Source organism: Anolis carolinensis, chromosome 3 (genome assembly GCF_035594765.1).
Source record: "Anolis carolinensis isolate JA03-04 chromosome 3, rAnoCar3.1.pri, whole genome shotgun sequence".
NCBI classification, from domain to species: domain Eukaryota; kingdom Metazoa; phylum Chordata; class Lepidosauria; order Squamata; family Dactyloidae; genus Anolis; species Anolis carolinensis.
Genome location: NC_085843.1, coordinates 284453071 through 284525159, shown reverse-complemented (window position 1 = coordinate 284525159; position 72089 = coordinate 284453071). Strand labels below are relative to the sequence as shown.

Sequence of the window (72089 nt, the reverse complement as noted above, 5' to 3'; positions counted from 1 at the left end):
CAACCAATCCAGAAGGGATTTGCTTCTAGCCTTGGCCTTTCCAGGGCTGCTGGGTGCACCTATGGATGCTATGCAAGCTATTATCCTATTATCCCAAAACTAACAAAATGAAGTTCAACAGGGACAAATGCAAGATACTTCACTTCGGCAGAAAAAATGGAAATCAAAGATACAGAATGGGGGACGATGCCTGGCTTGACAGCAGTGTGTGCGAAAAAGACCTTGGAGTCCTCGTGGACAACAAGTTAAACATGAGCCAACAATGTGATGCGGCTGCTAAAAAAGCCAATGGGATTCTGGCCTCATCAATAGGGGAATAGCGTCTAGATCCAGGGAAGTCCTGCTCCCCCTTATTCTATTCTGCCTTGGTCAGACCACACCTGGAATACTGTGTCCAATTTTGGGCACCACAGTTGAAGGGAGATGTTGACAAGCTGGAAAGCGTCCAGAGGAGGGCGACTCAAATGATTAAGGGTCTGGAGAACAAGCCCTATGAGGAGCGGCTTAAAGAGCTGGGCATGTTTAGCCTGCAGAAGAGAAGGCTGAGAGGAGACATGATGAGAGCCATGTACAAATACGTGAAGGGAAGTCAAAGGGAGGAGGGAGGGAGCTTGTTTTCTGCTGCCCTGCAGACTAGGACGCAAGGGAACAATGGCTTCAAACTACAGGAAAGGAAGGAGATTCCACCTGAACATCAGGAAGAACTTCCTCACAGTGAGAAGGGCTGTTCGGCAGTGGAACTCTCTCCCCGGGGCCGTGGTGGAGGCTCCTTCCTTGGAGGCTTTTAAGCAGAGGCTGGATGGCCATCTGTCGGGGGTGCTTTGAATGCGATTTCCTGCTTCTTAGCAGGGGGTTGGACTAGATGGCCCATGTGGTCTCTTCCAACTCTACTATTCTATGATTCTATGATTCTATGATTCTCCTCTCCTGCGCTGAGCCACTGGTGCTGACTCACACAACCATTCTATTTTCTGCACCCGCTTTCCCTTTGCCTCGCTCTCTTTTCAGCAGGACACAGACATGTGTTTTGGCTGCTGCAGTCTGTGGGGAGGAGAAGCCATCTGCTCCCACCGTGCCGTTTGCCACAAGAGATGAGCATCTACGGCCATTTGGATTTAGCCCAGGGCTGTCCCGTAATAGCTGCACCCATGTACTCTGAATCATGGAATCAACACATTTGAGAAATGGAAGGGGACCACAAAGGCCATCTAGTCCAACCCTTGTGCTGCACTGGAACGCAGAGTTCAAACACTGCCGAAAGATGTCCTCCCAACCTCCAAAGAAGGAGACTTCAGCCATGCAATCTATTCCACTGCCAACGAGTAAATACCGTATATACTCGAGTATAAGCCGACCCGAATATAAGCTGTGGCACCTGATTTTACCACAAAAAAAAACTGGGAAAACATTTATTTATTTATTTATTTGCAGCATTTATATTCCGCCCTTCTTTCTCACCCCGAAGGGGACTCAGGGCGGATCACATTACACATATAGGCAAAGATTCAATGCCTTTAACATAGAACAAAGACAAGACAAACATAGGCTCCGAGCGGGCCTCGAACTCAGGACCTCCTGGTCAGAGTGATTCATTGCAGCTGCTCTCCAGCCTGCGCCACAGCCCAGGCCCTGTATAAGCCGAGGGTGGTAAATTTCAAAAATAAAAATAGATACCAATATTTATTTATTTATTTAGTTAGTTAGTTTATTACAATATTTATATCCCGCCCTTCTCACCCAATAGGGTGAGAAAAATTACCTTAATTAATTACATTAATTGAGGCATCCGTAGGTTAAATGTTTTTGAATATTTACATCAAGCTCAAATTTAAGATAAGACTGTCCAACTCTGATCAAATCATTATTCTCATCTTCTTCAATGTCAATGTGCTTATTATGTATCCTTTTAATAATATTAGAGTAAAATGATACATGTAATAATAATAATAATAATAATAATAATAATAATAATAATAATAATAATAATAATAATAAATACAGGTAAATAATACAAGTAATAATAAATAGAGTAAAATAATAAATGCAATAATAATAATAAGATCTGAGTGAAATAATAAATGTATTAATAATAAAAACAGAGTAAAATAAATGTAATAGTAGCAACAATAATAGAGAAAAATAATCGTAAATGTGCTTATGTATCCTTTTAATAATAATAATAATAGAGTAAAATAACACATGTAATAATAATAATAAATACAGGAAAATAATACATGTAATAATAAATACAGTAAAATAATAAATGCAACAATAATAATAAAATCAGAGTGAAATAATAAATGTATTAATAATAATAAAAATAGAGTAAAATAAATGTAATAGTAGCAACAATAATAGAGAAAAATAATAAATGTAATAATACCAATAATAATAGAGAAAAATAATAAATGTACCATATATTCTCGAGTATAAGCTGGCCCAAATATGAGCCAACCAGGACCCTCACCCGAGTATAAGACGAGGGGGGCTTTTTCAGTCTTAAAAAGAGGGCTGAAAAACTAGACTTATACTCAAGTATATACAGTAAGTTCTTCCCAATGTTTAATTGCAACCCTTTTCTTGTAATTTGAGGCCATTGGTTCTCATTCTTGCCTCTGGAGCAGCAGAAAACAAGCTTGCTCTTGTCTTCCCCATGGCATCTCTTCAGATATTCAAATATCAAATGTCCAGCCAAAGCAGAAACATCAAACTTTTTCCAAGATTATCTTTGTACTAGAAAGGCTGAGAGATTGGGTTGATTTCCTCTCATCTCTCCAAATGATAGTGATATCCAGCAACACAATATTCTTAAGAGCTGGGTGATTTGCAATGCACAGTTTCAAAGAAGTTGATCACTGACGGAAGATGCCGTCTGCATGTTGTCAAAGGCTTTCATGGCTGAGACCTCACAACCTCTGAGGATGCCTGCCATAGATGATGATGATGATAATAATAATAATAATAATAATAATAATAATAATAATAATAATTGGAACTTATGCCTCAAGTACCACCTTCCAGCAGTAAAGAACTGGTGGGATCAAAAACCTGCAAAAGTCTTAGAAAATGAGCACGCAAAGATACTGTGGGACTTCCGAATCCAGACTGACAAAGTTCTGGAACACAACACACCAGACATCACAGTTGTGGAAAAGAAAAAGGTTTGGATCATTGATGTCGCCATCCCAGGTGACAGTCGCATTGACGAAAAACAACAGGAAAAACTCGGCCGCTATCAGGACCTCAAGATTGAACTTCAAAGACTCTGGCAGAAACCAGTGCAGGTGGTCCCGGTGGTGATGGGCACACTGAGTGCCGTGCCAAAAGATCTCAGCCGGCATTTGGAAAAAATAGACATTGACAAAATTACGATCTGATAGCTGCAAAAGGCCACCCTGCTGGGATCTGCGCGCATCATCCAAAAATACATCACACAGTCCTAGACACTTGGGAAGTGCTCGAGTTGTGATTTTGTGATACGAAATCCAGCATATCTGTCTTGTTTGCTGTGTCATAATAAAATAATAATAATCATCATCATCATCATCATCATCGTCATCATCTTTTTTTATATATCGCCCTATTTCCCGGATGGGACTCAGGGCGGTTTCCAATCATAAAAACAACACAACATTACATAACAACATAATAACACATTATTAAGAAAAGTAAAATAATACAATTATAGCAATAAATAACACTTACATGACCTGATCAAGGGGACGGGAACCATAAACCCAATATATTAAAATGTATCATGTGGGCGAAATGTCAGGAGAAAATGCTTCTTGAACATGCCCATGCACACAGCAAACTCACAGCAACCCAGGTGCCTTCTGCACTTGTAGAAATAGTGCAAACTGCAATGTTTGTGTATTTTCTGCACAGTTCAGTGTGGCAAAATCCTTGTTATGAATGGCACATTGCTAGAAGTTATTGCAGCACCTGGGTCCTGAACATTAGTTGAAATAGCAACTCTTTGCCAGATAAAGATCCAAGCAGATCAAGAAAGTTCTCAACATGTCACCAGTGGCCAGTCCTTCAAGTTGGTGTCACTTGGTGCAGTAACTCTGGTGTCACTCCAATGTGCCTCTTCCTATGCCAGACCAAAACACAATATTGTAGCTAAAATATAAAAATTTTGAGAAACCCAGTGACTATTATAAACAACAGCAGCATCAAGCACAACAGGGCATGCTGGTAGCAAATACAGACAAAACATTCTGACTCGAAGCATCATTGTAATTGAGTCATAATGACAGCTCCAACCTGAGCGCATGGGCATTGCAAGCTTCGAAAAAGTAAATCAACATTACATTTTCATTGGGTAGTTGAAAACAGTGGGTGTTAGCTGCATAGATGGAAAATATTGTTATGGTTACACCTGGGAGATTGTTTGATGCCACCTTTATGATCCCCTTTCCATTGTGATTGTAGCAGCAGCCAGTGGACACAATGTGGCAGGTGTCCGTCACGCACTGCCTGCAGTGATGTCAGCTCAGATATTGCAGAAAAAAGAAGAATCTCCCCTTCTTTCTCTGATCACCCCGTCTCCCCAAAAAGCATCATTCCAGGTAATAAGTGATTGTCCATAGACATCTCCAAGGTCATGTGGCCATAGGCATGACTGCATGGAGCGGTTACCTTTCTGCTGGAGCAGTACATATTGATCTACTCACATCTGCATGTTATCGAACTGCTATGTTGGCAGAAGCTGGGGCTAACAGCGGGAGCTCACTCTGCTCCCCAGATTCGAACCACCAATCTTTCAGTCAGCAGTTCAGCAGTTTAACCCGCTGCGCCATCGGGGGCTCCCTATATGGGAAATTGCATTACATTAATTACTGTATATACTCGAGTATAAGCCTAGTTTTTCAGCCCTTTTTTTTAAGACTGAAAAATCCCCCCTCGGCCTATACTTGGGTGAGGGTCCTGGTTGGCTTATATTTGGGTCAGCTTATACTCGAGAATATATGGTACATTTATTATTTTTCTCTATTATTATTGGTATTACAGTAGAGTCTCACTTATCCAAGCTAAACGGACCGGCAGAAGCTTGGATAAGCGAATATCTTGGATAATAAGGAGGGATTAAGGAAAAGCCTATTAAACATTAAATTAGGTTATGATTTTTCAAATTAAGCACCAAAACATCATGTTATACAACAAATTTGACAGAAAAAGTAGTTCAATATGCAGTAATGTTATGTTGTAATTACTGTATTTACGAATTTAGTACCAAAATATCGCGATATATTGAAAACATTGACTACAAAAATGGCTTGGATAATCCAGAGGCTTTGATAAGCGAGGCTTGGATAAGTGAGACTCTACAGTATTACATTTATTATTTTTCTCTATTATTGTTGCTACTATTACATTTATTTTACTCTATTTTTATTATTATTAATAATACATTTATTGTTTCACTCTGATCTTATTATTATTATTGCATTTATTATTTTACTCTATTTATTATTACTTGTATTATTTTCCTGTATTTTTTATTATTATTATTACATGTATTGTTTTACTCTGTTATTATTAAAAGGATACATAAGCCCATTTACATTGAAGAAGATGAGAATAATGATTTCATCAGAGTTGGACAGTCTTATCTTAAATTGGAGCTTTATGTAATTATTCAAAAACATTTAACCTATGGATACCTCAATTAATGTAATTTTATTGGTATCTATTTTTATTTCTGAAATTTACCACCCTTGGCTTATACTGGAGTCAATGTTTTCCCAGTTTTTTTGTGATAAAATTAGGTGCCTCGGCTTATATTCGGGTCGGCTTATACTCGAGTATATACGGAATATTCTTTTCAAACATCATGTTCAGATGGAGGGTTTCCAAATGATGAAGTATGGCATTTAATGGATTCCATCCCATTTCTTTAGCTGTATCTGAAGAACCGGGCTCAAGAGCTTTTACCAAAACAAGATTTATTAGCTCATAAGATGAAATGACTTTTTGTTGTTTTGATTAAAAATTCTAAAAATACCATAAAAGCAATACAAAACAAATAGCAGGATTTTTTTTTTTAAAAAAAGAAAATCTGACAAAAACACTTCTTATTCCCTGAAAGCTTCTACAAATGGATATGTGTTTTTAACTGGCTCCAAAGAAAGAAAGCAATTTTATCTCTAATGAAAGCCAGTCCCTGAATAAGGATTGAAAAAACATTTGAACATAGATTTTTTTTTTAAAAAAAATGATTACAAAACATTTATTTATTGTTGTAAAGTTTAGATAGGAAGAATTCTGGACTCAGGAAAATATTCAGGAGTTATGCTGTGCAAAAACCACGTGTGATTGTTTTGCACAGAAAGCAGCATTTTTTCATTGTAACAAAGCATCAAATGTTTGCCTGTGTCTGTTCGTAATAATAATAATAATAATAATAATAATAATCATCATCATCATCATCATCATCATCATCATCATCATCATCCTCATCCTCATCCTCATAATATAATAATATGCCTCAAGTATCACCTCCCTGCAGTTAAGAACTGGTGGGATCACAAACCTGCAAAAGTATTGGAAAATGAGCACGCAAAGATACTGTGGGACTTCCGAATCCAGACTGACAAAGTTCTGGAACACAACGCACCAGACATCACAGTTGTGGAAAAGAAAAAGGTTTGGATCATTGATGTCGCCATCCCAGGTGACAGTTGCATTGACGAAAAACAACAGGAAAAACTCAGCCGCTGTCAGGACCTCAAGATTGAACTTCAAAGACTCTGGCAGAAACCAGTGCAGGTGGTCCCGGTGGTGATGGGCACACTGGGTGCCGTGCCAAAAGATCTCAACCGGCACTTGGAAACAACAGACATTGACAAAATTACGATCTGCCAACTGCAAAAGGCCACCCTACTGGGATCTGCACGCATCATCCGAAAATACATCACACAGTCCCAGACACTTGGGAAGTGTTCGACTTGTGATTTTGTGATACGAAATCCAGCATATCTATCTTGTTTGCTGTGTCATAATAAAATAATAATAATAATAATAATAATAATAATAATAATAATAATACATCACACAGTCCTAGACACTTGGGAAGTGTTCGACTTGTGATTTTGTGATACGAAATCCAGCATATCTATCTTGTTTGCTGTGTCATAATAAAATAATAATAAAAATAAAAATTAAAAAAAACACTTGGGAAGTGTTTGACTTGTGATTTTGTGATACGAAATCCAGCGTATCTATCTTGTTTTCTGTGTCATACAATGTCGTGGTGTCAATAATAATAATAATAATAATAATAATAATAATAATAATAATAATCACAATACTCCTGACCTCATGATCGTGTTAAAAGACAAAGTATGGATTGTCGATGTTGCAATCCCAGGTGACAGCAGGATTGAAGAGAAACAACTGGAAAAGCTGACACGATATGAGGATTTAAAGATTGAAGTGCAAAGACTCTGGCACAAGTCAGCCAAAGTGGTCCCAGTGGTGATCGGCACACTGGGTGCAGTGCCTAAATACCTTGGCCTGTACTTCAAAACAATCAGCTGTTAGGAATTGTGGGAGTTGAAGTCCAAAACACCCGGACGGCCCCAGTTTTCCCATGCCTGCTGTATTATGAATGCAACTTGTCACCACTTTATCTTCCCTGGCTCATTGCTGTGGAATCATGGTTGTTGTAGTTTTACAAAGTTTTTAGCTTTCTCTGCCAAAGGATGATAGAGCTTCACCAAACTACGACTCCTATGATTCCATATCATTATTCCAGGGGACTTCAAGTGGTGTCAAACTGCATTTATTCTACAGTGTAGATGCATCTAAAGTAGTCCTGCAAAATATGTGTCCTCTGGGCTGCATGCGGCTCACAGAAGCCATTGATGTGTCCCACCAAGCACCACCACTTGTGTCTGCCCCCAGTTTCAGACTATGGCTCTGAACCCATTGGGTGCCTTTTGGACGACAAATCTTGACAAGAAAACTCTGTGAGAAGTTCACTGGATTTTGTCCTAAATCTGAAACGACACAAAGGAACGCAACAACAACAATTTAATTGACCAATTATTAGACCTTACCTGGAAAACCTATTGGTGGTCCCAGGGGGCTTAATAGCTACGTAATTCCAGCCTCTTACAACTCACAGGTTGTACAAAACTAATCTAGAGCAATCTTATGAAATCAGAAGGATTCTATGATTTTATTCCTTGACTCACCATTCAACAATGGATTCAATGGGTTTACGAGCACTGGAGAAAATGCTCGAAACTGCTTCTAAACTGCCATATAAAATGCAGATTATTTGCTTCGAACTGGATTATATGGAAGTGTAGATTCATATAAATGCTGCAAATAAATAAATAAATAAATATAATCCAGTTCAAAGTGGTTAATGTGGATTATCCAATTTGATAACCTGGATTATATGGCAGTGTAGAATGGTTCGAGGAATCCTCCCAGTCATCCAGGTATGCTTTCTCTGGAAGTTACCATGGAGTTGTGTTGGGGTGCAGCTACACTGCAGGATGAATTTAGTTTTGCACCACTTTGATGGCTATGGAATCCTGGGAGTTGTAGTTTTATTTTATTTTATTTTATTTCCAATATTTCTATCCCGCCCTTCTCACCCGAAGGGACTCAGGGCGGCGTAGAATTGGCAACAATTCGATGCCGACACATCATTAAAAACAACAACATATAAAAATGTATTACAACCAATTAAGTACAATATAAAATAGCAAACATAAAACATATGCTTAAAATCCGTTCGTCCAATATCCTCCTACTTTATCCATATAACAGTCTGGGTCGTCTTTGTCATTTATTCATTAAAAGCCTGGGCACATAACCATGTTTTTTAAGGCTTTTCTAAAACTCAAAAGGGTTGGGGCTTGCCGTGTATCTCTGGGGAGGTTTTGCCAGGTGTTTAGACTTTTTTTTCTGCCCAGGATTGTGGATGCTTCCCCAAAGTACAACTCCCAGGATTCCACAGCCTAGCAGGCAAAGTGGTGGCAAACTGCATTAATTCGACAATGTAGATGTAGCATCACCCAGTGATGTAGCACAATTGGTTTGAATTCTAGTATAGGCTATATCAGGGGTCCCCAAACTAAGGCCCAGGGGCCGGATGCGGCCCTCCAAGGTCATTTACCTGGCCCCCACCCTCAGTTTTATAATATAATTTATTGTATATACATATAATATTGATAATAATATTATAATGTAATACAATATAACACGAATAATACCATATAATAATTTTATATTCTATATTACATATAATATTACTAATAATATTACAGTATATTGGTATAGTTCAACATAGTAATATATAATGCTAATATTGTGCTATGCTATTAATATAATATATTGTATGTACATATAATTTGTAAACCACTCTGAGTCCCCTTTGGGGTGAGAAGGGTGTGATACAAATGTAGTAAATAAATGCAGTAAATAAATAAATAATAAATAAATACATTTTAGACTTAGGCTCGTCCAAAGTCTGAAATGACTTGAAGGCACAAAACAACAACAACAACCACAACAACAACAACCCTAATTAACTTGACTATCTCATTGGCCAGAAGCAGGACCACACTTCCCATTGAAATCCTGATAAATGTATGTTGGTTAAAATTATTTTTATTTTTAAATATTGTATTGTTCTTTCGTTGTTGTTGTTGTTGTTGTTGTTGTACTACTACAAATAAGACATGTGCAGTGTGTATCGGAATTTGTTTGTATTTTTTTTTCAAATGATAATCCGGCCCCTCAACAGTCTGAAGGATTGTGGACCGGCCCTCGGCTTAAAAAGTTTGAGGACCCCTGGGCTATATAAATGATGGAAATAAATAAATAAATTAATGAATTAATAAATAAATATTCTGCCTTTCCACAAATGGCCTCTAGGTGGCACCCATGCCTGTCCTCCTCTCTATGTTGACCTCACACCAACCCTGCGAGGTAGGTTAGGCTGAGAGAGAAAGCAACTGGCCCAAGAGCTCTTAGGAAATCTCTCTCTAACATCTATCTTTCTATCTATCCATCTATCTATCTTTTATCCCTGGTGGTACAGCAGGTTAAACCACTGAGCTGCTGAGCTTGCTGACCCAAAAGTTGGCGGTTCGAATCTGGGGAGTGGGGTGAGCTCCCGCTGTTAGCACCAGCTTCTGCCAACCTAGCAGTCTACAGACAACACTTAGAAATGGAGATGAGCACCAACCCCCGGAGTCATATATGACTAGACTTAATCTCTGGAAAACCTTTACCTTTACCTAATCATTTATCTATCATCCCTCTATCTCTTTATATCAAACATAATCTCTCTTTCTATCATCTATTTGTCTGTCTGTCTCTCTCTCTCTGTATCATTTATCTATCCTCGTGTCTTGAGTTTTAATCTAGGAGCAGCGGTGGTGCAATGGGTTAAACCCCTGGGAACTGCCGACCTGAAGGTTGCCAGTTCGAATCCGGGAAATGGGGTGAGCTTCCGTCTGTCAGCTCTAGCTTACAGGGATATGAGACAAGCGTTTCAGTAACACATCCACGCATCTCCTGGGCAACGTCTCTGTAGACGGCCAATCGTTTTCACACCAGAAGCTACAGTATTTGCAGTATGTTCTCAAGTTGCTTCTGACACAATTAAAAAATATATTTGTTCTGTGTACTTTAATATGCATTTCATTGAAATACATGTTGTGTTTTATAGAATGTTTAAGATGATTAGCTGAGACCGTAATCTGCACTTTATCCACTCCCTGGCCCTATGATACCCTGATGCACAAGTTGATTTTAATGATTATTTTTATTGATGTTGATGTTTTTTACTGGGATAATTGTTTTATTGCTTTGTTGTTGCTATTTGTTTGTTTTATCGGGCCTGGCCCCATGTAAACTGCCCCGAGTCCCTTCGGGGAGATGGGGCGGGGTATAAAAAAAAGTTATTATTATTATTATTATTATTATTATTATTATTATTATTATTTTACCTCTCCCGTCTACCTTGAAGTCCTGTTTATTGGTATTTGAATCCTTGATGGAGTTTATTGATTGGGATTTGTAATTTTATGTCTGTTTTTAATAGAATTGTTTTGGTTCTGTCTTATGATGTTGTTTATTATGTTTACTATGTTTAACTTTGTTGCAATGTGGGGGTTTTTTTGTCAATGTAATGTTTTTTTATGTTCATGTTGGAAACTGTCCTGAGTCCTCTCGAGGAGATGGAGCAGTATATAAAGTTTATTATTATTATTATTATTATTATTATTATTATTATTATTATTATTATTATTTTATTGTATGACACAGCAAACAAGATAGATATGCTGGATTTCGTATCACAAAATCACAAGTCGAACACTTCCCAAGTGTCTAGGACTCTGTGATGTATTTTCGGATGATGCGCGCAGATCCCAGTTGGGTGGCCTTTTGCAGTTGGCAGATCGTGATTTTGTCAATGTCTATTATTATTATTATTATTATTATTATTATTATTATTATTATTATTTTATTGTATGACACAGCAAACAAGATAGACATGCTGGATTTCGTATCACAAAATCACAAGTTGAACACTTCCCAGGAGGGTGGCCTTTTGCAGTTGGCAGATCGTGATTTTGTCAATGTCTATTGTTTCCAAATGCCGGCTGAGATCTTTTGGCACGGCACCCAATGTGCCCATCACCACCGGGACCACCTGTACTGGTTTCTGCCAGAGTCTTTGAAGTTCAATCTTGAGGTCCTGATAGCGGCTGAGTTTTTCCTGTTGTTTTTTGTCAATGCGACTATCACCTGGGATGGCAACATCAATGATCCAACCCTTTTTCTTTTCCACAACTGTGATGTCTGGTGTGTTGTGTTCCAGAACTTTGTCAGTCTGGATTCAGAAGTCCCACAGTATCTTTGCATGCTCATTTTCCAATACTTTTGCAGGTTTGTGATCCCACCAGTTCTTTGCTGCTGACAGGTGGTACTTGAGACATAAGTTCAAATGGATCATTTGGGCCACATAGTTGTGCCTCTGTTTGTAGTCTGTCTGTGCGATTTTCTTACAGCAGCTAAGGATATGATCCATGGTTTCGTCGGTTTCCTTGCACAGTCTGCATTTTGGGTCATCAGCTGATTTTTCGATCTTGGCCTGAATTGCCTTTGTCCTGATGTCTTGCTCCTGGGCTGCAAGGATCAGGCCTTCTGTCTCCTTCTTCAGGGTCCCATTCGTGAGCCAGAGCCAGGTCTTCTCCTTATCAGCTTTTCCTTCAATTTTGTCAAGGAACTTTCCATGCAATGTTTTGTTGTGCCAGCTGTCAGCTCTAGTTTGTAGTGCGGTTTTCTTGTACTGGATTATTATTATTATTATTATTATTATTATTATTATTATTATTATTATTATTATGCATTTTAGCTATGCTGTAACCCGCCTCAAACTATGGGAAAAATAGTAAGAAATAAATTTTTTATTGCTATTATTAGTATTATTAGTATTATGTGTTTGCAAAAATGCCGAGGCAGCTGCACAAGGGTGAGAAAGTGAGAGGAAGTGGAAAGGAACAGACCGAGAAAGAAAGAAGGAGCGAGCGAGCAAGCGAGCGAGTGAGAGCTCAGCCTAGAGTGTTCTGGCCACCGGAAGACAATAAAAATAAATACACTCAGAAATAGCCCAACTGACATGCAAAGTGGGCCTGTATTAGGAGCTGAGAATAGCTCTCCCGAAAGAGCAGGCGGCAGGCGGAGGGGAAAGTGCGGAGTCTGCTTTCTCCTTTGTCCTTTCATGAAAAAGTGAGAAACATCCCTCTCTGGGCCAAAGAACCGGTCCGGATTGGTATTTTATTCTGAAATGTAGTTGCTAGAGTTATTCTGGCTAGGGGTGTATTATATTACATTTTTTAAAAAGTGTAGCTAGGACTTATTTATAATGTATAATGTATCTGGCTACCAGTATTAAAAAAACTCAAAAATCAGAACAGTAGATGGGAAGCAACACTATGAGGGCAGAGGAGCCCCAAGGACGGCTAATGACTCTGAACAAAGGATGCCCTCCAGACAAGAGACAAACCTTTCCAATGCTAATTAAGGTGATTAACTGCAACATTAGCGCTGGCTTCCAATTGACAAAGGACTCTTGTCACACCCTGGACTCTCCACAGATATATATTTACCTTCCTTGCCTTGTTTATCCATGCCTCACAACCTCTGAGGATGCCTGCCATAGATGTGGGTGAAACGTCAGGAGAGAATACTTCTGGAACATGGTCACACAGTCCGAAAGACATACAACAACCCTATAAGGGTATGTCTACACTATAGAATGGATGCAGTTTTGTTCTACTTTAATTGCCACAGCTCTAATGCTACGGAAGCCTGAGATTTGGCAGAGAAGGCTAAGGACCTTGTAAAATTAGAACTCCCAGGATTCCATAGCATTGAGGCATGCTGGTCCAAGTGGTATCAAACTGCAATTCTTTCACCAATGTAGATTGCGTTCTGCAAGTCACCTGGGAAGGAATCCCACTGGAGCATTGCAGCACACCAAAATACCTGGACTATGTGCTGACTTATAAGAAGCACTGATGACTATCAAGCAAAAAGTGGGCGCTAGAAATAACATCATATGAAAGCTGACTGGCACAACCTGGGAATCACAAGAGACAGAAGATGACATTTGCCCTTGCACTTGGCTACTCTGCTGCTGGATATGCATGCCCAGTGTGTAACACATCTCACCACATTAAAACAGTAGATGTGGCCCTTAATGAGACATGCTGCATTATCACAGGATGTCTACACCCCACACCGCTGGAGAAATTATACTATTTAGCCGGTATTGCATCACCTTACATCCATCGGGAAGTAGCATCCAACAATGAAATGACCAAAGCAGTGACATCCCCATCCCATCCTCTGTTTGGATATCAGCCAGCATGCCAATGCCTTAAATCAAGAAACAGCTTCCTAAGATCCACAGAGATACTCACAGGAATACCACAGCAAGCAAGAGTCCAAAAGTGGCAGGCTAAAACCCGGAACCTTGGCCAGTGTCTGATACCAGATGAGAAACTCTTTCTTGGGCACACAGAAGACTGGGTGACTTGGAAGGCACTAAAAAGACTGTGCTCTGGCACCACAAGATGAAGAGCCAATCTTAGGAAATGGAGCCACAAAGTGGAGTCCATGACATGCAAGTGTGGAGAAGAGCAAACCACAGGCCACTGACTACAATGCAGTCTGAGCCCTGCCACATGCACCATGGAGGACCTTCTTAAAGCAAGACCAGAGGCACTCCAAGTGGCCAGATTGTGGTCAAAGGATATTTAGCAGAATGCCAAGTTTTTAAACTTTGTGGGTTTTTAAAAAATACATTATAGTTGTATTCTCCATTTGCTTCTGACACAATAAATAAACAAACCAGTGCAGATGCACTTACAGTCATCTTTTCAGTGCCACATATGTTCTGATATGCCAGAAAGGTACTTATTTTGGGTCTTGATCGGATATAGTGGAAGAATATCATCACTATCATCATCAACAATAACAACAACAGCAACAGCAACAACAACAGAATAGACTCTCGGACCCCTTCTACACTGCCATATAATCCAGACTATTTAAGCAGGTAATTCACATTATCTGATTTGAATGGATTATATGAGTCTACACTGTTATATAGGAGCCCCGGTGGCGAAGTGTGTTAAAGCGCTGAGCTGCTGAATTTGCTGACTGAAAGGTTGGTGGTTTGAATCCAGTGAGTGGGGTGAGCTCCCACTGTTAGCCCCAGCTTCTGCCAAACTAGCAGTTCGAAAACATGCAAATGTGAGTAGATCAATAGGTACCGCTCTGGCGGGAAGGTAACGGCGCTCCATGCAGTCATGACCTTGGAGGTGTCTACGGACAACGCCGGCTCTTCAGCTTAGAAATGGAGATGAGCACCAACCCCCAGAGTCGGTCACGACTGGACTTATCGTCAGGGGAAAACCTTTACCTTTACCTTTTTTTACACTGGTATATAACCCAATTCAAAGCAGATAATCTGGATTTTATATGGCAGTGTAGAAGGGGCCAAAGAAGAGCCTTGCTGGGCCACATTTGGGGCAGGAATTCCAGCAGGTAGAGTTCAGCAGAACTATGCTGGTTGCACTTTTGAGTGACACTCACCAATGGCTTTATTATCTGGGGGGGGGGGGGTAATTGTTGAAGTAGGAATGATTGTATATAGAGTTGTTTAAATGTAATTGAGTTATAGTGTTGCAATGTGAGCTGGAGATTGCATCATGCACTGTCTGCTGTCCACTATGCGAGTGTGTAAAGAGTTAACATCAGACAGCAGAGGTGGTTATAAATAGCTTGCTGTGTTATCTGTTCTTCCCTCTGCCCTCTGCTCTCTGCCTATTTGCACTCTGTTTGTATATATCGTCTTGAGAATTTTCCGTTTGTTAGTAAATCTTTTGTAGATAGCCAGACAGGCTTCAGCCTATTTATTGGTGCCAGTGATTCTTCGTTGATCTTCTGCTGCATGTGTGTTTATCCAAACCACGCGCTCTGACAGTAATAGACCTTGTAAAATGCACAACTGCATTAATTCCAGAGTGTAACTGCACCCGATGATTTCCTGGGACAGGCTTCACAAGTTAGAAAGCCACAGACCTGAAAGAAGAGAGCGACAGAGAAGGCCCTGGAGGGTCATTTGAGGACAACTGGCTCTGGTCCCACCGTCAGAGTCCCAGGGCGGCCTCATGCTGACGGGCACAATGGAAAACACCTCCCTGGCCCACTCCCTCCCATCCCTTTTCATCTGCCCACATGGAGACTCTGCTTTCAAAGATTTTCTCCCCCTTTTTTGCATGTGTTTTCATTGAGCTCTGGACTCCAGACCGCTCAGGCTGAATGCAGGATGTTCTCTTTGCTCATTAACTCCTCCTGGTCCTGATGGGATATATCTGTCTTCATTTGCTTTTATTTGCTGGATATTTCAATATTAAAATCTACTCAATACAAAGTTTATGGTGCGGCATAGTATGAGGGATAGTGTTCGTTAAGCCTATCTTTAATAGCAACTCTCAAGCAACCAGAAACTGCATCTATCTGGCATCTATGTGCCATGGCTTTTTATCTCAGGATATCTGTTTTATCTGATTATGTATTGTGGTTGTATGTATTTGTATGAATTCCATATGTTGTACGCAGCTTTAAATCCCATCCATGGGAGAAAAATGAGATAGAAATGAATTATTATTATTATTATTATTATTATTATTATTATTATTATTATTATTATTATTATTATTATTTTATTATGACACAGCAAACAGGATAGACATGCTGGATTTCGTATCACAAAATCACAAGTCGAACACTTCCCAAGTGTCTAGGCCTGTGTGATGTATTTTCGGATGATGCGTGCAGATCCCAGTAGGGTGGCCTTTTGCAGTTGGTAGATCGTAATTTTGTCAATGTCTATTGTTTCCAAATGCCGGCTGAGATCTTTTGGCATGGCACCCAGTGTGCCCATCACCACCGGGACCACCTGCACTGGTTTCTGCCAGAGTCTTTGAAGTTCAATCTTGAGGTCCTGATAGCGGCTGAGTTTTTCCTGTTGTTTTTCGTCAATGCGACTGTCACCTGGGATGGCAACATCAATGATCCAAACCTTGTTCGTTTCCACAACTGTGATATCTGGTGTGTTGTGTTTTAGAACTTTGTCAGTCTGGATTCGGAAGTCCCACAGTATCTTTGCGTGCTCATTTTCCAATACTTTTGCAGGTTTGTGATCCCACCAGTTCTTTGCTGCTGGGAGGTGGTACTTGAGGCATAAGTTCCAATGAATCATTTGGGCCACATAGTTGTGCCTCTGTTTGTAGTCTGTCTGTGCAATTTTCTTACAGCACCTGAGGATATGATCCATGGTTTTGTCAGCTTCCTTGCACAGTCTGCATTTTGGGTCATCAGCTTATTTTTCGATCTTGGCCTGAATTTCCTTTGTTCTGATGTCTTGCTCCTGGGCTGCAAGGATCAGGCCTTCAGTCTCCTTCTTCAGGGTCCCATTTTGAGCCATAGCCAGGTCTTCTCCTTATCAGCTTTGCCTTCAACTTTTCCTTCAATAATGATAATAATAATAATAATAATAATTATTATTATTATCATTATTATTCTGACACCATTTTAATTGCCATGACTTAATGCCATGAAGTGATGGTAAGTGTAGTCTGACAAGGTCTTTTACCTTTTCTACCAAAGAAGGCTGGTGCCTTAATTTCACTGTGTAGGAACTCTCTTTCAGGTTATTACTGCATGGCATGATGGGGTCAGACTAGATGGCCTTTGCGGGATCCCTTTCAGCTCTTAGGTGCTGCGATTCTAAAGGAAAGCATGGCATTCATTCCTCTCCTTCCTGAAACTGAGTGGGAGGAGGAGGAAGGTGGGTGAAGGTTCAGTTTTGAATCTGCCATGTCTCCAAAATATAGATGGCAACTTTCATTCTGAGAGTCTCCGAAGGAGATAAGATCAGGCCCTGGCTGCTGGCCTTGTTGATTCCCCACTCCGTCTCAGAAATGGGTATGCGTTGCATGTTTGAGAGGATGCCCAAAAAGCGTAGGCCAAGAATGAGTCAGTGTTAAGGATGATAACTTGTATCTATCTATCGCATCAAGTTGTGGATCAGGTTGCACATTCTGGAGCTATATATGAGGGCTGAATGAAAAGTAATGCCTCCACCTTCATTACTTAGGTTTGGATGGGAATATTTTAATAAATCAAACACAGAAATAATCCTTAGAATGTTATCTTTAACTACCACTATTCACTTTTCCACATCATCACCAGACAATTGGATACGTTTCTGCCAACAATGAAAAAGTTTTCTGAGGCCATCACGGAAGAAGTCGACACTCTGTTTCCACATCCAGCGTCTCACAGTTCTCTCAACGTCTTCATCAGAAGCACAATGATGTCCCCACAGATCTTCTTTCATTATCGGGAACAGATGGATTCTCTGATGAATCTCCTTTGGGGTAACACCTTCTGCTTACAAGAATTCAGTGACTGCGTGTTGCTTTATTTATTTATTTATTTACAGTATTTATATTCCGCCCTTCTCACCCCGAAGGGTATTCAGGGCAATGAAAACATATATGGCGAACATTCAATGCCAACAGACAAACAACGTACATTAGACAGACTTAGAGGCATTTTTAACATTTTTCCAGCTTCACGATTCCGGCCACAGGGGGAGCTGTTGCTTCACCGTCCAGTAGTGGCTGTACTTCCTCATTCCTTTCCTCGTGTCTTGCTGGCAGTTTTATGGTGTTGTAAATTAGCCTCCCGCATAAAGCGTCCCTAAATTTCCCTAATTGACAGGTGCAACAGTCTTTCGGGGCTGCATAGGTCAACAGCAAGCCGCCCCGGCCCGGCTTGCTGTTAATGGTCAGAGGCTTAACCTGACTTGGCTTCGAACTCATGACCTCTCGGTCAGTAGTGATTTATAGCAGCTGGTTACTAGCCAGCTGCGCCACAGCCCGGCCCGGCTTAAGGCACATTGACCGAACGTCTGTGCAGGGTTCCATACTTCACACTTTAACAACACAACCGTTCAATGCTAAGGCTTCCCACCAAATGGAACTGTAGAGGAAAGTCTACTGAACAAGCCAGTATCGGCTGCAGACCAGGACTGCCATCTATTGAGGAGTTACGAAGGTGAAGGCATTACTTTTCATTCAACCCTCGTATATATTTGGATGGATACACGGTTAGTTGTGTGTTCCTTTGAGCAGTGTTGCAATGCACTCATAACATAGGCTGCAACCACACTGCAGAATGAATGCAGCTTGACATCACCTAAACTGCCATAATGGGAGGTGTAGTTAGCTTGACAAGGTCTTTATCCATTTCTATCAAAGAGTGCCAGTGCCCCAACAAGGTGAGTAGTGTTCAGATATTTGAAAGGATGTTATACCAACGAGATGGCAAGCTTCTTTTCGGGCTGCTCTCGAGACTGGGACACAATGGAGCAATGGATTGAAATTGATCCACCTCGAGATCAGGAAGACCTTTCTGATGGTTGGATCTATCTACTGTATTTGAGGGCCCTTCTACACTGCTGTATAATCCAGAATATCAAGGCAGAGGATCCACGTTATCTGCTTTGCACTGGGTTATCTGAGTCTACACTGCCATATAATCTAATTCAAACCAGATAATCTGGATTTTATATAGCAGTGCGGACGGGATCTCAGCTACTCCAGTACAAAGCAGATAATGTGGATTATCTGCTTTGTTAATCTGGATTATGCAGCAGTGTAGAAGGGGCCTTAGTTTGCAAAACCTGATATGGGCATGTGGATGACCAGAACTCTTGGAGATCAGTCATTCATAAAGTCACTGTAAGGTTGGATTGTTGTGACTCAGCCTCAGAGTGACTCTGATGAGGATTTTGTGATACGGGTTCAAGATGGTGGGATTCAGGTTCAGGATGAGTTTCAAGATGACTCTGATGGGAATTATGGGATTCAGGTGCAGGGTGTTCCTGCTGTGGAAGATGGGGAACAGGGAGGCTTTCCCAGGGGAGGAAATGGTGTTGTTGATGCTGATGTTTCCCAGGTGCAAGAAGCAGAAAGGGAGAGCAGCTCCCAGCCTGATAACACTAACAAGCAGTTTGGCCTTGATGATACAGCATCTCTGGACTGGGCTAGCCACTTGGAATTTAGGGGGGGTTCGCAGAAGTCTCAGAATAGCAAATAAGAGGGAGGTCAAAGGGCAAAGGAATGCCTTCATGTTAAGCTATTAAAACAGTCTGCTGAGAGAGGGATCTTTGTCAAAGCAATGTCTATTTGGGTTGTCTTGTAGCCTTGATGTATTCCTGCTCATGGGACTTTGTCACATACTGAAAGGACTTCGTTTCATGCCAAGTGTTTCTTTGGATTATTTCTTACAGCCTTGTTTTGCAACTATCTTTTGGTACTGAACTTTTGCCTTTTAAGTACTATCTTTTTCCCTATTTCCAATAAACTACAAAAGACTATAACCTGTGTACTGCCTGGTATATTTTAGCAAGGTGAAGGTAACCTGAGGTGTGACAGGATCTACACTGATATATAAAATCCGGATTATCTGCTTTGAACTGGTGGCGTAGACTCATATACTGGTAATACAGTTCAAAGGAGATGATGTGGTTTATCTGCATTGATGACCTGGATTATATGGTAGTGTAGATCCAGCCTAAATTGAAACCAACAATAGCAAGCAACGTCAAAACCCAAGTGGGATCTTGGCCAGCTCTTCGCTTATTATGTTGCCTGATAAATGCATCTAGAGCTTCACCTTGTCTTTGATATCTTTGCATGCTACACAATACAGAGATGCCATATAGAGACATCATGGAGAGCATTATACCACACCATGCCGAGATGTGGAGGGAGGGATTTCTCCTGCACAATGCCGATGTAGGATCCAGGCCCATGAGAACTATTGTTCTTGTTTTACGAGTCATGTCTGTTGTGTTGGGAATATTATCCGTGATCAAAACAAGGCTGACACAATCACACCGCCCTACTCATCCTTCGGTGTCTTTGATCTTGCCATTGATTTTTGCAACTTCAAACTGCAAAGCAAATTAATGGGAGAAGTGTCTGGATCGAAGGAAGTCCTAGTCCCACTGTCTTCTGCTTTGGTGAAGACCTTCTACCTGGAATAATAACAATAACCCGGTGTCCAGTTTTAGTTAAATACATGGTGGAAGGGGTCCAGGGCACAGCAATCAAATAATCAAAGATTTGGAAATTATGGGATATGTTTATCCTAAGGAAGAAAATGATGCCACCTAGGACCCACTCTCTGATAGGTCCACCCTTCTCCATAGCAATGTTTAGGGTGATCATTGGATTATTTGAAAGCTTGTGTCTGCTCATTGATTTGTCCAGAAGATGGGTGCATGTGGAAAGGAATGTGGCTAGGCAAAAGATATTAAGTTTAAATGGATTTCAATAGCTCTGCTCTGGTGAATACAATGGGTGCCAGTCCAGTAAACAAAAGGGTGGTCAGGATGTTGGCAAATTCAATGGAGACCCCAAGGAGGGGAGTCTGATTAGGCAATAGAGGTAAGGAAAGATCCCCAAGAATAAAATCAGATTACATGTGGGAAAAAACCCAGTGGTTTTTCCTAAAGCCCGTTAATACAACGTGAATCCAATGAATACAATGGGTGCCAGTCCAGTAAACAAAAGGGTGGTCAGGATGTTGGCAAATTCAATGAAGACCCCAAGGAGGGGGTCCAATTTAGCAATAGATATAAGGAAAAGTCCCCGGGAATAAAATCAGATTACATATGGGAAAAAAACCCCATAGTCATTCCTAAAACCCATTATGTATTTTGTGTATCTTCTCAAAGTATTGTGAAGGGATTATGTTAACTAATGTGTGGCCATTCCCTGTGGTCTGAGGTGTGTACTATGGACTCAAGATAATCCAGTTCAAAGCAGATAATATAAGATTATCAATGGGTTATATAGCTGTGTGGAAGGGCCTTGAGTCTACACTGCCATATAATCCAGTTAAAATCAGATAATCTATATCTTATAGGCAGTGTGGAAGAGGCCTAAGTGAAGCCTAACTCTGCCTGTCCCCTGGGCTGAGTGGCTTGCTAGGAGACCAAGTGGGTGGAGCTTAGCCTTCTAACTGGCAGCAATTGGATAAAAACAATTATTCCTCTCCCTCTAATTAGGACTTTATTTTTCTTTTCTTTTTGTTGTATGAACGTAGAGGCGTGGATGAGGGGTTGTGCTGCCAAATTTAGTGTTTCTGGGATGTGTAGTTTTGTTGTTTTGTCCTAGGCTGAAATTTCATTACTCCTTTATATATGTAGATAATTACCCTGTTTCCCAGAAAATAAAACCTAGTAGAGGTTTTGCTGAATTGCTAAATATAAGGCCTCCCCTGAAAGTAAGACCTAGTAAAGTTTTTGTTTGGAAGCATGCAGGATCGGTAAATGTACATACCATGGATTGTTGTACATGGAAATAAAGGCAGTAACAAGAAATAATAATAATACAATAATAACTTTATTCTTGTATCCCACCTCCATCTCCCAGAAGGAACTCAGGGCAGCTTACACAGGGACAAGCCCAACAACAACAGAAATTTACATACGAACAGAAATTTAAAAACAGTAATTTAAAAACAGTATAGCAATAAAATATTTGAAAGGATTCACAGTTTGGTTATGCTGGTTTGTGATGACAACTACTGTACAGTAGATAACAAATTTTCATTTTTTAAAAATTCAACCATAAATGTGAATTCTTCTTTGTGGAAAAATAAGACATTCCCTGAAAATAAGACCCAGCGCATCTTTGGGAGCAAAATTTAATATAAGACACTGTCTTATTTTCAGGGAAACAGGGTAAATAAATGGAGGCTGGCATTTGGCTACCTGGAATTTATTAAGATAAGAACTAAGGGTAAATCTTGTTAGATATGAGGTCCACATTGAGTGGCATTGGAGGTCTTGGTGATGGGTTCACGGGTGTGGGGTCAGAGGGGTAGGGGTTTGATAAGAGGTGATAATTGTACACTCATTAATATTTTGTATCTGATTTCCATTAGATGGCTGTATAACAGGCACGGGCAAACTTGGGCCCTCCAGGTGTTTCTCACAATTCCTAACAGCTTGTACCCTACTTGGCTGGTAGATCTGTCCCAGGAAACTTTTACATAAGTAAGAATGCCAATGGCATGCCACTCCCCCACGAAGCCAGCTTGCTGTGGATTGTGTCTTCAGGAGGCGTCTGACCGGTTCTTCTGTCTTCTGGCAACATGGACCCATGCCACCTGCTCCTCCACTCTTCTGGGTGGGTCCTTGGCATCACACTTTTGCATTTGGACAAACTGCAGGAAAAAGGAGGAAGGGAAGAGAAGAAGCCAGGAAACTGGCCGGAGGCTTTGTCTCTCTGGCGGAATGAGAGTCGTGCCAGTTGGGTGCCTTCTGGAGAGGACCATGAAAGGGCATGCGAAGCTTGGGAAGGAAGAGCCGGCGCCCATCTGGGAAAGGCAAAGAAGCCGGGGGCAGGAAGGCGAGCAATGGGAAGGCAAACCAAACCAGTCAGGGGTGTTTCTGGAGAGAGGAGCAACATGGGAATGGCTGCCAGGATAAGGGCAGTGCCCGGGGTTGTCTTGATCCCGCTTTCTTTCTTTCTGAAGCTGCTCTACAAGGAGATGATCTCCAGAAGCAGGAGGTGGTGAGCTAACACCAGTGGTTCCCAACCTTTTTTTGACCAAGGACCATTTTGATCAGCTACCACTTTGACCACTCTCCAACATTAGTCCCAAAAGGGTTACGAATCAGTTTTTGGTCAACTTTAGATTCAATTTGTTTATTTAGGGTGCTGATTCAGAAAACTGCATTGGATTGACCACATCAGCTCTAGTTTCTGATACAGAACATATGGCATCTAATAGTCACCATCTGCTTGCCCATGGAAAACCATATTTAATAATCTAGAGCAGGGGTCCCCAAACTAAGGCCCAGGGGCCATATGCGACCCATCGAAGCCATTTATCCGGCCCCCACAGCACAAAGGCAGAAGGGGGTTGGACTCAATGGCCCAAAGGGTCTCTTCCAAATCTCTTTATTATTATTATTATTATTATTATTATTATTATTATTATTATTATTATTAACATTGAGGCGGGGAGGCGATCTGTCAGGGGTGCTTTGCTTGTGCTTTTGGTACACAAAGGCAGAAGGGGTTTGGACTCAATAGCCCAAAAGATCTCTTCCAACCCTCTTTATTATTATTATTATTATTATTATTATTATTATTATTATTATTAACATTGAGGCTGGCAGGCCATCTGTCAGGGGTGCTTTGCTTGTGCTTTTGATGCACAAAGGCAGAAGGGGTTGGACTAAATGGCCCAAGGGGCCTCTTCCAACCCTCTTTATTATTATTATTGTTGTTGTTGTTATTATTATTATTATTATTATTATTATTATTATTATTATTATTAATTAATATTGAGACTGGCAGGCCATCTGTCAGGGGTGCTTTGCTTGTGCTTTTGGTGCACAAAGGCAGAAGGGGGTTGGACTCAATTGCCCAAAGGGTCTCTTCCAACCCTCTTTATTATTATTGACACAACAACATTTTATAATACAGCAAACAAGATAGATATGCTGGATTTCGTATCACAAAATCACAAGTCAATGATGATGATGATGATGATGATGATGATGATTATTATTATTATTATTATTGCTTGGTGGCCAACTATAGTCTGGCCCTCCAATGGTCTGAAGGATCATGAACTGGCCCCCTGTTTAAAAAGTTTGGGGACCCCTGATCTAGAGGGGGTTTTTTTGTGTCAGGAGTGACTTGAGAAACTGCAAGTCGCTTCTGGTGTGAGAGAATTGGCCGTCTGCAAGGACGTTGCCCAGGGGACGCCCAGATGTTTTGATGTTTTTATCATCCTTGTGGGAGGCTTCTCTCATTTCCCCGCAAGGAGCTGGAGTTGATACAGGGAGCTCATCCGCGCTCTCCCCGGGTGGGATTCGAACCTGGCAGCTTTCAGATCAGCAACCCAACTTTCAAGTCACAAGGCTTTAATCCACTACGCCACTGGGGGCTCCATCTAGAGCTTATGTAGTCTATCCAATGCAATTTTCTGAATCAACACCCCAAATAACTCCAGGAAGAAGCCTAAAAACGAAGACACCAAGGCACTCCCCTTTCCAGATGCCACATGGAAGGGATCCACTCAGGGGGAGGGAGGAGGAGGAGAAGCAGCAGTCAGGAGGCTTGTCGTCATGCATTTTCTGGGTAGTCAGCCTCTACCTTCCCGACATTCCCGTTGCCTCACCACTATAAAAGAGTTTTGCAAGACCAGTCATTCTTCTTGCAACGGTGTAGTAACGGTGAGGACGTGGACCATATTTTAGTTCTTGGGGACCCCTGGTGGTCCATGGGCCACAGATTGAGAACCACTGGTTTATACTATTGGGAGTATTCCCAACTCAGAGTGGATCTTTATCAGAGTATTTGCAGCCCAGTAGTAGTTGGATGGAATCAGTGGAGCGCAGAACGAAGAGACACTCAGAGACGTTGGTAAAACTATTTACAAAGTTTGACTGTATGCAGCAATAATCAACACAAACAGACTTGCAGGCAACAGACGAACTCAGGACTGTTCTGTTCTCCAACAGAACTTGACTCGAACTCTAGGCAGACAGAACTCAACTGAACAGAACTGAACTGATGCAATCGTTATGCACAAACACTTGTGTCTGGATACTCCCTAGTTCCAGCCACACATCAAGGTCATCATAGCTTCTTGGCAATTAACTCTTTCCACACTATGGTACATTCTGGATGATGCAATCAGTTGCAATACAAGCATGGCACAAATTGCATTTAAACACTATCAAGACACAAATCCCACATTAACAATCTTCACCAGGCATGGGCAAACTTTGTCCCTCCAGGTGTTTTGGACTTCAACTCCCACAATTCCTAACAGCCGGTAGGCTGTTAGGAATTGTGGGAGTTGAAGTCCAAAACACCTGGAGGGACAAAGTTTGCCCATGCCTGATTTACACCTTAGAATGAAAGCAAATTGACTCCACTTTAACCACCATGGCTCAATTTATAGATTTTATTTATTTACAGATGCAACTGTCTTTCGGGTTGCTTAGGTAAACAACAAGCTGGGGCTATTTATGATCGGGAACTCAATCCGACCTGGGATGGCTTCGAACTCATGACTTCTCGGTCAATAGTGATTTATTGCAGCTGGCTACTAACCAGCTGCACCACAACCCAGCCCTAAAGTTATGGAATCATGTGAGCTGTAGTTTGGTGAAGCACCAACACTTTTTGGCAGAAAAGGCTAAAGACCTTGTAAAACTACAACTCCCAGGATGCCATAGTATTGACTCCTGGCAGTTAAAACGGCGTCAAAGTGGCCAAATTACTCAACATGGATAAAAGAAAGTACTTCATCATTTTTTGGAATTCTACAGAAGAGGTGCTTAACCTCCTTGAATATGACTGATTATGTTCAAAATTATACGAGGGTTGAATGAAAAGTAATGCCTCCACCTTCGTAACTCCTCAACAGATGGCAGTCCTGGCATGCGGCAAGTCCTGGCTTGTTCAGTAGATTCTCCTCTACAGTTAGTTCCATTTGGCGGGAAGCCTTAGCATTCAACGGTTGTGTTGTTAAAATGCAAAGTATGGAACCCCGTGCAGACAGTCAGTCAATGCAACTTAAGCAACGTGCAATCACTGAATGTTTGACAGCCGAAGATGTCACCCCAAAGGAGATTCACCAGAGAATGCAAGCTGTTAATGGGGATTGTGTTGATATGAGTCCTGTGCGTTGTTGGGCGAGTAAGTTGGACATCATTATGCTTCTGATGAAGAGGTTGAGAGAACTGTGAGACGCTGGTTGCGGAAACAGAGTGTCGACTTCTTCCGTGACGGCTTCAGAAAACTTGTTCATGATTGGCAGAAATGTATCCAATTGTCTGGTGATGATGTGGAAATGTGAATAGTGGTAGTTGAAGAGCACATTCTAAGGATTATTTCTGTGTTTGATTTATTAAAATATTCCCATCCAAAACCAAGTAACGAAGGTGGAGGCATTACTTTTCATTCAACCCTCGTATTAACTATACATTCATCACCTTGGTTGTGAAGCACCATCAACACACAAACACACGTGTGGAAACTTACACAGTCCTAATGCATAACCAGTGCCAATGCCTACCATCCTATTGGTGTGTTAAGTGTCAGTGCTGCACAACCGGTGGTTGCGAAATGCTGAGATCCCAATCGGGATTGCGCGAGTGGCATGGCTATGACGAAACTAGCAAACGTGAAGCATTGTTTCCTATTGCACAATGGGTAGCACAGCAGTGTAGTCCAGCACAGCTCTGTCAGCGTGTAACACCAGGTACATGGCTATAAATTTAAACTATGCGGTTGCTGAACAGGTTGAACATCCCTGGTTTGAAACCCCAGATCTGAAATGCTCCAGAATTGTCCCCACAAGTGTCTTAGAGAAATGTGACCTCTGCTTCATGCACAACATTATGTAAAATAATACTTACAATTTATTTTGAGGAATACCTAGAAAGGTGTATATGAAGCAGAAATGAATTTCATGTTGAGAGAACGAACCGCATCTCCAACGTGTCACATCCTATTATATATATATATATATATAGTATTTATATTCCGCCATACCTCACCCCGAAGGGGACTCAGGGAGGATCACAATGCACATATACATGGCAAACATTCAATGCCATTAGACATATGGCATACAGACAAAGACACACAGAGGCTATTTAACATTTTTCCAACTTCTGGCTTCATGAGGTTGTGCTCAATTCCGGCCACAGGGGGAGCTGCTGCTTCATCATCCACTGTGACACCGAGTCCTTGATGGAGTACTTCCTCATCTTCCGGTATGCACGCTGCTGGGCATCTTTATGGTGATATAAATTAGTTAAATCAGACTCCCCGCATAAGCGGTCCCTAAATTTTCCTACTTGACAGATGCAACTGTCTTTCGGGTTGCTTAGGTAAACAACGAGCTGGGGCTATTTAATGGTTGGGCACTCAATCTGACCCGGGTTTCGAACTCATGACCTCTTGGTCAGTAGTGATTTATTGCAGCTGGCTACTAACTAGCTGCGCCACAGCCAATATTTTCCAATATTTTGGAATATTCTGAATTCCAAAATACTGGAATCCTGGGATTTGTAGTTTGATGAGACACCAGGCCTCTTTGGTAGAGAACGCTATACACCAGGCATTTATTTATTTATTTACAGTATTTATATTCCGTCCTTCTTTCTCACCCCGAAAGGGACTCAGGGCGGATCACATTACACAGATAAGGCAAACATTCAATGCCATATAACATAGAAAAAAGACAGAAACAGACGCAGGCACCGGGCTGGCCTCAAACTCATGACCTCTTGGTCAGAGTGATTTGTTGCAGCTGGCTGCTAACCAGCCTGCGCCACAGCCCAGATGTGCAACAGATGTACATGGTCTGTCTTTTCTGCTAAATAACTAAGACAAAATGTAGACAGAACAGCACACCATCAACGTAATGACCAAGCAAATTATTTTACAAAGAAAGAATTTCTACTGCCTTTGTATGTTTCCTGAGTTGTGGCAAGATACTTGGTGCTTTATCAGAACAGGAAAAAATCTCCACATACTTTGCCAACGATCCATCTTGGCTTCCAGTGTAGTTTGTGGAAAGACCTACTTACCTAAATTGGATTTATGACACACTAGAGAGCATCATGACTAAAGAAGTCAGGAAGAAAAGTCTATGTATTAAAAAAATGGAGGTGGCGTGGGAACCTGAAACTTTGGCCCAATTGACAAATATTTTTGAATATTATCTCTGAACAATATATTTCAGTGAAAGAGAAGCACCTGTTTAAAATGTACACATGCAGCAAGACAGTAAATGAACATCTGCATGTAATCTCTGCATGTACAGGGATGGATATCTGCTTCTTCACATACATTTTGCACATAAAATTTCATTTTTCATTTAGCTGAAAATAAATTAAATTATACTAAAATGGAACTCAATTTTATTTATGCATTATTTTTTGCACCACTGCAACAACAATCGATTTGTTTTGCTTTTCCAAAGTTACAGAACACATTAGTTTTTAAATTTCTATGGGAGGTCCTTCTCTCAATTTCGCATCTTAAAAATTAGCTATAAATAAAAATGACCTACAAACACATTTCTTTCACACTTCATTTATGCTATCGGCTGTTAGGAATTGTGGGAGTCGAAGTCCAAAACACCTGGAGGGCCCAAGTTTGCCCATGCCTGCTATAGACCTAAAAAACTACAACTCCCAGTTTTTCAAAGTAGTTAAAATGGATGAAAAATTAAGTAAATAAGTAAGCAATAAAGATAATAAACAAACAACATTTTGTTTTCTTTTACTGATGAAAGTCCTGAATCTCATGGATGAAGCCATTGATAATCGGGTTCCCATTTGTGATCACAGCAAAACCGACTTCCTCGCCATGTAAACGGCATTCCATTGTGCGGCTCCTTTATGCAAACCGTTGTGCAACTCCTTCCAGAGAATTCAGCGGAAGATAGTAGTAAATATGTGTCGGAACAAGTTGTCAGTCATCGGCAACACATACATAAACAACAGTGCGCTCCTGGCATGTTGCACAACGCGTTTGATGTCACAACCGACCCGTACGGTTCCCCACTGCAGTGTCAAAATATTGCAGCAATGTTCTCGCTCCAACATAAAGGAAACACACACCTCTTATGGAAGCCTTACATAACGTTTTGTTTGCCGACTGACCTATGATTTCACTTACGATAAGGAACGCCTGCGATCGATCGGCAAATATAAGAGCTGCAGAGGGTTATTTCGAGTCAAACGATTGAGATACTTGCAAACGTGGCACATGCAAGGCTTTGGGCACATCCACCCTGACTAGGAGAGCATCTACACTATAGAATCAGTGCAGTTTCATATCACTCTAAATTCTATGGCTCAGTGCTTTGAGTCCCAGGGAGTTGTAGTTTGGCAGAGAAGGCGAAAGGCCTCGTAAAATTGCAACTCCCAGGTTTCCACCACTTTGCTCACCACTTTAATTTCCATGGCTCAGTGCAATGGAATCATGACCGTTGTAGTTGCATAAGGCTCGGTGCTATGGGACCCTGGGAGTTGTAGTTTGGCAGAGAAGGCGAAAGGCCTCGTAAAATTGCAACTCCCAGGTTTCCACCACTTTGCTCACCACTTTAATTTCCATGGCTCAGTGCAATGGAATCATGACCGTTGTAGTTGCATAAGGCTCGGTGCTATGGGACCCTGGGAGTTGTAGTTTGGCAGAGAAGGCGAAAGGCCTCGTAAAATTGCAACTCCCAGGTTTCCACCACTTTGCTCACCACTTTAATTTCCATGGCTCAGTGCAATGGAATCATGACCGTTGTAGTTGCATAAGGCTCGGTGCTATGGGACCCTGGGAGTTGTAGTTTGGCAGAGAAGGCGAAAGGCCTCGTAAAATTGCAACTCACAGGTTTCTATTGCATTCTCAACACCACTTTAATTTCCATTGCTCAGTGCAATGGAATCCTGAGCGTTGTAGTTGCATAAGGTTCGGTGCTATGGGATCTTGGGAGTTGTAGTTTGGCAGAGAAGGCGAAAGGCCTCGTAAAATTGCAACTCCCAGGTTTCCACCACTTTGCTCACCACTTTAATTTCCATGGCTCAGTGCAATGGAATCCTGAGCGTTGTAGTTGCATAAGGTTCGGTGCTATGGGATCTTGGGAGTTGTAGTTTGGCAGAGAAGGCTAAAGCCTCGTAAAATTGCAACTCCCAGGTTTCCATTGCATTCTCAACACCACTTTAATTTCCATTGCTCAGTGCAATGGAATCATGAGCATTGTAGTTGCATAATGCTCGGTGCTATGGGACTCTGGGAGTTGTAGTTTGGCAGAAAAAGCTAAAGGCCTCGTAAAATTGCAACTCCCAGGTTTCCATTGCATTCTCAACACCACTTTAATTTCCATTGCTCAGTGCAATGGAATCATGAGCATTGTAGTTGCATAATGCTCGGTGCTATGGGACTCTGGGAGTTGTAGTTTGGCAGAAAAAGCTAAAGGCCTCGTAAAATTACAACTCCCAGGTTTCCATTGCTTTGGGTGTAGAATTAATGTTGCTCAACACCACTTTAATTTCCATGGCTCAGTGCAATGGAATCATGAGCACTGTAGTTGCATTAGGCTCAGTGCTATGGGACCCTGGGAGTTGTAGTTTGGCAGAGAAGGCTAAAGGCCTCGTAAAATTGCAACTCCAAGGTTTTCACTGTTTTGGGTGTAACTACACTGTAGAATTAATGCAGTTCGATGCCAGTTTAATTTCCATTGCTCAGTGCAATGCAATCATGAGAGTTGTAGTTGCCTTTTCTGTCAAAGCGGGCTAGGGTCTCGTGAAACTACAACTCCCAGGCTTCCATTGCATTGAGCCATGTCACATAAAGTGCTGCCAATCTGCATTAATTCCACAGTGTAGATGTATATTTGACAGTCCTTGAGGCTGGGTCTTGTGAAACTACAACTCCCAGGCTTCCATTACATTAAGCCATATCACTTCAAGTGGTGTCAAACTGTATTAATTCCACAGTGTAGATGCACCTGAAGACATTTCTCTATACAGTAGAGTCTCACTTATCCAACACCCGCTTATCCAACGTTCTGGATTATCCAACGCATTTTTGTAGTCAATGTTTTCAATACATCGTGATATTTTGGTGCTAAATTCGTAAATACAGTAATTACTACATAGCATTACTGCATATTGAACTACTTTTTCTGTCAAATTTGTTGTTAAACATGATGTTTTGGTGCTTAATTTGTAAAATCATAACCTAATTTGGTGTTTAATAGGCTTCTCCTTAATCTCTCCTTATTATCCAACATATTCACTTATCCAACGTTATGCTGGCCCGTTTATGTTGGATAAGTGAGACTCTACTGTATTTAGCAGCCCTTTATTGAGGCTTTGGGGTTTTCCACTGCAAATTGCATTCTTTAATGCAGGAGCCGGTTTTTCTGCACACAAAACAAAAATAAAATACTTTTGTGGAAATATTACTTCCTCTGCAAAAATAATAATAATGCTTTTTTCCTGCAGAGGATGTTGTTCTCTGCGCAAAACCACCTTTGCGTTAATTTTTCACGAAATAAGTCCCAAATTGCAAAGTGGCTTTGAAAACAGTGTGGTTTTTTGACGTCTTTCCGGCAGAAAGGAAGAAGAATGGCTAATATCACTCATGGCTTCCTCTGAGAAAAGGAAAATGAGTGGTGCACGGAGTCCCGTTGACATGGGAACTTTTGCTCCGCTTCCTCTTCCGGACACAAAAGAACAAATTGCCTAAAGTCGGGCGGCTCGCAGGCAACTTTCCAGCAATGGGTTTTTCACTCCCTCTCAGGTTTGCTCAAACCGTGACTCAAAGGACACGTTGCTTCAGTCATTTAAAGGCAAAGAGTGAAGGTGTGGAAATCCTGGAGGTTTTCAAGCAGAGGTTGGACGGCCATCTGTCAGGAGGGCTTTGATTGTGTCTTCCTGCCAGGCAGAGCTAGGGTTGGACTGGATAGACAACTCTTGGGGTCTCTGTCATTATAACCCAAGAATGTAGCCTCTCTGACAAAAGGGTTCCAAAGTGAAACAAAGCTGGTGAGGAATGCATCTGCACTGTACAATTAACACAGTTTGGCACCACTTTAACTATCATGACTCACTGCTGGGGAATCATCAGAGTTGTAATTGTACAAAGTCTCCTGTATCAATTTAACAATATAATAATATATAATACTCATATTATACTATACAAATATTATAATATATTGTACATATATATTGATAATAATATTACAGTAGAGTCTCACTTATCCAACATTCGCTTATCCAACGTTCTGGATTATCCAACACAGTTGGACTCCTGCCCAGATCAACAGCTGTTTCTCTAGGCAGCAAGGAGTGAACTTTTTATGCATTTAATTTCCGACAATGTTGTTATTTAATGCCATTCTGTCTTTATTTGTAGTCAAGTTGTTAGTAACCAATGTTTTTATAGCCAATGTTTTCAATACACTGTGATGTTTTCGTGCTAAATTCATAAATACAGTAATTATTACATAACATTGCCATGTATTGAACTGTTGATTTGTTGTAAAACATGATGTTTTTGGTGCTTAATTTGTAAAATCATAACATAATTTGACGTTTAATAGGCTTTTTTTTAATCCCTCCTTATTATCTAACATTTTCGCTTATCCAATGTTCTGCTGGCCTGTTTATGTTGGATAAGTGAGACTCTACTGTATAATGTAATACAATATAATAATAATGCACTATTACAATTGTATATTTATATTACATATAATATTACTAATAATATTGCAATATAGTTGTATAGTACAATATCTATATATATAAAAGGCTTTTGGCATCACGGCGACTCACAAAACAACAAAACCCAACACCCCCCAAACTCTAAAATTGGCAACACAATCCATCATCCCTGCCTCCAGTAAGATACAACACAATCACACAAAAAACACAATCACAATACCAAAAAAAGGCCAAAACCCACAACAGGCAATGTACATATGCGCGCGGAACTCAAAGTATTTTTCGGGACAGGGACCATGGGCGGGAACTTCTACTATTCTTATTCTTATTGCCATGTTTTCTATATTTTGTAATATAGATATAAAATACAAAATAATAAATACAGCCAGACATTGGAGCTGCAAGGATATTCAGTGCAATTCAACCAGACCAATAAAAGATTAACCTTCGTAAAAGGCGACCAGGCTTTGCAACAGTGATACAACTCTGAAGCTGATTTTCCCTAGGTAGCAAGCACCCAGGCTTTGAACCACCAAGGCTATTCATTACAATTCTACCACCCCCCAAAAAATTCCCCTAAAAGGCAACTACCTAACCTTCCAAGCAGCAAGCCTATTCCTTTCTATTCCAGCTCACCAAACAAGGATTCACATAAGAAAATGGCCAGGCTTTCAGGCTACAAGCTATTCACTGTTATTCCACCTACCCATACGCCAAGAATTCCCATACGCCACAGCAACGCGTGGCAGGACACAGCTAGTAATAATATATAATGCTTATATAGTGCTTATATTGTGCTATACTAATAATATAATATACTAGCTTTGCCCGGCCACGTGTTGCTGTGGCTTATGGGAATCCTTTGTTGGCCAGATGGAATAGCAGTGGATAGCCTTGCAGTCTCAAAGCCTGGCCGTTTTCTGGAGAAGCTGGAGCTTTTTGTTGTATGAACATAGAGGCATGGATGAGGGGTTGGGCTGCCAAGTTTAGTGTTCCTGGGATGTGTAGTTTTGTTGTTTTGTCCTAGGCCGAAATTTCATTACCTTTTTATATATATAGACTAGCTGTGCCCGGCCACGCATTGCTGTGGCGAAGTCTGGTGGTCTGGGAAATAAAGTATTGAGGAATTGGTGGTAGTTAAGGTAAAGGGTAAACGTTTTACCCAGACATTAAGTCCAGTCGTGTCTGACTCTGGAGGTTGGTGCTCATCTCCATTTCTAAGCCGAAGAGCCGGCGTTGTCCGTAGACTCCTCCAAGGTCATGTGGGATGACTACATGGAGCGGCGTTACCTTCCCGCCGGAGCAGTAACTATTGATGCACTCACATTTGCATGTTTTCGAACTTCTGGGTTGGCAGAAGCTGGGGCTAACAGTGGGGGCTCTCTCCGCTCCCCCAATTCAAACCTGTGGCCTTTCAGTCCAGAAGTTCAGCAGCTCAGCGCTTTAACACGCTGCGCCATCAGGGGATATTATTTCCTAAAGGTTGTGAATATACAATATTTCTGATTGGTTTTTGTTTGTTTGTTGGAGGCAAGTATGAATGCTGCAATTAGGAAAAATGATTAGGATGTAATGGCCTTGCAGCTTTAAAGCCTGGCTGTTTCCTCCCTGAGTGAATTTTTTGTTGGGAGGTGTTAGCTGGCCCTGATTGTTTCCTGTCTGGAATTCCCTTGTTTTCAGAGTGGTGTTGTTTGCGATATTTTATGTGCTCCTGCTGTCTGTGGCCCTGAGAAAACAGAGGATTTGCCAGACTTTGATGATGGGAATACTCTGTTGGGAGGTGTTAGCTGGCCCTGATTCTTTCCTGTTTGGAATTCCCTTGTTTTCAGAGTGGTGTTGTTTGTGATATTTTATGTGCTTCTACTGTCTGTGGCCCTGAGAAAACAGGATTTGCCAGACTTTGATGATGGGAATACTTTGTTGGGAGGTGTTAGCTGGCCCCGATTGTTTCCTGTGTGGAATTCCCCTGTTTATTTACTGTCCTGGTTTTAGAGATTATATTGTTCTGCATTATTCTATCCCAGTAATTATTTCATATTAAAGAAGAATCTCACTTATCCAACATTCGCTTATACAATGTTCTGGATTATCCAACGCAGTCTGTCTTTTCATAATCAATGTTTTTGTAGTCAGTGTTTTCAATTCATTGTGATATTTTAGTGGTAAATTTGTAAATACAGTACAGTAGAGTCTCACTTATCCAACATAAACGGGCCGGCAGAACGTTGGATAAGCGAATATGTTGGATAATGAGGAATTAAGGATAACCCTATTAAACATCAAATTAAGTTATGATTTTACAAATTAAGCACCAAAACATCATGTTAGACAACAAATTTGTCAGAAAACGTAGTTCAGTACACAGTAATGCTATATAGTAATTACTGTATTTATGAATTTAGCACCAAAATATCACGATATATTGAAAGCATTGACTACAAAAATGCGTTGGATAATCCAGAACGTTGGATAAGCGAGTGTTGGATAAGTGAGACTCTACTGTAAATACTACATAGCATTACTGCGCATGGAACTACTTTTTCTGTCAAATTTGTTGTATAATATGATGTTTTGGTGCTTAATTTGTATAACGATTACCTAATTTGATGTTTAATTGGCTTTTCCTGAATCCCTTCTTATTATCCAACATATTCACTTATCCTGCCGGCCTGTTTACGTTGGATAAGTGAGACTCTACTGTATATTTCTAATCTTATATTATCTGCTTAGAACTGGATTATATGAGGCCCCTTCTTCACAGCTGTATAAAATGCACACTGAAGTGGATTATATGGTAGTGTGGAGTCAAGATAATCCAGTGCAAAGCAGATAATATAAGATTATAAATGGGTTATATAGCTGTGTGGAAGGGCCTTGAGTCTACACTGCCATATAATCCAGTGCAAATTAGATAATCTGTGGAAGAAGTCTAAGTGAGGCCTAAATCTGCCTGTCCCCTAACTGAAACCTGGCTGTCCCTTGGTTGCTAAGCAACCAAGTGGGCAGAGATTAGCCCTCTAAACTGGCAGCAATTGGATAAAAACAATTATTGCTCTCCCTCTAATTAGGACTTTATTTTTCTTTTCTTTTTGTTGTATCAACCTTGAGGCGTGGATGATGGGTTGTGTTGTCAAATTTTGAGGTTGGGGGGCCTGTAGTTTTGTTGTTTTGTGAATTGCCGTGATGCCATCACTCTTTTATATATATAGATTGTATGTATATATAACTTCGGGGTGAGAAGGGCGGGATATAAATGTCGTTAATAAATAAATTAATAAATTTTCCTGCCAGAGTTCTAGAACCTCACCAAACTACAACTGCCATGCCCCCACAGGACTGAGCCACAGCAGTTAAAGTGGTGTTAAACTGCATTCACTCCACAGTGTAGACGCAACCGAAGTCTCCCTTCACCTTGAGCGTTTTGCCTGAGAAAATGTGTATAATATCCAAGTATTAACCATCTAAGTGTTAACAGTTGACAGCACAACAGCCATGGATATTCAAGTGGTGTCAAACTGGGTTAATTCTACAGTGTGGATGCCTCCTAGGACTTGGAAGGGCAGCTAGTATGGACAAGATCCTGAAGATATAGCATTGAATGTTGAAGTGAGGATGGTACACTGATGAGATGTGATCTGTGTCAAATGTGATGGAGAAAGAGATATCGGGGTGCATCTACATTGGAGAATTAACACAATTTAACTACACTTAGGCTGCCATGGCCCAGTACTCTTGGGCAGAGAAGGCTAAAGACTTTGTAAAACTACAGCTCTCACAATTCCAGTTAAAGTAGTGCCAAACCTCATTAGATAGAAAATTCCATGGAAATCTCAGTTCTGACAGACAATTTGGATTGAGAAATGATTTTGGTGACAACTTTTCTCCCAAAAAGAAAGGCTTCTGATGCAAACAACCAACATATATATACTTACTGGCTTTGCCCGGCCACGCGTTGCTGTGGCTTATGGGACTCATTTGTTGGCCAAGTGGAGTAGCAGTGAATAGCCTTGCAGCCTCAAAGCCTGGCCGTTTTCTGGAGTAGCTGGAGTAGCACCCTCAATCCAAGAACCGCTGTGAAGACTGGCTACTTCCTTTGTAGGGGAATCCTTGTTTGGGCAGATTGAATTGCACTGAATAGTCTTGCAGCTTAAAAGCCTGGCCGCTTTCTACATAGGGCATCTTTTGTTGGCCAGGTTGAATGGGACGGAGTAGCCTCGTGGCTTCAGAGCCTGGGGGTTTTCTATCTAGGGCAAATCTTGGTTGGTCAGGTTTAATAGCACTGAATAGCCTTGCTGCTTGCAAGCTTGGCCGCTTTCTACCTTGCGGAATCCTTGTTTGGCCAGGTTGAATAGCAATTAATAGTCTCAGTGTGGCAGGTATGAATGCTGCAATTAGTCAACTTGATTAGCATTTAATAGCCTTGCAGCTTCAAAGCCTGGCTGCTTGCTGCCTGGGGCAATCCTTTGTTGGGAGGTGTTAGCTGGCCCTGATTGTTTCTTTTCCGGAATTCCCAATTTCCCTGCTTTCAGAGTGTTGCTCTTCATTTACTGTACTGGTTTTAGAGATTATATTGTTCTGTATTATTATACCACAGTAATGATTTCATATTGTATTTATAATCTTATATTATCTGCTTAGAACTGGATTATATGAGGCCCCTTCCACAAAGCTGTATAAAATCCACACTGAACTGGGTTATATGGCAGTGTGGACTCAAGATAATCCAGTTCAAAGCATATACTGTGGATTTCCTGCCTTAGCATTCTGGCTTATATAGGTGTGTAAAAGGGCTTTGAGTCTACACTGCCATATAATCCAGTTCAAATCAGATCATCTGTATTTTATAGGCAGTGTGGAAGAGGCCTGAGTGAAGAGGCCCTGAGCTCCATTGTTGATGAGTGGGTTGCTAGGAGACAAAGTGGGCGGAGCCTGCCCTTCTAACTGGCAGCAAGGGGAAAAAACGGCTCTTTCTCATCCTCTAATTTGGACTTTATTTTTCTAGGTTTTTTTTTTTTGTTTTGTTTGAAAGACATATTTTGGATGACGATGTCTTTTGTGGCCAAATTGGGTGTGATTTGGTTCAGTGGTTTTGTTGTTTACTCCATAGTAAAATGCACATTACATATATATATATATATATATATATATATATATATATATATACTAGGTGTCCCCGGCCATGCGTTGCTGTGGCAAGTGGTGGTGGTATTGGTTAAAAATTGTTATGGAATTTTTATTTGACGATATTTGTATTTTTAAATTAATTTTATTGTAACTTATCTTTTTATTTATTATATTTTATTATTTTCTTTTATTATTTTTAGTTATTTTGTGTTATTATAGTATTTTATTGTATTAATTTTTTAGTGTTATTAATTATTTTTAGTGTTTTTATTATTTTTATTGTATTATTTGTATATATTTTATTTTTATTGTTTTATTATTATTTGATTATATTATTTTTATTTATGTTTTTTTATTGTATTATTGTATTTTATTTTTTATGTTTTTTTGTATTTATTTTATTATTTTTGTTTGTCTTTGTATTGGGTTGCCCTGAGTTCTGTGGTCTGCCTGGTCATGTTTGAAATGTATTCTCTCCTGATGTTTCTAACTGGCAGCAATTGGATAAAAACAATTAGTCATTTTCTTCTAATTAGGAGTTTATTTTTCTTTTCTTTTTGTTGTCGGCACCTAGGGGCAAGGATTTTGGGTTGTGTTGCCAAGTTTCATGTGTTTGGGTCATGTAGTTGCATTGTTGTGCATCTTTGCCGGGTTTTTTCGGGTTTGTGGCTCCGGATTGTGTTTTTGTGGTGTGGTTGTGTTGTAAGAATCGTGAGGCAAGGCTTTTGTGTTGTGTTGCCAAGTTTCGTATTTCTGGGGCGTTTAGTTGTGTTGTTATAGTCATGGTGCAAACAACTTTACCCTTTTATATATATAGATATACACACAGTAGAGTCTCACTTATCCAACATAAATGGGCCGGCAGAACATTGGATAAGCGAATATGTTGGATAATAAGGAGAGATAAAGAAAAAGCCTATTAAACATCAAAATAGGTTATGATTTTACAAATTGAGCATCAAAACATCATGTTATACAACAAATTTGTCAGAAAAAGTAGTTCATTACACATTAATACTATGTAGTAATTACTGTATTTACGAATTTAGCACCAAAATATCACAACGCATTGAAAACATTGACTACAAAAATGCATTGGATAATCCAGAACGTTGGATAAGTGAGACTCTACTGTATCATGCAAGAGCCAAGAGTCAGCTCCAGAAGCATTGATTGATTGATTGAAAATGTTAAGTCTTTGATAATTGCAGATTGGAGATGTGACATAGAAAACAAATAGCAACCTTGATTAATATTTTCCCCAAATGACGCTTCTTTTGAATTATTTTGGGTTACAATATGAAACACATCAAAATCTGTGATAAGATGGTTTTGGAACCAGGCGGTTTCATCTCTTGCCAAGAAAAGGGAGCAACGGAGAGAAAGAGGTAAACACGAAAACCTGTTGAAAAGATGGGAACGTACGTCCATTTGCTGGAGGTTCACCCAGAACTGGAAGGAAACCATTAAAAGTGTTAAGCCACACACAACTGGGAAATCATGGCATTCGTTATCTGCGAGCCAAAACCATTTGTGAAAGGAAAGCAACCCAAGAGCATCAATCGCTTGCAAAGTTGGAGAGGAAACAAGCTAATAAGGTGCAGGCATTGTTTTCAAGGGAGAATGAGGATCTAAGGGTCCTTAAAGCCATCAAAGGAAAATCTGCACTAATTGGGGCAGGGCAGCAGTTTTGCACAAGTGGAAATCAATAATTTTATTTATTTCTCTCTCTCTTTCCCTTTTCTTTGCAAGGCTGAGTGCTTAGAGGACACGTAAATGAATTTCAACAAGGAGAAATGTAAAGTATTATATTTAGAAGGGAGAAATGGATTGCATAGATATAAGATCGGTGAGACTCGAACTATGAGAGATCGCCTAAGTAAGTAAGTAAAAGTAAGTAAGTAAGTAAGTACCGTATATACTTGAGTATAAGCTGACCCGAATATAAGCCAAGGCACCTAATTTTATCACAAAAAACTGGGAAAACATTGACTCCATTATAAGCCGAGAGACCAATAAAATTACATTAATTGAGGCATCAGTAGTTTAAATATTTTTGAATATTTACATAAAGCTCAAATTTAAGATAAGACTGTCCAACTCTGATTAAATCATTATTTTCATCTTCTTCAATGTAAATGTGCTTATGTATCCTTTTAATAATAATAGAGTAAAATAATACATGTAATAATAATAATAATAAATACAGGAAAATAATACATGTAATAATAAATAGAGTAAAATAATAAATGCAATAATAATAACAAGATCAGAGTGAAATAATAAATGTATTAATAATAATAATAGTAAAATAGAGTAAAATAAATGTAATAGTAGCAACAATAATAGAGAAAAATAATAAATGTAATAATACCAATAATAATAGAGAAAAATAATAAATGTACCATATATTCTCGAGTATAAGCTGACCCAAATATAAGCCATATCTGAGAAATATGCACCACAGTAAAGGTTCAAAACATAGAACACAATATGTATATTAGAGCATCATACATAATAATGTTAACAATAATACAAATAATAATACAACTGATGATCCAATTCTGTCAGCTGTAGTGGCACACAGTCGTAACTTACAAAGTATAAAGATTTTTAGACTGCAATCGTCCAGATTTAATTGCTCGCACTATAGAATCCACAATCAGCACGTAGACACTGCGAACATAAAACTTGAAGCTGAGCCAACAATACAAATATTCAAAACATTGCCGCTTACCAGATGAAGGGTTAACTGAAACTGGAGTAAACCTGGGAACCAGTAGTAAATGGCTTATGTGGACAGCTTACTTCGTCTCACAGCCAGCCACTTTAAAATAACATCTATCTGACCGGGCTTCCTGGCTGGGAACTGTAAAGGACTGCAACATTTGTTACAAACTAAAGCTACAGCCAATTGACTGCATTTACAACCTGAGGAGTCCTATAGAACTACTCCAAGACTACAGAGACTTTGATTTGTTTTGACTCCAAGCCAGGTTTGAGCCAATTGATTTGTACACTGATATATTTAGTTTTACAGCATATTACATGCCATTTTGAAGAGATTGAATGTACACATACTGTGTCGCTAACAAACTTTAGTTGGAGTCTTGTTGATATATGTCTGATATATGTTTTATACTGAAAACTGCTCTGTGTAGCAATTAAATTTGGATGATTACAGTCTATAAATCTTTATACTCTGTAAGTTACGAACCTTTACTGTGGTGCATATTTCTCAGATATTGTTTAGAATAGACAGCTGTGTTTAGTTATTATCCAAATATAAGCCAACCAGGACCCTTACCCGAGTATAAGCCGAGGGGGGCTTTTTCAGTCTTAAAAAAAGGGCTGAAAAACTAGGCTTATACTCAAGTATATACAGTAAGTATCTAAATCAGAGCTCAGAAATGTTATTGTTGGAGGTTAAACTATCAGAATCACTCAGACAGCTAAGGGATTTTGAGACTTGTAATCCAAAAAGTTAAAATGTCCTAAATTGTGCTAGCATGTCAATAATCTAACCAAGACAGTTGACATTCTTAAGGCCTAGGAAAGTATTTTGATACCTTGATTTTCTTCAACTGTATTTCATTACTTGTAATGTGATGGCAGCTGACAGGTTACTTTGTGCCGAGCCGAACCTGTTCCAGAAAAGCGATGGCTCTTGAAGGAGGCAGTTGAGTGTTCCGGCCAGCCAGGCCCAGCTCCCAATCATTCCAGCGCATCCAATAAAACACCTCCATGGACAGCTCCCAGGCTCAGCATTTGCACCCAAGCGTCCAACCTTTTGCCAGGCTGTAAATTTTCAGTCCTCTTGTAGACAGTGTGGGATATAAAAAGAACAACCGCACAGCTGTTGGGCCTCTCAAAGATGACATGAAGCTAGTTTGGGACTGGAGTGGGATCTACAAGGTGGGAGCAGAACAATTCAGCATGATGGGATGCTTTCCCAAATTTTACTAAACATTGGGTGTCTGTGAATGCATCGGTCTGAAATATCAGGAGGCAAAAGGATCTTGTAGCCTCTTAGACGCTATCCAAGAGATGGAAGCTTTCTCTGGAAGGATGCATCTACGCTGCTGAATTCATGCAGTTTGGCACCGCTGCTGTGACTCAATGCTATGGAGTCCTGGAAACTGTAGTTTGTCGAGGTGCCATTTTTTTTGGCACAGATGGCTGAAGTCCTTGAGAAACTACAACTGCCAGGACACCATAACATTGATCCACAGCAGTTCAAGTGATGCCAAAATGCATTAATTTTATAATTTAGATGCACCCTGTACCAGAGCTCAGAAAAATAAGGTAGGTGGAATCTTGCTGGTGACTCTCAACTATAACATGTGTATGTGTATATATGTGTGTGTGTGTCTTTAATATATATAATTGCCTACTAGTGCCATCATACATACTCCCCTTTTTTGTGAAAAAGACAACTTCTGGGACACCATGCTACAAACAGAAAAGCAATTAGTAACAAAATTCTATAATAAATTGTTGAGATGCGCAACAGAAACGGAAGAAAAAAAAACTCGATGATGAAATGGGCTAGAAATATAGGGAGATCAATCCAGATGGTTGAATGGGGGAAAAAATCTGATCAAGAAGACTGAGATTCACCTACGCAATGGACCTAAAAGAAAATTGGCTAAAAATGCTCCATAGATGGTACATTAGCCCTAAGAAACTAAGTTTGATGTGTAAACAGACAGATGACAAATGTTGGAAATGTAAGACAAAAATAGGAACATATTATCCCTGTTGGTGGTCCTGTGAAAATTTTGGTGGTCCTTTTGGAAAATGAGCCATAAGGAACGTCCAAAAATATTAAAAGTGGACTACCAAATGAGGCTGGAAATCTATCTACTGGGAATGTTTGAGGCAGATTTTTTTTGTAGACTTAAACAAGAAAAAACTTTTGTAGACCTAAACAAGGAAAAACAGCAGCAAGAATGGTCTTTGTTAAGATGTGGAAATTAGAAAAGACACCAGACAAAGAACTATGGCTAAATAAAGTTATGGAGATAAAGGATATGGAAAGACTTACATGTTTACTCAAAAAGAACACTGGCAGAGGAGTGAAAATGACTGACTGGTCAATAGTCGGATACTATATTAAGCTGAGCTACCAAATCTAAGATAAGAAGTAATCATCAAAGGAGTTGATTAAATGGGAAAGAAGGCTTAGACAACGTGGAAAGATATAAGAGATCTGGACAGAAGGGAGAAGAATGGAAGTTCTGAAATCTGGACGAAGAAAAAAGCTGATAGGCAGAACATCAGCTCGTTTGGTGCTGAAGGACAGTTCTATGGAGACCGTGGGCAGCTATAAAGATAAATAAATGGGTCCGACATCAAATCAAGTCTGAACTCTCCCTAAAAGCTTTTTATACTTGTGGGCATATCATGAGAAGATATGCCCAAAAATTGGAAGGAATTAAGAAGAGAGGAAGTCCACATTTCCCAAGGGATGGACTCACCTGAAATAATAACCCCGTCTTCAGTTCTGGGCACTACGATGGAAGAAGCATATGGAGAAGCTGGAAGAGGTCCAGAGGAAGGTTTAAATAGTTGAAAGAAGGCCATAGTGAAGATAGAGGCATCTTGGTTTCTGCTGTTCCTGAGACTTTAGACACAATGGAGCAATGGATCCAAATTCCTGGAAAGGTGATTCCGTGTTAATATTCGGAAGAACCTTTTGACAGCCAGAGCTGTTCAACAGTGGGATCTGCTGCAGTTTTGGAGTCTGGTGGAGTCACTTTCTCTGGCTGTTTTTCAGCGGAAGCTGGATGGCCATCTGTCTGGAGGGCTTTGATTGCGTCCTCCTGCATGGCATTGGGGTTTAGACTGAAAGGCCCTTGGAGACTTCTTCTAACTCAATGATTCTATGATGCTACGAAAATGGTAGTTTTGCATCTTCTTGCCATAAAAAGCTTTGTAAAGAGATATACCAAACACAATGATGGTTCAAAACATATGTTATAAACACAGTATGTATATTAGAGCATCATATACATTTAATATTCACAAAAAATATTCACAAAAATAAACTACTGTCAAATGTTGTAATACGCAGAAGTATCTTACTAAATATTATCCATCAAACATGATGTTATAAGAAACTGCTTTCCTAGAGGCTTAAATACGGACTGGAGTCAAACCGACTCAAAGTGTCTACAGTATTCAAACGATTCCTCAGGACTCCAAAAACGTATGTTGTCAACACAGTATGTATATTAGTGCATCATATACATTCAACTTTCACAAAACAATATATGATGATATAATTCTCTGTGGAACTAGAGGAATCCACTATGAATTCAATTAGTTTAAACCTGGAATAGAGTCAAAACAACTCAGAGTATCTGTAGTACTGGAAAAATTCTTCAGGACTCCACAGGTTTCATTATAACAGGAGTAAGCTCCCAAGCCAGAGGAAAAAGTTTACTCTTACTCCTGTTATACAGAATTTACTTCTAATAGACTGCAATTCCTGGAGATATCCTATATCCTCGACACCATCAACACAGGATCCTAAATACCTATAAGATCTTCATCTCATGGTTTGATTATCTAGACCAGGGGTCCCCAAACTAAGGCCCGGGGGCCGGATGCGGCCCTCCGAGGTCATTTACCTGGCCCCCGCCCTCAGTTTTATAATATAATATATTGTATATACATATAATATTGATAATAATATTATAATGTAATACAATATAACACTAATAATAATACCATATAATAATATTAATTATATATTCTACATTGCATATAATATTACTAATAATATTACAGTATAGTGGTATAGTTCAATATAGTAATATATAATGCTAATATTGTGCTATGCTAATAATATAATATATTGTATGTTCATATAATTTGTAAGCTACACTGAGTCCCCTTTGGGGTGAGAAGGTTGTGATACAAATGTAGTAAATAAATGCAGTAAATAATTAATAAATAAATAAATTCTAGACTTAGGCTCACCCAAAGTCTGAAATGACTTGAAGGCACACAACAACAACAACAACAACAACAACAACAACCCTAATTAACTTGACTATCTCATTGGCCAGAAGCAGGACCACACTTCCCATTGACATCCTGATAAATGTATGTTGGTTAAAATTGTTTTTATTTTTAAATATTGTCTTGTTCTTTCGTTGTTGTTGTTGTTGTTGTTGTTGTGTTGACATATGTAGTGTGTATCGGAATTTGTTTGTATTTTTTTCAAATGATAATCCGGCCCCTCAACAGTCTGAAGGATTGTGGACTGGCCCTCGGCTTAAAAAGTTTGAGGACCCCTGATCTAGACTAATTGATTCAAAACCTGTGGAGTCCTGAAGAATTTTTCCAGTACTACAGAGACTCTGAGTCGTTTTGACTCTATTCCAGGTTTAAGCCAATTGAATTCATAGTGGATTCCTCTAGTTCCACAGAGAATTATATCATCATACATTGTTTTGTGAAAGTTGAATGTATATGATGCACTAATATACATACTGTGTTAACAACATATGTTTTTGGAGTCCTGAGGAATCATTTGAATACCATAGATACTTTGAGTTAGTTTGACTCCAGTCCGTATTTAAGCCTCTAGGATAGCAGTTTCTTATAACATCATGTTTGATTGATAATATTTAGTAAGATACTTCTGCACATTACAACATTTGACAGTACTTTATTTTTGTGAATATTTTTTGTGAATGTTAAATGTATATGATGCTCTAATATACATACTGTGTTTATATGTTTTGAACCATTATTGTGTTTGGTATATCTCTTTACATTGTTTAGAATAGACATCTGTGTTTATTTATTAGTATTAAAAGCTTTGTCCCTCTGCCCAGCTTTCAACTATTTAAATCTTCCTTTTGATGTGGGCCTCTGGTGGCACAGTGTGTTAAAGCGCTGAGCTGCTGAACTTGCAGACCAAAAGGTCCCAGGTTCAAATCCCAGGAGCGGAATGAGCGCCCACTGTTAGCTCCAGCTTTTGCCAACCTAGCAGTTCGAAAACATGCAAATGTGAGTAGATCAATAGGTACTGCTCCGGCAAGAAGCATTAAATTAAATCTGCAAGGTAGATGCACCGAACTGGGTGAAGAAGTGAGTAGAAGAAGTTTTTGCAGACCAAATCTTTGCCATTTAATGAATCCCATGTACGAGGGTTGAATGAAAAGTAATGCCTCCCCCTTCGTAACTCCTCAACAGATGGCAGTCCTGGTCTGTGGCAGGTTAACAGTGGGTGCTCATTCCGCTCCCGGGATTTGAACCTGGGACCTTTTCGAAAACATGCAAATGTGAGTAGATCAATAGGTACTGCTCCGGCGGGAAGGTAACGGCACTCCATGCAATCATGCTGGCCACATGACCTGGGAGGTGTCTACGGACAACACCAGCTCTTCGGCTTAAAAATGAAGATGAGCACCAACCCCAGAATCTGTCACGACTGGACTTAACATCAGGGGAAACCTTTACCTTTACCTTTTGATGTAATGTGGTTCGAGGTTCACTATACTGCAAAACTGGTAACTGATACTTGCTTCATGTTTATCATAAACATTTTTAGGCACAACACCCAAGAAGATGGGAGACCTCAGGTGCATCTACACTGTAGAATTAATGCAGTCTGGTCCCCCATTAACTGCTCAATGCTATGGAGTCATGGGAGTTGTAGTTTGGTGAGGCACTGTAATGAAGTGCAAATTTTTGGTTTACAGATGTTATGTTTAATTGTGTGTTTGTGTTTTAAAAGGGTAAGTATTACAGTTATTGCGTCTCAGCACTCAGAGGCTGGTTGCCATGGAGAAGTAGGCGGAGCCAACTGCCGTTTTCTTGAAGAAGTGCAGAGTTTAAAAAAGAGAGACAGTCTGTGCTCTGATGAGACACAGGGAAGATTGATCCTAGGTTGAGGGGATCAAGGAGACTCAGTTGGTCATTTTGAGTTGGTTTAAAATAAGTTTGGTGACTTATTTAATGTAGTGTCCTGGTAAGGCACAGAGAATCTGTGATCATATATCACAGGGGTGACTGCGGTTTAAAAGTAGCAGAGAAAGAAGGCACCAACACTATTTAGCAGTCAAGGCTAAAGGCCTTGTCAAACTACAGCTCCCATGATTGCATACATAGCCCCGAGCCATGGCAGTTCAAACTGGATTAGTTCAACAATGTAGATGCACCCTTGGTCCCATGAATATTGGAGAGCATTCAGTGATGTCAAACAGGATTTTGATCTTGCAGCTTTGGTTTCGGGAAGGAAATTCCCCGCGGCTCTCGCAACCGGGATGGATTTTTCATCTGAAAATCAAAAACGGAAAATGTGCTCAGCAGCCCCGTCTGGGTTTTTGTCTTTCCCTCCTTTGAAGAAACCTAGAAGCAGTTTTGGCTTTTGAATGTTCTTCTCTCCATTCAGCCGCGGCCTCTGCATATTAACTCTCTTTGGGGATTCCCAAAGCCGGCTGGTGCTTTTTCAGTTCTTGCTGAAAAGCCTCATTGCTCTGATTGAGCCATTCAAGCTCCTGAAAAGAGATAAATGTTTATGGAAAGACTCTTGAAGAAGAAGAAGAAGAAGAGATTGAGATAGCGGTGATTCCCCTATTTCTCGAGGGCGCACGACTTGCTTGTTCGCAAGGCCTTGTTAGAGAGCTGGGGATGTCTCAGGAGGCTATGAATAGTAATATTGGATTGTTGCGTGTCTTCAGGGCTGTATGGCCATGTTCCAGAAGCATTCTCTCCTGACATTTCGCCCACATCTATGGCAGGCATCCTCAGAGGTTGTGAGGTATGTAGCTCAGGGTGACTCTCAAGTATAGCGTGTGTATGTATGTGTATGTTTGCGTGTATATATATACACACACACATACGAGGGTTGAATGAAAAGTAATGCCTCCACCATTACTTGAGTCTGGATGGGAATATTTTAATAAATCAAACGCAGAAATAATCCTTAGAATGTGCTCTTTAACTACCACTATTCACTTTTCCACATCATCACCAGACAATTGGATACATTTCTGCCAACGATGAACAAGTTTTCTGAAGACTTCACAGAAGAAGTCGACACTCTGTTTCCACAACCAGCGTCTCACAGTTCTCTCAACACCTTCATCAGAAGCATAATGCTGTTCCCGCAGATCTTCTTTCATTATCGGGATCAGATGGATTCTCTGATGAATCTCCTTTGGGGTGAGACCTTCTGCTGTCAAGAATTCAGTGCCTGCACATTGCCTCAGTCGCATTGACTGACCGTCTGCACAGGGTTCCATACTTCACACTTTAACAACACAACCGTTCAAGGCTAAGGCTTCCCGCCAAATGGAACTGTAGAAGAGAATCTACTGAACAAGCCAGGACCTGCCACATATCAGTACAGTACTGCCATCTGTTGAGGAGTTACGAAGGTGGAGGCATTATTTTTCATTCAACCCTCGTGTGTGTGTGTGTGTGTGTGTGTGTGTGTGTTTATGACTGCCTACTAAAGTGCCATCCTACTCCCCTTTTCTGTGAAATCTGGACAAGGAAGAAAGCTGATAGGAAGAACATCATCTCATTCGGTGCTTACAACCTCTGAGGATGCCTGCCATAGATGTGGGCGAAACATCAGGAGAGAATGCTTCTGGAACATGGCCATACAGCATGGAAAACACACAACAATCCTGTGATCCCAGCCATGAAAGCCTTCAACAACACAATAGTAATATTGATGTTGATTCCCATCAGAATTTGCCTTTCCTGAAATTATGGATGTAAAATTATCTCCTGGTTTGGCAACTTATATTGATTGCATACATTCTTTTAAATCAATGTTTTAACTGTTTTATGTGTTATGTGTTTTTAACTGATTGTATGTGTTGTCTTTCATTATGTTGCTCACAATTCATGGGGAGAAATGGGTAAGAAATCATCATCATCATCATCCATTAAAACACTTGTATCATAAGCAATGTCTATTGCAGATATGTGTATTTGCATTCTGTTGTTGATTTTAACCTATGAATTTAAATTGTTGTTTTATAGGTATGGAAGGCAATAAAAAATACAACAAATTACAATCTATATGTCAATATAGAATGGCTATTGCAAACATATGCAATTGGGTTCAGCTATCAATACATATTATGAATTTTAAATTGACATTTTCTAGGTATGGATTGTGAAGAGATTGACATGACAGAGAAAAAGCTCAAATTGAACCCAACTGATGCAAAAACAAAAGAAGAACTAGAAATTTTGTGGAAACGGAGAGATTGCCTTGAAAGTGAGGATCTAGCAAAAAAAAATGAAATACAGTAGAGTCTCACTTATCCAACATAAGTGGGCCAGCAGAATGTTGGATTAGCGAATATGTTGGATAATAAGGAGGGATTAAGGAAAAGCCTATTAAACATCAAATTAGGTTATGATTTTACAAATTAAGCACCAAAACATCCTGTTATACAACAAATTTGACAGAAAAAGTAGTTCAATATGCAGTAATGCTATGTCGTAATTACTGTATTTACGAATTTAGCACCAAAATATCACAATGTATTGAAAACATTGACTACAAAAATGCATTGGATAATCCAGAACATGGGATAAGCGAGTGTTGGATAAGTGAGACTCTACTGTATTTAAAACTGTAACACTTCCAAGAGGCAAATAGACCAGGGAAATGGCTGAGTAGGAAACTGAGAAAGAAAAGGCAACAAAATTATATTACAAAAATTTGTGAGAAAGGGAAAACATACCTAACGGACTCAGACATTCTAAACTAATTCAACACATTTTATAAAGAGCCTTATTTAAAAAAAAAAACAAGTAAAAAAGGAAGATGTATCCAGATATTTGGGCAAACAATCATTAGAGAAAATATTTGACCAGCAAAGGGTAATTTTGAACCATGAGATATCAGATGATGAGATTAAGAAAGCCATTCAAAAACCGAACAACAGCAAGGCCCCAGGCCCCGATGGGCTAACCGCAGTATATTATAAAGAATTAAAAAGAGGAACTAATACCATACTTGAAATGAAGTACCTTAAGGATCAAATGCAGCTGCTCAGAATAAGATATTCAAATTCGAAATCGAACAAAGAAACACAAAGTTAATGTCAACCTATTTTTCATGCTGAGATTCCTCTCCCTTGTCCCGACAACCACACAACAAGAGACCATAAGATCTGGGAATCCTCGCTGAGAGATTCTGGGACCCATTGTGCAAAAACGGGGTAACTTTTTAATGCCCATGGCAAAGATTTTTTCAATTTTGAGATTTAATGATATTCCTTTTACACTTGATGATCTTTTCCGGTTCCTTCATATTTGCCTTTCCAAGTCTTGGAGGTCCTCTACACTGCAGAATGAATGCACTTTGATTTTTATGGCTCAAGGCAATGGATTCATGGGTCTTGTAGTTTGGTGAAATCCCAAAACTCTGGCAGAAAAGACTTTTAAAATGACAACTTCTGCAATCCTATAATATTAAACCGTGGCAGTTAAAGTGGTACCAAACAGCATTCATTCTGCAGTGTAGCTGCACCCTAAGGGCTTTCTTCCATCCTCTACATTTTAAGGATCTGTTGCAAAGAGAACAAAATAATAATAATAATAATAATAATAATAATAATAATAACGAAACCGACAAAACCATTGATCATATCCTCAGCTGCTGTAAGAAAATCGCACAGACAGACTACAAACAGAGGCACAACTATGTGGCCCAAATGATTCATTGGAACTTATGCCTCAAGTACCACCTCCCAGCAGCAAAGAACTGGTGGGATCACAAACCTGCAAAAGTCTTGGAAAATGAGCACGCAAAGATACTGTGGGACTTCCGAATCCAGACTGACAAAGTTCTGGAACACAACACACCAGACATCACAGTTGTGGAAAAGAAAAAGGTTTGGATCATTGATGTTGCCATCCCAGGTGACAGTCGCATTGACGAAAAACAACAGGAAAAACTCAGCCGCTATCAGGACCTCAAGATTGAACTTCAAAGACTCTGGCAGAAACCAGTGCAGGTGGTCCCGGTGGTGATGGGCACACTGGGTGCTGTGCCAAAAGATCTCAGCCGGCATTTGGAAACAATAGACATTGACAAAATCACCATCTGCCAACTGCAAAAGGCCACCCGAGTGGGATCTGCACCCATCATCCGAAAATACATCACACAGTCTAGACATTTGGGAAGTGTTCGACTTGGGATTTTGTGATACGAAATCCAGCATGTCTATCTTGTTTGCTGTGTAATAATAATAATAATAATAATAATAATAATAATAATAATAATGCCTTTTATTTCTTACCCACCTCTCCCCAAAGATTTACAAGTATGGCTCCGTCCCCAGAACTCTAGCTCTCCATGCTTCCCATGCAACGTCTCCGCTTATGTAACGAGACCCTAATGCCGGGCTCTCGTCTGAGAAGGATCACATTTGGAGCCTCACCTTTGGCCTTCGCTGGTGGCTATTCTGGGCATGGCTGCCATCCCTGACGTGGTGTCAGTTCTTGGAGGTCAGAGGGACCCCCTGGAGCCAGCCCAGGGTCCGGAGAGTGCCCAGGACAATCCGGCCCTTGGTCAACGGAGCGGCCAGGAAGGGCCAATGAGGGAGCCTCCAGCCTCTCCAGGAGAATCCCACCCAAAGAATGTGCCGTTTCTCAAGGCTCATTTACCTTCTCCAGTGGCTTCCTGAGGATCATTTCGGATTTGAGTCCAAGAAATCGGAGAAGGCAAAGTACAGAAGCTGCCTCGTCAGGCTGGGCATAAACAGGAGATACCCAAGTACGAAACCCAACATTGGGTGCCTTCTGCAGTCTAGAATCCTGCAGTTGGAAGAGACCCCAAGGGCCATCCAATCCAACCCCATTTGGTGATGCAGGAAGACACAAATCAAAGCCCTCTCGCTAGATGACCATCTAGCCTTTGGATACAAACCTCCAGAGAAGGAGGCTCCACTGGACTCCGAGGTAGTCTGTGTTCTACTGGAGTTGGAAGGGACCCCAAAAGCTCATTCAATGCAACCTCCTTTTGCCATGAAGGAAGACAAAATTCATGCCTTCCTGAGAGATGGCCAGAGAATTATTATTATTATTATTGACACAACGATGTTGTATGACACAGCAAACAAGATAGACATGCTGGATTTCGTTTCACAAAACCACAAGTCGAACACTTCCCAAGTGTCTAGGACTGTGTGATGTATTTTCAAATGATGTGTGCAGATCCCAGCAGGGTGGCCTTTTGCAGCTGGCAGATTGTAATTTTGTCAATGTCTATTGTTTCCAAATGCCGGCTGAGATCTTTTGGCACGGCACCCAATGTGCCCATCACCACCGGGACCACCTGCACTGGTTTCTGCCAGAGTCTTTGAAGTTCAATCTTGAGGTCCTGAGAGCGGCTGAGTTTTTCCTGTTGTTTTTCATCAATGCGACTGTCACCTGGGATGGCGACATCAATTATCCAAACCTTGTTCTTTTCCACAACTGTGATGTCTGGTGTGTTGTGTTCCAGAACTTTGTCAGTCTGGATTCGGAAGTCCCACAGTATCTTTGCGTGTTCATTTTCCACGACCTTTGCTGGTTTGTGATCCCACCAGTTCTTTGCTGCTGGCAGGTGGTACTTGATGCATATTATTATTATTATTATTATTATTATTATTATTATTATTATTATATCTATATATATAAAAGAGTGATGGCATCACGGCAATTCACAAAACAACAAAAGTACAGGCCCCCCAACCTCAAAATTTGACAACACAACCCATCATCCACGCCTCAAGGTTGATACAACAAAAAGAAAAGAAAAATAAAGTCCTAATTAGAGGGAGAGCAATAATTGTTTTTATCCAATTGCTGCCAGTTTAGAGGGCTAATCTCTGCCCACTTGGTTGCCTAGCAACCAAGGGACAGCCAGGTTTCAGTTAGGGGACAGGCAGATTTAGGCCTCACTTAGGCTTCTTCCACAGATTATCTAATTTGCACTGGATTATATGGCAGTGTAGACTCAAGGCCCTTCCACACAGCTATATAACCCATTTATAATCTTATATTATCTGCTTTGCACTGGATTATCTTGACTCCGCACTACCATATAATCCACTTCAGTGTGCATTTTATACAGCTGTGAAGAAGGGGCCTCAGATAATCCAGTTCTGAGCAGATAATATAAGATTAGAAATATACAGTAGAGTCTCACTTATCCAACATAAACAGGCCGGCAGGATAAGTGAATATGTTGGATAATAAGAAGGGATTCGGGAAAAGCCAATTAAACATCAAATTAGGTAATCGTTATACAAATTAAGCACCAAAACATCATATTATACAACAAATTTGACAGAAAAAGTAGTTCCATGTGCAGTAATGCTATGTAGTATTTACAGTAGAGTCTCACTTATCCAACACTCTGGATTATCCAACGCATTTTTGTAGTCAATGCTTTCAATATATCGTGATATTTTGGTGCTAAATTCATAAATACAGTAATTACTATATAGCATTACTGTGTACTGAACTACTTTTTCTGACAAATTTGTTGTCTAACATGATGTTTTGGTGCTTAATTTGTAAAATCATAACTTAATTTGATGTTTCATAGGGTTATCCTTAATTCCTCATTATCCAACATATTCGCTTATCCAACGTTCTGCCGGCCCGTTTATGTTGGATAAGTGAGACTCTACTGTACTGTATTTACAAATTTACCACTAAAATATCACAATGAATTTAAAACACTGACTACAAAAACATTGATTATGAAAAGGCAGACTGCGTTGGATAATCCAGAACATTGTATAAGCGAATGTTGGATAAGTGAGATTCTTCTTTAATATGAAATAATTACTGGGATAGAATAATGCAGAACAATATAATCTCTAAAACCAGGATAGTAAATAAACAGGGGAATTCCACACAGGAAACAATCAGGGCCAGCTAACACCTCCCAACAAAGTATTCCCATCATCAAAGTCTGGAAAATCCTCTGTTTTCTCAGGGCCACAGACAGTAGAAGCACATAAATATCGCAAACAACACCACTCTGAAAACCAGGGAATTCCAGACAGGAAACAATCAGGGCCAGCTAACACCTCCCAACAAAAAATTCACTCAGGGAGGAAACAGCCAGGCTTTAAAGCTGCAAGGCCATTACATCCTAATCATTTTTCCTAATTGCAGCATTCATACTTGCCTCCAACAAACAAAAAAAAACCAATCAGAAATATTGTATATTCACAACCTTTAGGAAATAATATCCCCTGATGGCGCAGCGTGTTAAAGCGCTGAGCTGCTGAACTTCTGGACTGAAAGGCCACAGGTTTGAATTGGCGGAGCGGAGAGAGCCCCAACTGTTAGCTCCAGCTTCTGCCAACCCAGATGTTCGAAAACATGCAAATGTGAGTGCATCAATAGGTACTGCTCCGGCGGGAAGGTAACGCCGCTCCATGTAGTCATCCCACATGACCTTGGAGGAGTCTACGGACAACGCCGGCTCTTCGGCTTAGAAATGGAGATGAGCACCAACCTCCAGAGTAAGACACGACTGGACTTAATGTCTGGGGAAAACCTTTACCCTTTACCTTAACTACCACCAATTCCTCAATACTTTATTTCCCAAACCACCATACTTCGCCACAGCAACGCGTGGCCGGGCACAGCTAGTAATATTATATAATAATAACTGTGGAACTCCCTCCCCAGTAACATCCGGCAGGCTCCATCCCTTCTGAGTTTTAGAAAAAAGGTGAAGACCTGGCTTTGCGAACAAGTGTTTAATGAATGAATTATGATGGTTTTAACTCGGCCCGGATTAAGGTTTACGTGCAAGGTTTATGTGGACGAATGGATTAAGTATTTTTATTGTACTGTTTTAAATGTATTTATTGGATTATTCTAAATTGATTGTTTTAATTGCTATGTTTTATTTTTGTACTGTATACCGGCATTGAATTTGCCAGATTGTGAGCCGCCCTGAGTCCCTTCGGGTGAGAAGGGTGGCATAGAAAGGATGGAAATAAATAAATAAATAAACAAATCATCATCATCATCATCTTTATTTATGTCTCACCACCATCTCCTCGAAGGGTCTTGGGGTGGCTTTCAAAAGGACCAGAAGGTGCAGCATCTATAAATATAAAAATGTAATGTGCATAATTAGGATCGAGTTAACAACAAAACCACTGGGCCAAATCACACCAAATTTGGCCACAAAATTAATCACTTTCCAAGGAGTGAGCATCAAATAAAAAGAAGGGGAAAAAAGAAAACATCATGCCCATATGTTGAAAGTGGCCAGGCTTTTAAGCAAAATACTATTCAGTGCAATTCAAGCTAGACAAACAAGGATTCCTACAAAGGAAGTAGCCAGGCTTCAAAGCAGCTCTTTGATTGAAGGTACTACTCCAGCTCGCCAAACAAGGATTCCCCTAGGTATGACACAGCCAGGCATTGAAGCTGCAAGTCTATTCAGTGCAATTCAACCAGACCAATAAATGATTAACCTTGGTAGAAGGTGGCTAGGTTTTGAAGCAACAATACTACTCTGTACTATTAAAGCTGACCAACCAAAGATTCCGCTAGATAGCAAGCAGTCAGGCTTTGAAGCAGCGAGGCTATTCACTGCAATTCTGGCAAACCAAAAAACCATTTCCCTGGAATGCAAGTACCCAGCCTTCCAAGCAGCAAGCCTATTCCATTGCATTCCAGCTCACCAAACAAGTATTCCCATAAGAAGAAAACGGCCAGGCTTTGAGGCTCCAAGGCTATTCACTACTATTCCACCTGGGAAAAAAAGGATTCCCATAAGCCACAGCAACATGTGACTGGGCACAGCTAGTACAATATAAAACAGTACATGAATATAAAGAGAAGGAGACTCTACTGGACTCCCAGGCAGCAGCATATTCCACCGTCAAATACTGTTTTCTAATGTTTAGCTCGTATCTCTCAGTGACATGAACAGGGCTTTTATGTCATCGTTTTCTATCAGAAATGTGAACTGTTCCCATTTTTCTTGCACAAACTGGGGGGAAAATCAATTTTCTAGCTATAATAATAATAATAATAATAATAATAATAATAATAATAATAATAATAACAACAACAACAACAACAACAACAAAAAAGAAGAAGAAGAACATGCCCTGGCTGAATATGTAAAGCAAAGTGAAGAACCTGCTTTGATTGAAGTCAAAAATCAGAAACTCCTCAAAGCACAGCAGACAAAAAACCAGTACAAGAAAACCGCACTACAAACTAGAGCTGACAGCTGGCACAACAAAACACTGCATGGAAAGTTCCTTGACAAAATTGAAGGAAAAGCTGATAAGGAGAAGACCCGGCTCTGGCTCACGAATGGGACCCTGAAGAAGGAGACAGAAGGCCTGATCCTTGCAGCCCAGGAGCAAGACACCAGGACAAAGGCAATTCAGGCCAAGATCAAAAAATCAGCTGATGACCCAAAATGCAGACTGTGCAAGGAAACCGACGAAACCATTGATCACATCCTCAGCTGCTGTAAGAAAATCGCACAGACAGACTACAAACAGATGCACAATCACGTGGCCCAAATGATTCATTGGAATTTATGCCTCAAGTACCACCTCCCAGCAGCAAAGAACTGGTGGGATCACAAACCTGCAAAAGTATTGGAAAATGAGCACGCAAAGATACTGTGGGACTTCCGAATCCAGACTGACAAAGTTCTGGAACATAACACACCAGACATCACAGTTGTGGAAAAGAAAAAGGTTTGGATCATTGATGTTGCCATCCCAGGTGAAAAACAACAGGAAAAACTCAGCCGCTATCAGGACCTCAAGATTGAACTGCAAAGACTCTGGCAGAAACCAGTGCAGGTGGTCCCGGTGGTGATGGGCACACTGGGTACCGTCCCAAAAGATCTCAGCCAGCATTTGGAAACAATAGACATTGACAAAATCACGATCTGCCAACTGCAACTGGGATCTGCGCGCATCATCCGAAAATACATCACAAAGTCCTAGACACTTGGGAAGTGTTTGACTTGTGATTTTGTGATATGAAATCCAGCATATCTATCTCGTTTGCTGTGTCAGACTATGTCGTTATGTCAATAATAATAACTTTATTTGTAACCCGCCCTATCTCCCCGAGGGAACTCAGGGAGGTTTCCAATAAAGGTAGCAAGCACACGATGCCAAAAAACAAACAGACAACAAATCAAATCAAAAACAATAAAGAAGAACAACATCAATATCAAGGTGCACATGAAAGTGTTAGTGGACAAATTTATCTATACATGTATTTTAAATTTTATAATTCATGGTTTAATAGAGTCTAATTAGAGTTTTAATTGATGTGGTACTGTTTTATTGTTTATTAATATGTCATTGTTTTATTGAATGTATTTTGGGCAATGTAATTTGCTGACTGTTGTAAGCTGCTCTGTGGCCCTCCGGGTGACAAGGGCAGGGTAAAAATGATGTAAATAAATAAATAAATAATATCATATAAACTTAGCGACAACCCAAATATAACCAAAATTAAGGACTTAAATATACACCACATAACATTTCAGACACACTTGCCACTTGATAAAATGTAATGAATAAAATGCATTAAAATATAGGGTAATTTACGGTGACCAACAGGGTTGAGGTAGCTATCCTTGAAACATGCAGCAGATATATTAGCCATATGTGTGTGTGTTTATGTATTTATATTAATATAGTAAAATGGGTATGTGTAGATTCAGCATTGCCTGGCTCTGTGTGTGTAGAGACAGTATGGTTCGGGCCTGTTTGCCGTGGGTGTCAATTGAAATCCAGGCCCGAGCCACAGGTAGAGTCTGCAAGTTTCGCCTTGGAGCCAAGTGAGGCATGACTAAGCCCCGAGTTTCTCTTCCTGCCGTGGGACGTGGTTGTCGCACCAGAACTTTCTCGCTTTGACTCAAACCGGCCGTGATATTCTTGTTTTGCTCTTGGTATGAGTGCGAAAACATCCCTGTAAGCATTGCCGCCAAGACACCTTCCCCCACTCACAGGCCGGGGTTTGATTTCAGCGCAGCTGGGCCACGCAGGTGGATGGGGGTCAGCCTTCCCCGGTGCCGTCTCTGGGCCACGGTCCACAGCCCTGAGAAACAGAGGCCGGGCCTTCGCAGGCAGGTGCAGGCTGGCTTCTGCTCTGGAAAGGCAGAGAATCATGAAGTTGGAAGTGTCTCCACTCCGGTTCAACCACTTGCATTACAACAGCATTGCTCAACCTGGGGGTCGGGACCCTTGGGGCGATCACGAGGGGGGTGTTAGAGGGGTCACCAAAAACCATCAAAAACACTACAACTCCCAAATGTCAAGATTGATCTATTTTCCCCAAACTCCACCAGTGTTCACATTTGGGCATATTGAGTATTTGTGCAAAGTTTAGTCCAGATCTATCATTGTTTGGAGTCCACAGTGCTCTCTGGATGGAGGTGAACTACAACTCCTAAATGCCAAGGTCTGTTTTCCCCAAACTCCACCAGTGTTCACATTTGGGCATATTGAGTATTCACACCAAGTTTGGTCCAGATCCATCATTGTTTGGAGTCCACAGTGCTCTCTGGATGGAGGTGAACTACAACTCCTAAATGCCAAGGTCTGTTTTCCCCAAACTCCACCAGTATTCACATTTGGGCATATTGAGTATTCACACCAAGTTTGGTCCAGATCCATCATTGTTTGGAGTCCACAGTGCTCTCTGGATGGAGGTGAACTACAACTTCTAAATGCCAAGGTCTGTTTTCCCCAAACTCCACCAGTGTTCACATTTGGGCATATTGAGTATTCACACCAAGTTTGGTCCAGATCCATCATTGTTTGGAGTCCACAGTGCTCTCTGGATGGAGGTGAACTACAACTCCTAAATGCCAAGGTCTGTTTTCCCCAAACTCCACCAGTATTCACATTTGGGCATATTGAGCATTGATGCCAAGTTTAGTCCAGATCCATCATCGTTTTAGTACACAGTGCTCTCTGAATGGTGAACTACAACTCCCAAACTCAAGGTCAATGCCCAACAAACTCTTCCAGTATTTTCTGTTGGTCGTGAGAGTTCTGTGAGCCAAATTTGTTTCAATTGCATTGTTGGTGGAGTTCAGATGGGTCTTTGATTGTAGGTGACCTATAAATCCCAGTAACTACAACTCCCAAATGTCAAGGTCTATTTTCCCCAAACTCCACCAGTGTTCACATTTGGGCATATTGAGTATTCAAGCCAACTCTGGTCCAGATCCATCATTGTTTGAGTCCACAGTGCTCTCTGGATGTAGGTGAACTAAAACTCCAAAACTCAAGGTCAATGCCCATCAAACCCTTCCAGTATTTTCTGTTGGTCATGGGAGTTCTGTGAGCCAAATTTGTTTCAATTGCATCGTTGATGGAGTTCAGAAGCTCTTTGATTGTAGGTGACCTATAAAAATCCCAACAACTACAACTCTCAAATGAAAAAAAAATCAATCCCCCTCAACTTCACCAGCATTCAAATTTGGGCGTACTGGGTATTTGTGCCAAATTTGGTTCAGTGAATGAAAACACATCCTGCATATCAGATATTTACATTTGCTATTTACAAGAGCAAAATGACAATTTTGAAGTTGCAACAAAAATAGTTTGATGGTTGGGGGTCACCACAACATGGGGAACTGCATTGAGGGGCCGCAGCATTAGGAAGGTTGAGAAACACTGCTATAGGGAAAGGTAAAGGTTTTCCCCTGACGTTAAGTCCAGTCGTGTCCGATTCTGGGGGTTCGTGCTCATCTCCATTTCTAAGCTGAAGAGCTCAGGAGGCAGATAATAATAATAATAATAATAATAATAATAATAATAATAATAATAATAATTGCAGATAATAATAATATTATTTGCAGATAATAATAATAATAATAGCCGATAATAATAATATTTGCAAATAATAATATGTATAATAATATTTGTAGATAATATTATTTGCAGATAATAATATTTGCAGATAATAATAATATTAAAGGTAAAAGGTAAAGGTTTTCTCCTGACATTAAGTCCAGTCGTGACCAACTCTGGGGGTTGGTGCTCATCTCCATTTCTAAGCCGAAGAGCCGGCATTGTCCGTAGACCCCTCCAAGGTAATGTGGCCGTCATGACTGCATGGAATGCCATTACCTTCCCGCTGGTACCTATTGATCTACTCACATTGGCATGTTTTCAAACTGCTAGGTTGGCAGAAGCTGGAGCTAAAAGCGGGTGCTCACTCCGCTCTCTGGTTTTGAACCTGGGACCTTTCGGTCTGCAAGTTCAGCAGCTCAGTGCTTTAACACACTTCGCCACCGGAGGCTCCTGCTATAGGAACACACAATCAAAGCCCTCCTGACAGATGGCCATCCAGTCTCTGCTTAAAAACCTCCAGAGTAAGAGATTCCACCAGACCCCCAGACAGAATGTTCTTCTTCTTAAAGTTGAAGTTGAATCTCTTTTCCTGCAACTTGAATCAATTGCTCCATATCCTAGTCTATGTACGCAGAACACATCATATGATGTGCGGGGCTTGAGGAATCCAAGGCCGGAGTTAAAATTGCTGGAAGAAACATTAACAAACTTAGATATGCAGATGATACCACTCTGATGGCCGAAAGTGAGGAGGAGCTGAGGAGCCTTCTCACCAAGGGGAAAGAAAGAAGAAAGTGCAAAAGCTGGGTTGCAGTTAAACGTCAAGAAAACCAAGATCATGGCCTCTGTATATAAGTTCCTGTAGTATTTGACAAACTGTTTTTCTATTTCTTTCCGTTCAAAGTATGTGTTATTATCATCTTGAATTTTATTAATACATTGTAGTTGTTTTCTTTTATTCATTTTCCACGCCAACCACTTTCCTACTTTATTCGCATTTTCGAAATTTTGTTGTCTTATATATATCATTTTCTTTCCTATTTCTTCCAGTTGTTGATTATCTACTTGTCTCTTCAGAGCATCCAGTTTAAAGACTGTTTCTTTATCTTCCGGATTACTCTTTAGTTTATCTTCTAACCTGGCTGCCACTTCCTCTAGTTCCTTCTGTTTTACTCTTTTGTCTCTATTCTTCCTTATATTGTGTTGGATAACTATTGATAACTGGCAAATAGAGGGAGAAAACGTGGAGGCAGTGACAGACTTTGTATTTCTAGGTGCAAAGATGACTGCAGATGCAGACTGCAGCCTGGAAATCAGAAGACGTTTCCTTCTTGGGAGGAGAGCAATGGCCAACCTGGACAAGATAGTGAAGAGCAGAGACATCACACTGGCCATGAAGGTCCGCATAGTCAAAGCCATGGTCTTCCCCATAGTGACCTATGAATCAATAAAGTTTATTGCACTAGCCATAGGCCATGACATCAATAACATACAACCTTTAAAAACACATTCCAATGTAAAGCAAAACCCGTTCATGATTTAAAAACTAGTACTTTAAAATTTTGCTGGCAGAAACCTAGCAATAACAGCGTCTAGTCTGTGACCTCCTTAACCATCTCCCTTTCCCTATCTGGTCTCCGGCGCGGTTTTTGCTACTCTGTCTCTGATCTTTTGGGCAGCGATTGCAAATGTGGCTACTTTTAGTGTTATATTTTTATCATAATCTGCTAGTAAGGCACCAATCACGGCAGGTTCTTGCCATGCTGCCCTTTCTTCAAGGAGTGTTCCCAGGAGATTTTTTCTGGGGTCATTATACAAAGGGCAGTGCAATAGATAGTGAGTTAGATCTTCTTTTTCCCTGGCGCCACAAATGCAAAGCCTTTGGGCATGAGGGATCCCTCTGTATCTCCCTTCTAGCCAGTTTGAGGGCATTGTTTGGAAACGCAGGGCTGTAAAGGCTTTCCTCAACTCAGCTGACGTTAGGTCTTGAAGATATTGTTGGCAGTATTGGTCACTCTTTAGTCTGGGATACCATATAGAAAAACTTTGCTTTTTACTAATCTCTAAATTGTCGGCTGCATCCTTCTCAAAGATATTGTCCCTAATCGCCTTCTTGTCTAGCTGCATTAGAGTTGTTATTGACCCATCAAAATATTGATGGAGCAAGGCTAGCCAGGATTGCACCCAACCTCCCCGTTTAAACTGTTCCCTCAAGCATTGCTTTGCTATGCTCTCCTCCTCCATTCCTAGCAATCTCTTCCCATACGAGATGTTAAGCTTGTGCATTCTGGCCTTGAGTGAGGGAAGATCTAATTCCAGTCTTAACAAGGCGGCTGGGGTCCCCGAGGGCAGGGCTAAAAGAGCTCTTGCAAACTTGTTCTGGATGCATTCAACCTGTTGACCTATGGATGCGAGAGCTGGACCATAAGGAAGGCTGAGCGAAGGAGTGAAGATGCTTTTGAACTCTGGTACTGGAGGAACATCCTGAGCGTGCCTTGGACCTTGGCGAGAAGATCCAACCCGTCCATCCTCCAGGAAATAATGCCCAGTGGCTGCTCACTGGAGGGAAGGATATTGGAGGCAAAGATGAAGGACTTTGGCCACATCATGAGGAGACAAGAAAGCTTGGAGAAGATCACGATGCTGGGGAAAATGGAAGGAAAAGGGAAGAGAGGCCGACCAAGGGCAAGATGGATGGACGGTATCCTTGAAGGGACTGGCTCGACCTTGAGGGAACTGGGGGCAGCAACAGCCGACTGGGAGCTCTGGCCTGGACTGGTCACCAAGAGTCAGAGACAACTAAACAACTGAGCAGCAGCAGAGTCTATAGCAGGGGTCCCCAAACTTTTTAAGCAGAGGGCCAGTCCACAATCTTTCAGACTGTTGAGGGGCTGAATTATCATTTGGGAAAAAAAAATACAAATTCCTATGCATACCGCACATGTCTTATTTGTAGTGCAACAACAACAACAACGAAAGAACAATACAATATTTAAAAATGAAAACAATTTTAACCAACATAAACCTATTAGGATTTCAATGGAAAGTGTGGGCCTGCTACTGGCCAATGAGATAGTCAAGTTAATTAGGATTGTTGTTGTTGTTGTTGTTGTTGTTGTTGTTGTGTGCCTTCAAGTCATTTCAGAATTTGGCCGAGCCTAAGTCTAAAATTAATTATTTATTTACTGCATTTATTTACTACATTTATATCCCACCCTTCTCACCCCGAAGGGGACTCAGAGCAGCTGTATGTACATACAATATATTATATTATTAGCATAACACAATATTAGCATTATATATTACTATATTGAACTATACCACTATACTATTATATAATCTATATATATAAAAGAGTGATGGCATCAGGGCAGCGGACAAAACAACAAAACTACAGGCCCCCCAACCTCGAAATTTGACAACACAACCCATCATCCATGCCTCTAGGTTGATACAACAAAAAGAAAAGAAAAATAAAGTCCTAATTATAGGGAGAGGAATAATTTTTTTTGTTTTTATCTAATTGTTGCCAGTTAGAAGGCTAAGCTCCATCTACTTGGTCTCCTAGCAACCCACTCAGCCCAGGGGACAGGCACAGTTAGGCCTCACTTAGGCCTCTTCCACAGATTATCAGATTTTAACTGGATTATATGGCAGTGTAGACTCAAGGCCCTTCCACACAGCTATATAACCCATTTAGAATCTTATATTATCTGCTTTGCACTGGATTATCTTGACTCCACACTGCCATATAATCCACTTCAGTGTGCATACTAAACATAAAGACAACCATACAACAGACATTCAATACCACCACTACCCCAACAATTTCTCACCAACACCACCAGAAAATGCCACAGCAACACGTGGCCAGGCACAGCTTATATATATATATATGTGTGTGTGTGTGTGTGTGTGTGTGTGTGTGTGGAATAATGTCCAGGGTGGGAAAAAGAAAGAACGTGTCTATTTAGAGCAAGTGTGAATGTTGCAATTAGCAAGCTTGAATAGCATTGAGTGGCCTTGCAGCTGCAAAGTCCATCAGTAGAGCATAAGAGTAGCCTGACCTTTGTTGCCTGGAGGCATCCTCTGTTTGGGAAGTGTTGACTGGCCCTATATTATTCTGGCCGGGCACAGCTAGTATGTAATATATAACATATAATTAATATTATTATATGGTATTACTATTAGTATTATATTGTATAACATAAGATTATTATCAATATTATATGTATATACAATACATTATATTATTAAAACTGATATAAAATAGTATATTATAAAACTGAGGGTGGGGGCCAGGTAAATGACCTTGGGGGGCCACATCCGGCCCCTGGGCCTGTCAGGACCCAGGCTGCAGAGCACCAATAACCTTACACAGAGGCCAGAATCTATCTAATATCTTTATTATAGAAATATATAAAGTCAATAAAAACAAGTGAAGAATAAAGTTCAGAAGCAGACCTTCCAGATGAGGTCAAATATAGTCCAGAAATGTATTGTCCAATATAAGATATTAGAGTTCAAAGTTATAATCCACTTGACCGAAACACACACTTTGCCAAGCAATAGTGTGGGGAATGACAGAGTCTTTAAGGTCCAATGTAGCTTGACAACAGGGCTGGAAAATAAACTTGATTCTTGGCTAGATCAAAGACTTGAAACGAGGCAAACACGAAACATGAACAGAGTCCAAGGAAGTCCGTGAAACAAGGCAAGGCTGGAAACTTAATCCGTGAAACAAGGCAAGGCTGGAAACTTGATCCGGGAAACAAGGCAAGGCTGGAAACTTGATCCGGGAAACAAGGAACTGGGGTTACGAAGTCCACACACGATCTCTCTCCTCAAGCTGAACAATTGACTCCACAAAGTTCCCCTTGCGAGCAGCACCTATATTGGGTCTCGTTTTCCCACCAACAGAACACTTTCCCTAGAGAACGAGAAGCGAAACCCAACTCTGTCCAGATGCATGACTCCTTAGAATTTCCCAAGGGAAGCAGACCTAATCAGCTAGTTGTTTGGCAGCGATTCTCAGGCTCCGGCGATTAGCCTCTCTGGCTCCTCTATCTCTAGTATAATTGTCCCTCCGGGAAAACGGGGGGGAATTCTGCCCAAGGCTTGTTTGGCTACATTCTTGAGGACAAACATCCTCCAGGTGGAGAGGCTCCGATTCTGGCTGAAACGGCGGAAATCCCATGTTTTCCTCTTCGTCTGCCACCATAGTACTAGGAACAGGACTACAAGGCCCATGAGTCATCACAGGGGCTTAGTTTGGGGACCCCTGGTCTATAGGCTTTCCCCGCTTTCCTCGGCCTCTTTCCTCCTTGGGCATCATCCATTAACACTGCCCTAATAGACTGGATGGGAGAAGGGGGGGGGAGGGACGGCAGAGGGCAAATGGGGTGAATGCAGCAAGGTCAGACCGGGGTGAGTCCCTTTTCCCGGCCTCCTCCTCCTCCTCCTCCTCCACAGCTGCCGTTGCAGCCAGACAGACATGGCAGGAGGCAGGGCAGGTCAACCAGAAAGGAAAGACAGGGCTGGGCTGCATTTAAGGGAGGGGGGCCGCTGGTTTCCCCTTCCCCGCCCCACTCTCGCCTTGCTGAGCCTTTGATTCTGCTGGAAATAGCAGGACGTGACCCCCAGCCACCCCAAACATCCCAACGCCGCCACCGGGCTTCCCTTGCTTGTGCGCAGGCCAATGTGCTAAAGATGACAAAGGCTCCAGGCACTCCAATTTTTGCTCTCTAGTTTTCCCAGGAAATTATGTCCACTGCTTTGCACGCCCTGGGACAGACAAAACTCCCCCGGCTGCAAGGGCAGCCAATGCCCGGCCCTTTCTCTCTCTTCTTCCTATAACCTGTAATTGTCGGTGCAAATCAGAAGCACAGGCAGAGCTGGCCCTAGGTAGTTATCAAGTGTAGGCGAACAGAATTTTGGCGCCCCCCCCCCCCAAAACCAATCACTGAAAAATAAAAGCGTTGAATAAGCGAAAATGTTGGATAATAAGGAAGTATAAAGGAAAAGCCTATAAAACATCAAATTACATTATGATTTTAAAAATTAAGCACCAAAACATCATGTTTTACAACAAATCAATAGAAAAAGCAGTTCAATACATGGTAATGTTATGTAGGGATTACTATATTTGCAAATTTAGCACTAAACATTGAACAGGGATATAGGGCAGTGTGGACTTAGATAACCCAGAGAGCCCTCAGTATTAAAAAAAAAACCTCTAAAATCAGGACAATAAATAAAGAACAACACTCTGAAAACAGAAGAAATCCAGACAGTAAACAATCAGGGACAGCTAACTCCTTCCAAAAAAAGATTCTCCCAGGCAAGAAGAAGCCAGGCCTTGAAGCCACAGGGCCATTAAATGCTAATCAAGGTGATTAATTACAACATTCACACCTGCTTCAGAGAAGAGTTCTTTCTCCCACCCTGGACCTTCTTCAGATATATCAACCCCACATACCTAGCTTCCAAGTTCCCACAGACCTCACAATCTCTGAAGGCCACAAAGGTGGGCTTGCGTGGTGCGAAGGTGGGTCTGCGCTGGCCGGAAGGCCCGGAAGAGAAGGAGGTGGAGAGTGGTGCCCTCCTCCCAGGACGATGGTGTCCCCGGGACGATGGCGCCACAGGCAAATGCTTATTTCGCCTTATGGTTGGACCGCCTCTGAGCACAGGCATGCACCTTCTCTTGCAGCTCGACTGCAGAGGCTGGATGGCCATCTGTCGGGGGTGCTTTGAATGCGATTTCCTGCTTCTTAGCAGGGGGTTGGACTGGATGGCCCATGAGGTCTCTTCCAACTCTACTATTCTATGATTCTATGACTTTACACGTTGCACCTTGGGGAGACACTTTCAAAGAATTTGCAAAAGTGTCCATCCATGCCAAAAAGATTGGCGGAAGAACTTGGACAGAGTCTGTAGCTTAACTGCATTGAGCTGCAGAATATGGGTCTACACTGAAAATATACTGTATATACTCGAGTATAAGCCTAGTTTTTCAGCCCTTTTTTTAAGACTGAAAAAGCCCCCCTCGGCTTATACTCGGGTGATGATCCTGGTTGGCTTATATTTGGGTCAGCTTATACTCGAGAATATATGGAACATTCATTATTTTTCTCTATTATTATTGGTATTATTACATTTATTATTTTTCTCTATTATTGTTGCTACTATTACATTTATTTTACTCTATTTTTATTATTAATACAGTAGAGTCTCACTTATCCAGCACTCGCTTATCCAAGCTTCTGGATTATCCAAGCCATTTTTGTAGTCAATGTTTTCAATACATCATGATATTTTAGTGCTAAATTCGTAAATACAGCAATTACTACATAGCATTACTGTGTATTGAACTACTTTTTCTGTCACATTTGTTGTATAACATGATGTTTTGGTGCTTAATTTGTAAAATCATAACCTAATTTGATATTTAGTAGGGTTTTCCTTAATCTCTCCTTATTATCCAACATATTCGCTTATCCAACGTTCTGCCGGCCCATTTACGTTGGATAAGTGAGACTCTACTGTAATAATATTTATTATTTCACTCTGATCTTATTATTATTGCATTTATTATTTATTACATGTATTATTTTCCTGTATTTTTATTATTATTATTATTATTATTATTATTATTATTATTATTATTATTATTATTATTACATGTATTATTTTATCATGTAATTACTAAAAGGATACATAAGCACATTGACATTGAAGAAGATGAGAATAATGATTGGATCAGAGTTGGACAGTCTTATCTTAAATTACAGTTTTATGTAAATATTCAAAAACATTTAACCTACTGATGCCTCAATTAATGTAATTTTATTGATATCTATTTTTATTTCTGAAATTTACCACCCCTGGCTTATAGTGGAGTCAATGTTTTCCCAGGTGTTTTTTTGTGGTAAAATTAGGTGCCTCGGCTTATATTCGAGTAGGCTTATACTCCAGTATATATTTTTTAAAAATCCAAAAAGCAGACCTAGATTTTTCTATTTGATATGAAGGGCACAATTTTCGTATCCCATTGTGTACTATAATCCACAAAGGTAACATTTGTAAATATGTAGGGATGATGATAACGCTAAATCAAACTATTGGTAGGTTTGCAGTGTGTAAATGCCTCCTTTTCTTTGCAAACCAACACAAATAGGGTTGCCAGAGTGAAACTGCTTTATTATGGACGAAGGGATTTACCTTTGAATAGATACATCTATAGGATTCTGTTCGCAATGTTATATTTTTCCTTCTCCTTTTGCGCTTTAGAGACACACCTGTCTTGACTTTTCTCCTCTCCATCGGTCACCAAAGTTTGGGGTAAAAATGCAGTGGAAAATGCCCAATAAGCCATTGAAGTGGAATCTGCTTCCCTTCCTCCCGGGAAAGGCATTTTGCTGGAGCTTCCGTTTTAATTCATTAATTGCTTCATTCAGGAAAACATGTTAATTGACTAAAGTGATGCTTCAGTGAATTACCGCCTTTCAGAAGGAACGCACCAGAGTTCAAAACGGCTCGCATGGCTGTGTTTTGGCTGGGAGAGATTTGGCCTGCATCCTATGGGCCAACGAGCAGAAACCCACCAAAACAGGGGTCCTCAGACTTTTTAAGTGGAGGGCCGCTTCATGATCCCTTAGATCAGGGGTCCTCAAACTTTTAAAGCAGAGGGCCGGTCCACGATCCTTCAGACTGTTGAGGGGCCAAATTATCACTTGAAAAAAAAATACGAACAAATTCCTATGCACACTGCACATGTCTTATTTGTAGTGCAAAACAATAACAATAACAATGAAAGACCAATACAATATTTAAAAATGAAAATAAATTTCACCAACATAAACCTGTCAGGATTTCAATAGGAAGTGTGGGCCTGCTTCTGGCCAATGAGATAGTCAGGTTAATTAGGATTATTGTTGTTGTGTGTCTTCAAGTCATTTCAGACTTTGGGCAAGCCGAAGTCCAAAATTATTTATTTATTCATTTACTACATTTATTTACTACATTTATATCCCACCCTTCTCACCCTGAAGGGAACTCAGAGCAGCTCTATGTACATACAATATATTGTATTATTAGCATAGCACAATATTAGCATTATATATTACTATATTGAACTATACCACTATCTATATATATAAAAGAGTGATGGCATCATGGCAGCGGACAAAACAACAAAAGTAAATACCCCACAACCTTGATGCCATCACTCTTTTATATATATAGATGTAATATATAACATATAATTAATATTATTATTAGTATTATATTGTATAAAATGATAATATTATTATCAATATCATATGTATATACAATATATTATATTATTAAAACTGATATAAAAATATTATATTATAAATGAGGGTGGGGGCCAGGTAAATGACCTTGGAGGGCCGCATCCGGCCCCCGGGCCTTAGTTTGGGGACCCCTGCCTTAGATTGTTGAGGGGCCGAATGATCATTTGGAAAAAAAAATATGAACAAATTCCTATGCTCACTGCACAGGTCTTATTTGTAGTGCAAAAAAACCCCAGAAAAAACAAAACCCAGCAACAATTACTTATTTATTTATTTTTTTTAAATAGTTTTTATTAGGTTTCCAGCTAAAACTTAATTAGGTTTTATTAGGTTTCCAACTAAAACTAAAACTACATTTATACCCCACCCTCTCTCACCCCGAAGGGGACTCAGAGCGGCTTACAAGTTGTATGTACATACAATATATTATATTATTAGCATAGCACAATATTAGCATTATATATTACTATATTGAACTATACCATTATACCGTAATATTATTAGTAATATTAAATTTAATATACAGTAGAGTCTCACTTATCCAACATAAACGGGCCAGCAGAATGTTGGATAAGCGAATATATTGGATAATAAGGAGGGATTAAGGAAAAGCCTATTAAACATCAAATTAGGTTATGATTTTACAAATGAAGCACCAAAACATCATGTTAGACAACAAATTTGGCAGAAAAAGTAGTTCAATACGCAGTAATGCTATGTAGTAATTACTGTATTTATGAATTTAGCACCAAAATATCACGATATATTGAAAACATTGACTACAAAAATGTGTTGGATAATCCAGATCGTTGGATAAGCGAGTGTTGGATAAGTGAAACTCTACTGTATAATATATAATTAATATTATTATATTATACAATATTATTATATTGTATTATTATTATTAGCCGCCCTGAGTCCCCTATTGGGTGAGAAGGGCAGGGTAGAAATACTGTAATAAATAAATAAATGAATAAATACTATATTGTATTACATTATAGTATCATTATCAATATTATATGTATACACAATATATTATATTATTACCATATCATTCATTTACAATATTAGTAAATGAAAGAACAATACAATATTTAAAAATAAAAAATAATTTTAACCAACATACTGTAAATCAGGGGTCCCCAAACTAAGGCCCGGGGGCCGGATGCGGCCCTCCAAGGCCATTTACCTGGCCCCTGTTCTCAGTTTTAGACTTAGGCTTGCCCAAAGTTTGAAATGACTTGAAGGCACACAACAACAACAATCTTACTTGATTATCTCATTGGCCAGAAGCAGGCCCACACTTCCCACTGAAATCTTGATATGTTTACAGTATATTGGTTAAAATTATTTTTATTTTTAAATATTGTATTGTTTTTTCATTTACCAATATTGTAAATGAAATATTATAAATGAATGATATGGTAATAATATAATATATTATATAATTCGATCCCTGGGGAAGGCAATGGCAAACCACCCCGAAAGACCTCACAACCTCTGAGGATGCCTGCCATAGATGTGGGCGAAACGTCAGGAGAGAATGCTTCTGGAACATGGCCACACAGCCCGAAAGACATACAACAACACCCCAGTATTCTTGCCATGAAAACTACATGGATCAGTACAATATATTGTGTATACATATACAATACATGTTTTTGTATGTCTTTGATAAGGCCAACTGGCTAATCAATAAATTGTTGTTGTTGTTGTTGTGTATACATATAATATAAATAATAATATTATCATGTAATACAATATTTATTTATATTTATTACAGTATTTCTACCTCGTCCTTCTCACCCAATAGGAGACTCAGGGTGGCTAATAATAATAATACAATATAATAATATTGTATAATATAATAATATTAATTATATATTATATATTAAATGTAATATTACTAATAATATTACGGTATAATGGTATAGTACAATATAGTAATACATAATGCTAATATTGTGCTATGCTAATAATATAATATATTGTATGTACATACAACTTGTAAGCCGCTTTGAGTCCCCTTCGGGGTGAGAGAGGGTGGGGTATAAATGTAGTAAATAAATACCAGTAAATAAGTAATTGTTGCTGGGTTTTTGTTGGGTTTTTTTTTTTTGCACTACAAATAAGACGTGTGCAGTGAGCATAGGAATTTGTTCGTTTTTTTTTTCCAAATGATAATTTGGCCCCTCAACAATCTGAGGGAGCATGAATCGGCCCTCCACTTAAAAAGTTTGAGGACCCCTGCTGTAAATTTATCAGGATTTCAGTGGGAAGTGTGGGCCTGCTTCTGGCCAATGAGATAATCAAGTAGGATTGTTGTTGTTGTGCCTTCAAGTCATTTCGGACTTTGGGGGAGCCTAAGTCTAAAACTGAGGGCGGGGGCCAGGTCAATGGCCTTGGAGGGCCGCATCCGGCCCCCGGGCCTTAGTTTGGGGACCCCTGCACCAAAACAACTGTTGAGAGAATGTGCAAATCTTCTTGGCCCAATAGATCTACTCCAGTTGGGATTATCCATAAAATTATGGTGTGAACCAGCTCTGCCAATCCATCGAAAGCCTTTCCCACATGCTCAGAGGCATTCTCTTCTTTGCAAAAGTGCTTCAGATTTCCAAGATTGAACCTGCAATTTGGAAAAGAGGTCCAGGGTAGTGGCTTGTGCATTGGAACATGACTCTGGAGACCAACCAGAATCCCATTATGGGCCAACTTAGGCAAGTCACACACTCTCGGCCTCAGGGGAAGGCTAAGGCAAGCCGCCTCCACACAAACCTTGCCAAGATAATCCCATGATAGGCTCACCTTATCATAGAGTCTGAATCATAATGATGATGGTGGTAGTGGTGGTGGTGGTGATCAATTTCATTTGTTATCCACCTCTCCCCATAG

General features: G+C 40.3%; 1 long non-coding RNA gene across 1 annotated transcript; it reads right to left on the bottom strand.

Moving 5' to 3' along the window:
* Positions 1-34159: 34159 nt before the first annotated feature.
* Positions 34160-51619, bottom strand: LOC134297937 (uncharacterized). Its single transcript, XR_010004910.1, has 3 exons — positions 51317-51619; positions 46505-47538; positions 34160-41818 (listed from the first exon to the last, which is right to left on the bottom strand). It is a non-coding gene; the product is annotated as an uncharacterized LOC134297937 (long non-coding RNA).
* Positions 51620-72089: the final 20470 nt, after the last annotated feature.